The sequence below is a fragment of the Trichoplusia ni genome, chromosome 10 (assembly GCF_003590095.1).
Source record: "Trichoplusia ni isolate ovarian cell line Hi5 chromosome 10, tn1, whole genome shotgun sequence".
Taxonomy (NCBI): Eukaryota; Metazoa; Arthropoda; class Insecta; order Lepidoptera; family Noctuidae; genus Trichoplusia; species Trichoplusia ni.
In genome coordinates this window covers 9,139,285-9,209,739 of record NC_039487.1, presented here as the reverse complement: position 1 = coordinate 9,209,739, position 70,455 = coordinate 9,139,285, and the positions used below count along the sequence as shown (strand labels likewise).

General features: G+C 36.4%; 7 protein-coding genes, 1 non-coding gene and 1 pseudogene across 8 annotated transcripts; 7 read left to right on the top strand and 2 right to left on the bottom strand.

Annotated features, from left to right (window-relative positions):
• Positions 1–5,700: 5,700 nt before the first annotated feature.
• Positions 5,701–5,772, bottom strand: Trnaa-cgc. Its single transcript has one exon. It is a non-coding gene; the product is annotated as a tRNA-Ala (tRNA).
• Positions 5,773–28,704: 22,932 nt separating this feature from the next.
• On the top strand, positions 28,705–35,380 carry LOC113498211 (cuticle protein-like). Its single transcript, XM_026878148.1, has 3 exons — positions 28,705–28,716; positions 28,836–29,400; positions 34,652–35,380. The coding sequence occupies exons 1-3, from the start codon at positions 28,705–28,707 to the stop codon at positions 35,305–35,307; spliced, it is 1,233 nt and encodes a 410-aa protein (XP_026733949.1). The 3' UTR covers positions 35,308–35,380.
• Positions 35,381–44,404: 9,024 nt separating this feature from the next.
• On the top strand, positions 44,405–45,123 carry LOC113498084 (cuticle protein 64-like). The gene has a single exon (XM_026877999.1). It carries the CDS (start codon positions 44,611–44,613, stop codon positions 44,986–44,988), a length of 378 nt encoding a protein of 125 aa, XP_026733800.1. The 5' UTR covers positions 44,405–44,610; the 3' UTR covers positions 44,989–45,123.
• A 968-nt stretch (positions 45,124–46,091) lies between these two features.
• Positions 46,092–47,012, top strand: LOC113498210 (pupal cuticle protein Edg-91-like). Its single transcript, XM_026878147.1, has 2 exons — positions 46,092–46,103; positions 46,339–47,012. The coding sequence occupies exons 1-2, from the start codon at positions 46,092–46,094 to the stop codon at positions 46,936–46,938; spliced, it is 612 nt and encodes a 203-aa protein (XP_026733948.1). The 3' UTR covers positions 46,939–47,012.
• Positions 47,013–47,711: 699 nt separating this feature from the next.
• On the top strand, positions 47,712–49,486 carry LOC113498209 (cuticle protein 16.5-like). Its single transcript, XM_026878146.1, has 2 exons — positions 47,712–47,723; positions 47,969–49,486. Exons 1-2 carry the CDS (start codon positions 47,712–47,714, stop codon positions 48,755–48,757), a joined length of 801 nt encoding a protein of 266 aa, XP_026733947.1. The 3' UTR covers positions 48,758–49,486.
• A 2,329-nt stretch (positions 49,487–51,815) lies between these two features.
• Positions 51,816–52,664, top strand: LOC113498085 (cuticle protein 16.5-like; the record flags this gene model as incomplete). The annotated part of the gene is made up of 1 exon (XM_026878000.1): positions 51,816–52,664. A coding segment is annotated over one exon (741 nt), but the record flags the coding sequence as incomplete, so codon positions are not given.
• A 971-nt stretch (positions 52,665–53,635) lies between these two features.
• Positions 53,636–54,577, top strand: LOC113498208 (cuticle protein 16.5-like). The gene is made up of 2 exons (XM_026878145.1): positions 53,636–53,647; positions 53,972–54,577. The coding sequence occupies exons 1-2, from the start codon at positions 53,636–53,638 to the stop codon at positions 54,575–54,577; spliced, it is 618 nt and encodes a 205-aa protein (XP_026733946.1).
• A 757-nt stretch (positions 54,578–55,334) lies between these two features.
• On the top strand, positions 55,335–56,594 carry LOC113498068 (cuticle protein 16.5-like). The gene has a single exon (XM_026877968.1). The coding sequence runs from the start codon at positions 55,609–55,611 to the stop codon at positions 56,491–56,493; it is 885 nt and encodes a 294-aa protein (XP_026733769.1). The 5' UTR covers positions 55,335–55,608; the 3' UTR covers positions 56,494–56,594.
• A 4,040-nt stretch (positions 56,595–60,634) lies between these two features.
• On the bottom strand, positions 60,635–67,854 carry LOC113498206 (annotated as a pseudogene).
• Positions 67,855–70,455: the final 2,601 nt, after the last annotated feature.

Below are 70,455 nucleotides of genomic sequence, written 5' to 3'. Positions count from 1 at the left end.
TAGTTTTGAAAATGAGTTGAAATTTGTCATTGGTTGAATGAGCAGGTTGTCAATACAAAAAAAAGTATCTATATTATAAGAACCAATGTAGAAGAATGTTTTCACAAACTTATACATATGTACTTTCTTAATTGACGAGACATTAACGACAATCGGCAAATGGGAAACATTGTGAAGAAAACTGGATTCCAAATATTGGAATCGGAAATCACCAAAATGCGTTGAGCTAGTGTGGTAGTGACGGTTAAAAAGTATAAAATGCAACTAATTCAATGGACTTAAAGTTATAGAAGATACAAATCAATCAAAGATTTTGAAAGTCTTGAAAACCAATTTATTCAGAGAACTCCAAGAAATCGCGGAATGACAGAAATTTGAAACATGGGAATCGTAAATAGTAAGGATTTCATATCTAGGAGAAAAGTGGATGAAGCAACAAGCAATTCCAGGAGGAAAAATGATGGACATGTGTATCTGGCTAACTTATTGCCTATGCATATCAGAATTATCAGAAAATTACATATTAAAACAGTTGCTGGAATTTAGACCTGCAACTATGTGCAAAATAATTCAATCTTTGAAACGCTAGTTCACATAAATACTTAGACCTTTGTTTAGTCCTAGCTACCGCATTAGGTTAAGTAACTTGTAATGGTAGATTAGTGTGATAATTAAACAAATAAATAAACTTTGAGTGAAGCCTGTGCCCAGAAATTGCACTTGTATGGGTTAATTCCAGTTTCATTCAATAATGTTATTTTATATCTATCCCACTACTGGGCAAAAGGCTCCGACATATACCTACCTTTAAGATTGATATCAGAATTGTCAAATAAAGCCATGCTATACATAAGTAGATAAACTCTTACAACTGCTTTACAAAAAATTCTACTTGTTTCGGACATTACATTACTTTACCATTAAGATTTAAGTTACGTTGTTATTTATATTCGTGATTTAACGTATAATTAAAACGTGAATAGCAATAACTTCAAACATAATGCCAAAGGCACTGAAAATAATAATTAAAATACAACTAAATGACCCAGCCTTCAAACAAATTGCACTAATGAGTTTATAAGTGCTATCACATATTAAAAAATACCATAACTGTGAGAAATAATTCATGTATAACACATGCTCGCCTATCATTATGTAGTCCTAATATGGTAGGGTTACTTTTTGAGTGAGTCAGGCAATTTATGTTCACAATTCGTCGGTACCCAAAAGAGGAGGCAACGCAACGACTTAGGCCAAAAATGGACCGCATTTGTTAAGCATTTTGCACGTTTTGTTAGTGTTAAACTTTTTCTTTTGTAATCTTTTGAGGCATTGACCCAAAACGTTTTAGTTACCGTTCGTGAGTTTTACTTGTTGGCCGAAGTTTTCATAAAAGGTTCGGTTAGAAAATTTCACGCAGAATTTTTAAGCTCCATCAATATATTGTTGACATAAAAGTCTTAAATTTCTAGGATCAGCGGCGACTAAGATACAATTTATAGTTTTAAATGCAAAACATTTTCTTAGTACTTTAGAAAATTAGTCTGAGCATATAATTAAGTGCTCAACTTAAAATTTGCAGTACACAACAAAACAAATTAATGTCTTGCCAAATATAAGATATCAAGTCACACTTATAAGGCCCAACTCAATCAGCGATATACCATTTACCAAAACACACTTGGTCCGGAAATCAACCTCAACCTATCTAGTTAATACCGGCGTGATTAATTTCATTCTAAATCAGCTGTTTCTCACAGTTGCGTACTCAAAAGTAAAACGTCGAGTGAATCACTCGCCGAGTTAATTGCTATAATTTTTCTTACTAATTGCTTGGAGATTTTGCAATGAATAACGACGCTTACTAGGTATTCATACGTTTAAAGGACGAACTGTGCTACTTTTAATTTAACTAATTAATTGGTGTACCTTTGTAGCGTGTTAAATAAGTAGGTATTCAGTACACTTGTAACGATTTACTACGCTTAATATATGTACTCGTTAAATTATCAAGAATTAAATTTCGAAAGAGATGTAAATATAATTAAACATTTCTAATTGGTTCTTGATATGTCGTAGTTTATTTGCTTAAAAATCATTAGTTCACGTAATTAATTAGCAAAAACGACATGCATAACAAATCGAATCCGAACTCTCCATTATGATGACAAAATCAACCAACCAACTGAGATTTAATAAAATCTTTTTTTTAATCACAACGTTCATCTGTACAAACATCTTCACCAGCCAACCTTTAATATAAAATACTTGAAAGAAACCCAGGTGAGTACGTGTAGAACAAATTGTGTAACTGCAACAAAATAAAACTAAGTCCGCAATACATTTCGAGTTTATTCGACGTCTCTCTTCTTGCTCGTTAAACTTTACAGAACGAGGGTCAATACACACTGAAAACGCAGCGGCCGGTAGCATTTTTATATCACAAATCATTTTGAATCTTATGAACGGGAGAAAAACGTTCATAGTCGTTTGAAGATAAAAGAGGGACAGCGAGCCTGCACGTGCAAATCTAAGAATTCGCTGCGCCTTGCTCTCTTTCAATGGGGAATGATCCTTAACGTCTAACATACGTAAAAGATAAAGTCTCAAAGGATGTATTGTTTTATTTTAGTGATTTTCTAACAAGATTAAATAGTATCTTTAAAGTCCTTTTGCTCTTTCTTCATTACAAGTTAAGTTTTGTTTACAGTTTTTGAGTTATGTTCAACGGCATGTAGGTTTTCGGGAGAGGCTTCATTGGTAAAGAGAAATAAGTTAATTTCATATAAATTTCGTCTACAATAGGTACATATCCCAGAGTCTCCATTTAGCAAATTAAAATTGGAGTTTTTCAGATTAAATCTCGAAAAACATACAAAATGGGTCGAGTTTGTTGAGGCAATCGTTATTGTTTTTGTCTAATACATACAAGATTCACTAAATGTCATATCTATAACATTAATAAGTTACTAGACTATAAAATACTTTTTAAACAAAACTCTTTGGTCAAATAATTTACTTAAGAGAAAACTGTCGCTATCTTTAACAATGTCGTAGTTAAACGCAACATTGGTTGGTATCCCGTCTGCTATAACAACAAACCGTATTGCTTTAGTTAAGGATTCTCTTGTAGAATCCGATCTCGTTAATTGTTTGCAGATCGAAGTCAGTTCGTTTGATCTAAGTCGGCAAACTGCTGTGGACAAGTTAGCTACATTTGGGAACTATTTTGAACTCTAATTGACGTATAGTGGAGGAAAACTCTTCTTAATTTGCTTCAATAATGAAAAAGTTCTGGTATTATTATTGTTCATTGTGATGATATCAGTTATCGCTGTGAAACAAAATGGTGTTGTTTTGTGGGGGAATGTAAAGTATCCTTTGTTGTTACTTTTAATACCTCCAAAAATATGTGTGCAAAGTTTAATAATGTTACAGTAATGTATAGTTGTTCCGTATTTTTCACGGGTATGTGTTACAAACAGACTCACATTGACATAATATCATTACGATAGGGATGTAACTATCAAATATTCATGTGTAAAACCGTGACCTCTGATGGCCTTATAAAATGGCATGTAGAAAAAATATTCAGCGATGGCCTTTAGGGCAATAATCAACGAACAAATCGGCCCAATAAAAACGTAAAGATAATTTCAAAATAAGTTCATGTTCGCGTACTACAAGCCTACCGTCCCCTAATGTTAAGCGTCGTGGAAAAGAGAACGCTTTACGGCTTGTAAAGCGGCATCTCTCTTTCACATATTAAACAATCAAACGATGATGACGTCATAAAGGCCATGATTTTTAAAACACATCTGCTATAGCTTTCCTTATTTTTATTGAACCCAAAACCAATAACAGCTTGTTGAACAATGTTCAAAGGGATAAATTACGAATTTGTTCTTGCCCACACGAATGTTCAAAATAACCAATATAAGTAGGTACATTATTATACATGCATGTACAAAATAACCAATACAGGAAGATTATTATTATAGACGCAAATTATTTAGTTTACCTCATGAAGACCGTTTTATACGATCACTGTTTGAGAGGCGATGTAAAGACCGAATTTTGGAAATTTCTGGAAACTATATCAGATTTTATGCGCGCATAGAGGTAATAAAGATTACAGGCTGAGGAAATTTAGTAACGTTAAAGCTTCCGGAGCTAACCGCAATTTATGTTGTGATAGATAATATGAGGCCCAACATTCTGTGAAGTAAATTCTGGGACAATGTGAAGCTTAAACGCAAAAGGTGAACATTTTTTGAATTATACTTTTGCTGTATTAAAAATGAAACTCTATTGCGATTTTAATTTTGGGTGAGACTATTTGTTTTCAGTGTGCATCAGGCTTAAGGATAAACATGGATCTCGATCCGAAGACTCCGCTGCCTGTCCGTCTGTCACCATGCTTTGTCTCATGAACTGTTGTAACTTTGTCGATTGAACTTTTCACATCCCACTAATATCCCACTATCCCACTAATCACAATAATATTATAAAGGCGAAAGTTTGTGAATGTGTGTATATGTTTGTTACTTCTTCACGTCGATACGGCTGAACCTATTTCAGTGAAATTTGGTATGGAGTTAGCTGACACCCTGGATTAACACATAGGCTTTTTTTACGTTTTACTACGAGATAATATCTTATTCCCAAGGGAAAATCAATGTAAATGAATTGGCGGGTTATGTATGGTGAACTTTCTACCTCCATATTTTTTTGCAAGGAGGATATAAAATCTTTAATCACACCATTATTAATAAGAGCCGAGCAGTGATGAAAAATCTTACAAATATGGACAGAAGTTGCGTTCACTCTAAAAACTAATCCGATTTAAAAAAATCCTAAGTTATATCTTCTATCCACGCGGACGAAGTCGCGGGTAACTGCTAGTATATACTATCAATAGGTGGACTCATATTTTTTTTTATTATTGATTTATTTGAGTTGCGACTTCGCCGCCGCGTCAGCTCATGATTAAGGACTCCGGTTTCTATTGGAAGTATTAGAGCGCACGTTATTAAATAATCAAATGTATAATATCAATATGTAACTCAGTTTATTGAAATACATAATAGCATTTTATGCTACAAACTGGGAACATTTCAGTTTCCATTTATGAAAGGAAAATAGGATCAACATAGCTTATTGGGTAAAATGGTGCTATTACAGGACTTTGATATTATAGCTCAGACTTTAAACATGTATTACTGATACTATTCAATTCTTGTTTTATTTTTAATGAATCATCAAATTTTAGTTATGCCAAAAAATTAATTTGAACCAAAATATACACACTCAAGGATTAAAGTTTTCAAAGTATTTAAATTTCCTTGACTAACGTTCACGAGGTTTAATTTTAAAGATTGAGTTTAGAAAAAAATACTTGAATATACCATTTGCCAACTTGCCTCGAGTACAATGAGACAGGTACCTGCATAATATTAAAACTTTATAAATTAATTAATGTTTCACAACAGGACCATAAAACTTACGAATATCCATTGTTATAAGGACCTTCTCTTGTGTCACATGCAAATCACTGTTGAAAATAACTCAACTTTTGCCGCTTTTTAAATTGAACCTACAAAATAAGATAGGTAAGCAAAAATGAACATTAGCAAGTGAAATTTACTAAAAGAAAATGAAAATTCAATATAAAATCGCAAAAAGTTGCGTTAAAGTAGATGGAGATGCTGGGATTTGAACCCAGGACTTTCAGCATGCGAAGCAGACACTCTACCACTGAGTTACATCCCCTGTGCGTAGTAAATTGAAATTAGTGTCCATAACAGTCACTGTAATAGTTTTTTATATTTTTTTAATATTCAAGTGGTTTTATCCACATGGATACGTCAACCCATCTTATAGAAAACTAGCTGACCCAGCAAACGTTGTTTTGTCGAATATTTTTTTTTCTAGTTGTATATATTTTTTATTTATTTATTAAAAATCTCCCTTACTTCTATCATTACAGAAACTTAACATCCTAATGCGATAGTGAGGTCTCTTTATACATTACTTACTTATTATATATATGCACTAAATATGAGTTTTAAAAAACTAAATACTTATAATAACTAACAGTACTTAAAATGTAAAAACAACAACCTTATAGCCTATTCTAGTCTAAATTATAACATAAAAAGAACAATAGTACTTTTGCGAATTCACTCGAGTGTATCAATACATCAATCTTGACGTGAAGAGCGTTAATAACCCGTAGGTACTGCGCGGGTTAATGCTGACTTAGCGAGCAGGTTGGTCCTGGCAACCGGCACAGCCAGTAGCGGCGGGCGGTGCCGCCTCCACGCGTAGCGGTCCGGGACACACAGACTCAGGTTCTTCAGTACTCCTGGGTTATGCTCAATACCCCTAAGCAACCTAACCAGATAGGAAACAAGTGCGAATTCCCTTTGCACCCTCAGTTGTTTGTACCCGACCATACCGAGCACAAACAGCGTAGGGTACATCAACGGGTAAAGCGGATATACCCCGTATAATTTTTTATATAAGTGGCGCGTGAACTTGTTCTGTACGCGTTCCAGCATTAGCGAGTACTTGGCCTCATGCGGATCCCATAATAATATGACTGCCCTATGTTCCAGATGACTTCTGACAAGTGCGTCATACAGGACCCTGACTGTAGCTATGTTAGTGAAGTGCCTCGTCTGCCTCAGAACAAATCCCAAATTTCTGAAAGCCCTTTAACAGATCGACGTAATATGCTCGCGAAAAGACAAGTCATGAGTGACAGTAACTCCTAGATCCCTTACTTTAGAGACACGTTGCATGGGCGAGGCGCCCACTACGTACTCGTGTACTGAGGGGCACGCGCGCGCGTAAAACTCATTAACAAGCACTTCGACACATTGAAGAAAAGCTTGTTATCCTGACTCCATTCAACCACCCTATCTATATCCTCCTGCAATCTTTCGCAATCGAATTAACTTTTAACCTCCAGCAGCAACTTGAGGTCATCCGCAAATAATAAACAAGTGCCATGTTTGACGACTTCCGGCAAATCGTTTACCATTATGATGAATTCCAGAGGCCCTAAATTGCTGCCTTGACTCACTCCGGACCAGGTATAATATGGGTCTGATTCGCATCCATTATAATCTACGTACTGCTGTCTATCCCGCATGTAACTGGCAAAGAAGTGCAATAGATGTTGGTGTGCAGCCGGCTTCTGCGAGCTTCTTTAATAAGATATCATTATCAACAGAGTCGAAAGCTTTTTTAAAATCAAAGTAAACAGCGTCCACTTGCACACCAGCATCTACTGCAGGCACCACCTGCGTCATAAAGTTCAGTAGATTAGTGGCAGTACTGCGCGCCGGCCGAAAACCGTGCCGCGCGTCCACTAATTGGCCGCGTATCTGCTCTTGCATACTGCGCTGTATAGCAGACTCAAACACCTTGGCTGGCGTCGACAGTACTGCCACCGGTCTACAACTAGTTATATCCGACCCTGCCCTACCTTTGGGTACCGGAATTACTCGCGTGATCTTCCATTGAGAGGGGAACGTAGTAGAACACCTATTAAAAATGTACAGTAGCGGTTCCGCGAGAACAAGACCACAATCCCTAAAAAGAAATACCGTCTGGGCCCGCTGAACGCTTCGGTTTCAGGCGCTCGAGCGCACCTCTAACGTCCTCCAGACTCAGTGCGTTAAGTTGTACGCGCGCACTGTTCGCTCCTCCCGCCGCGGCAGCCGCCTGGGCGTCTAACTGCTGATCACTGTACACCGATTGAAAAAAAGTCGCGAACTGCTTAGCACACTCGTCATCTGAAAAATGCACATTATCTTTGATAATAGTTTTTAATGCCACATTATAAAGAAATAAAATAAAAACAAAAAATGTCGTCCAAAAAAATATTTTTTTTTTAGTGTGAGCAACCCTTATCACTTAGGGGTATAAAAAATAGATGTTGTTCTATTCTCAGACCTACCCAATATGTATACAAAATTTCATAAAAATCGCTCGAACCGTTTCGGAGCAGTACGGTAACTAACATCGTGATTCTTTTAATATTAGGTTAGGTTAGGTTAAAACTGCGACCTCCTACGCACGAGCTGAGCGAGCGAAGCGAGCGCAGCGGGGCCGTATCGAAACAACTCGCTTTTCGTTACTTTTCTGTCGATTTCTCGTCATTTACAGTCAGTCGTTCACTTACTATTTAAATAACCCTAATTTATAAATTTTGACACTTAAAATTGTAATTTACAGTCACTCGTTTTACTGCTACGCATAAAAAAATTGTAATTAAATATGTTTGTATTACTTTGCCCAAAAGGTGATTGGCAATATGTATAGTGTCCGGCCAATTTGATTATTTGAATAATTATTATCAAATTGCACTCTCATATTGGGCAGTTTTTTATAGTGACCATGCATTATGGATACTGCTCAATTTATCACTTGGTCCATAACATTTAAATGTAAAACATACCCTCCCGGGAAACTGTAAAGGTATTCCAGATTGCATGGCATTGAAATCGACACTTCAAGTCCAGATTGATATTTTGGTTTGTTGAAGTTCTGATGGATTCTATAATGCGAATGCATACGATACGATACGTTAATATTTTAGACAGTTTATTGGCTATGTCACGCTGCAATGCATAGAATTGCATGATTATATTAAGCATGGTCAGGCTTTTAACCCCATTAAATATTATACCATACTATGTATTAGAGTTGTTAATTATGCACTCGCCTATCGGTCGTGGTTTCGATTCCCATCCCAGACAAATGTTTGCATGATGACCAAAATCATTTGTCAGTGTGTAATTTATGTCTTCTTTTAATATATAAAAATTCCCTTGTCACGGTGATAGTTACCAAACTCCTCCGAAATGGCTTAACCGATTTTTACAAAATTTCATATGCGTATTCAGTAGGTCTGAGAATCGACTAACATCAGTCTATTTTTCATACCCCTAAGCGTTACAGTAAAAATAAAAAAATATTTTTCGGACGAAATTTTTTGCTTTTATTTTTTTATAATGTGGCATTAACAAATACATACAACTAAAAATAATTTATTAGGCAAAACAACGTTTGCTGGGTCAGCTAGTATGGTGTATTTCTGTCGCTGCTCAAACGACAAATGATGAATTTGAAAACCGAGGTTCAACGGTTGACACGGCCAATAGTTTTATGAGTGTCCAACTTTCTTGTAATTTGTAAGGAACTTTCAGTGTCAAGAGCCAGATTCACACTTGCCGGTGTTATTAAGAATATAATTTAAAAACATAACATAATACAAATAATTATGTAATTGTTATTCCAAAATATAATTTAATCTCATCTTGTAATCCTTGTATTCGAATAATCTCACGATCACCGGCCACGCTTGCGATTAAACCAATTAAGCCATTTAATTGAATAATTGGATTTCCAATTATGGTCATACAATTGGCCTGACTAAAATTCGTACCTTCAAGTAATGAAAAGAAAACGTTTGCTTAAAATCGAAATGCTCAACCTGAACTATAGTAAAACTTTTGATTTACGTTTATTCTATCCAGAAAGTTTTAAAAGTTTTAACGAAGGAGGCTTGTTATTGTTGAAACTTAGATTACTTAGCGAAAAAAAAAGTAAAAACTAAAATAATTTTAGCACTTTACGCCGACAGATATGATTATCGTAATCGGATTTTATCTATTGATCTTTATCGATAACGTTCATTCGACCTTCAATAGATACGGTATCGAGAGTAATGTTTAAAGCGGATTAGTCGTATCAAGTCTGAAATCTCAAAAGAAGGTCAAAAGGCCGTGGTCACATTGATCCTTTTCATCGTAACTCTTAGAACAAATGTACCTTTATAAAATCTATAGATGCCTATTTCTATGGCATTCGCTTACTGGATTCCTTAAACGGACAAAAGGAAAGTAATAATAGGGGTTAAACTACAAAATAGTTGTTTTTTTTTGTTTAACTTATACAATCAATTTTTAACCAATATTATCTTGGTCCGCCTTTGCTATACAATGTTGCAAATATTTTGATTTTGTACTGCTTCCTAGGAATTATACTTTTTGTGAAGAAGAAAATTATTTGAATCAAGGAAAATGGTACTCAATTGAAGCACGCTCAGCAAATACGGAGGTGACGAATATAAGTGTGAAAAAATGAACCGAAAACCACCTTGAACCACTTACCCGTAACATATTCTAAGAATCGCACACAACAAGTATTTAAAACAAACAATTACACACTAGTGATGTAGCAACATGCAAACTATCATGTTTTGACTTGTCTATCAAGGTAACATCACTATCGTAATATCAACACGACGCCATTAATATCACCATGAGAGCTCATTTTTAAAAAATATGAAACAAGGTGACGTAGTTGTCTTTTGAAGTTCATGTTATACCTATGATATGTTTTTGGCAGTATAATCTTGTTTCCTTTGCTCTTGATAAAGGTCAATAACTGTTCTTGTTTTTTTTTTCTGGCAATAGTTTTTAACATACAGATTTTATCAATTGGTATGGAATAAATTTTATATTCTGTTTCACTGTGTTAATATGAAGAATTTGGTTTGTAAGTGCTCAAGACTCGTACCGAATATTACCGCGCGTTTGGTTACATTATGTTTTTTTAATGAGAAGAGATTCGTATCTTAAGTGTGAGTTTATGCTGATTAAGAATACTACGTCTCTGACATGGCGGATAATTCTCGGAAAGCACATTATTTCAAATAAAAAAAAACAATATATTATTTTGACAAACGTAGTGTAGGACGATCTCGGATACGGTGGACTGATGATCTGCGCAAGATAGCTAGCAGGAGCTGAGTGCGAGCAACCGAAGATAGATTTACATGGTGTGCAATTAGGGAGGCCTTCATTGAGCAGTGAACGAATATGGGCTGATGATGGCGAATGTCTTTTTAAAAATGCTGTACTACGAGGTATTTTACTACGGCATTCTAAACGATTTTCTAAAGATTCAGTCCTGGTAATTTCTTAGACTACAGAAATTACTAGATCTTTGATACATTCTTCTCGACCTTAAGATAGATAGATATTCTTAGGCTAGTCTATTTTATCCTAACTTTTATGTTACCATGCCCCAATAAATAACGAAAAAGTTTGGTCAACATACACATACATTCATTCGTAAATCGTAATACATCGTAATGCTTAAGATGTACAAGACGTACAATTGCGTACAAACGCGTAACGTGCATAAATTAACACAAATAAGACTTACCGCTAAGTGTGAATAAATTACTCTGATTTTAGATTTCAAATGACTAATGTGTCGATGGAAAATGTTGAGTAAGCTCACTGCTTATTATCGTCTATGATTAAGTGAAATTATTGCAGATCAAAGTTTGTTAAAATGCTCTATTATCATGACTATATGATAGTTTCAACAACATCTTCAAAAACTTTTACAATGAAGGTTTAGAAGCAATAAATGTTCTTTAGGGCTCAATACTTAATGTGTCTATCAGATCTATAGCAAAAGTAATTCATACAAATATTTCTATCTCAGTTTCCAAACCCTTTCAGAGTTAAATATATAAACTACAAAAAAATAAACGAGCAGTTACTTTTTACGTACTATTTAGTCTCAACATACATCACTTCAATTAATATATCAATACAGCCAAAGAAATAACAACCATTTTGTATTCGCCAGTACATAATTGATAGCCCTAACGATGTGTGTAGACGTTGGTTTCGAAACATTTGTTTCATTGACTGTCCTGCCCAGGCCCGGTGATTATGACAAATTACACTATTGTCTCCGATTGTACTTGAACTTCACTATTATGTGATTTATGAAACTGTTTTGTTTATTTATTATCGCATATGTAAGTGTGATACGTTTGTGTGTGTATTGATTTAAAATACTGATTATTTGATCACATTTTTGCAGTAGCTTAACGCCAGTTTTTGAATGTTTTGTATGTCAGTCTGTAAATGGTTTCCGATTGAGCTGATATTTTGCTTCAGATTAACCTGACATAGAGCTGATCTGATGCTGGAGCTAGAAAAGAAATTATTTATTCTACAAGAAGGATATTCACTTTTACATCTCTTTTTTTTAGAACGCTGGAGTCGACCAAGGTGGAGAAAAAATTTTCTTTAGAATACCATCGAGTTAAAATTTGTCTTCGTGTAAGTATTTTGTCGTAGTTGGTGTTAAATTGCCTTCTCCAGTAACTACTGTAATTCCAAACCAAAAAATCACTACTTTTTTTAATAGTATTTTTTTACATAATGTAAATCTGACAGTTTATATTTTCCTTTTTGCATTAGGTGTATATCTAACCTTCTATCGATGGACTATGTAAAGCAACACTTTTTACACTTCCGTATCCTACAAAGTATTACTTCCTGGTCACAAGTAATTATGCTTTCCTAGTAATTTAAATAATAAACGTCAATGTACGAGGTTTTAAGCAACAGTAACCACAAAATCGTGGTTGTAAATATGTACCATAATTATGAAGGAGGAAAACTTTGTCTATAATAATTTGGCAATACTAGAAGAATTCATTATGTACAACAATAATATATTACGTCAACAACTTCAGCTCTTCTTGGTCTGTTGATTGTAGTACTCCACAAGCCTTGCCCATATACCCGTAACTAATTACATAACCTCAATGTTTACAATTATCGGTCAAGTACAAGTATATAAATGCCGACCTACGATACTCATACCTTGAATAAACCTTTGTTCCATTAATAACATAACTAAAATGGTTTTTGAAGGAATGAACTGGTTTTTTTAATAATTGCAATATTTATTAAAATTACATCAAGTAAGACTGTGTAGTAAAACACAAATATAATAAAAAGTATTTCACTTGTTCTTCTAGTTCGAGGTCTAGTAAGCGAATTGAAGTAAACATTTTGTGTAAAACACCGCACCCATCTTTAATTAAAACACATTGTTAAGAAAACATTAATCAGAAAGAAAGACTGCTGAACGAAGGCCGTAACACAGCATAAATCCTCTTTATTACCGTGATGAGACAATGAAGTAATTAAAACAATAATAAGTACCCTTATCGCATCCAGTAATCTTATTAAGGAAACCATTCAATGAGCAAATGATTTAAACTTACATACAATCATCGATGAAGAACAATAAATTTAATGTCATTCATTAATTCACTCTCAATTTTATTGTCTTTTTGAACATAAAACTGGCTGAGTTAACGTTGACGTAACGATATTTTTTCGATAAGTAGTCGTTGAGATTAATACGATAAAAACAAACTGCTGTTGGACACATTAAAAGCAATCAAAGTTACTTGAGCAGTACATTATGAGAGGATAAATACTCTTTTTAATGTAAATTATGGATATGAGATTTCTTTTTATAATAAGCTCGCACATGAAACTATAAAATTACATTGAATCTGTTTATTTTTGAAAAGTCAAGTATTATTTATAGCGGATCGGTCGATTGCCTTGTAAGTCTCGTGATCGTAAACGTGACTACTGATTGTCTGATACCATGTCTTAAAGTAATATCATAATGTTTGTGGAAGCGAGAGAACGATATACGCGGTGTAGAGCGGCATCTCTCTTCCACAACCGCAACAATATTAGTTTGAGACGTGGTAGTAGGCCCTCTGAACTTGATGTAATTATTGATTAATTAAAAACTGTTCAGACAATATGTCGGCTGATTCATACAAAAGTCTATTATTCAAACAGGGGCCTATTACCAAAACTTTCGACTACACGGGTAGCCGAGTGGTTGAATACACCACGCGAAGCCCACTATTGCGCGTCATGTCGCGTGTTCGATCCCCGCGTAGGACAAGCATTGGTGTGATCCACGAATGCTTGTTCTGAGTTTGGGTCTCTTTGTGCATGTGTATATTTATTTTGTGAAATCCCCGCGACACAAGGATTAAATTCCTTACTGCAGGAGACGTATGAAATCTCAACGAACTGGGCCACGAAGGATAGTGTCATTGATCAATGGGACACTAGAGAAATCAGATACAGGACTTTCTCGTAATTTACAAAATGATGAAGCTGATTTCTAAAGGGCACGCATCATTCGCAAAGGTGTTGCTTGTTTTGGAATCGATCTCGATACCATTGACTTGGCAGTCTTACCATTAGGCTGTCACGGCTTCAAACGTTTACTCAGTCCCAAAAGTAAGACTGTTGCAGGAATCACGGCCACAATGCTTTAATTTACTAGGTGTTAGAAGGCCCTAAGGAAATACTACATTGCTTTGGTTTTAAGAAAATACCTAAATTTATTCTCTTTGCTTCGTTTTGAAACCATTCCCATTTCAACATTCTTGTGATTCGTAAAAAACTTACCGACAAACGCAATAATCATGATTACAGAAATATAAATACCTCGGTAAAAGGTTAAAAGCGCAAGTTCTTAACCGTTTAATATGAACCCTAATGATAGCAAACCTTTTACAAAATTTCGAAATAAGAGCACTTTTTACAACGCCAACAAGAATATAGTCAAAAAACCGCTCGAATTTAAACTTTATAAGAAAAAAAATTAAATTACGCGTTCGAGTCACATTGACCCACATATACGAAGGCTGCACAAATGTCAACAGGACCTTTGCGATGAGAATCAGAGCACCTGCACATAGCGACAAAGGTTACAAATTCGATTTTACACATGACATTACGAAATCGAGTGATTTGATTCCAATACACTTTTCTAATGATTGATCAAGTCACTATAGCTTTCATGTGATTTTTCAATTCTACTATTATCTACACACCACGGTGGCTACGGTGTTACTCGTGTGTGTGTGTTGATCAATGGTTTCAGTAATTCCACGTACGTATATACGTTTTATAATGACAATGGAGAGGCAGAAAATTCTCAATAGCAAGCTTTCGCCTTAGTTGGATTATCGATATTATAGGGGTTTTGGTTTTAAATTGGTAGTTAATAACCAAAATTATTATTAATAACCAAAATAACAGTTTTAGAATTCGGTTGTAGCTAACTGTTCATACAAGGAAACATAAATTAATTGAAAAATTATCAGTCTTAAAAGACGTAATATTATAAAGAGGCAACCTTAGATCCATCCCACAATCGCACTTGAGGTCTTAATTTATCAATAACTAGTAACATTAATTTATCAATAATGTAAATTTAACTTCACAAGTTACATCTATTACAAAACATTGATTTCATTCAACTGCCTCATTTTATGCTTGTAGCAATTAAGCATTAAAACGCCTTAAGGCAGTATCAAAAATAATTAACATAGATTAAATTAAACGGTCAATTTGACAGAAGTTTTATTGCATTTTTAATAACAGAAGACCAAGGTCCGCGATTAAATTAAACCACACTTGACATTGAGGCATTTAATAACCGCGAAAACATTTTTCATATATTTTAGTTCATGATTACGCAATTTTTGTTTACAGTTACAGTATATTAAATTACCCTAAAATTGGGACCTGGGTCATAGTAGGTGCGGTGGTGGACGAGGTGACCTAAATTATAAAGCTGTCGTCATTAGTTCATGTAGCATGCACGCTTGCGTGGGACAGAATGCGTCCTTCAGTGCCAAAACCTTTATCTTTTCTGGTCCTTCAGAGATTATAACGTCTAATATTGAATACATACAATTTTATGGCCGACTATAAACATAAGTATTTCTTTAAATAGTCTTGGTAACGTCATTGTAACTTACTACTGTTAAATTTTGACATCGTCGATTTAAATTCTAAATGCAGCTTCACAACAGGTTCACTTTGGCTCAATCTGACTAACCTATTTTTTCTTATTTTCAGCAACTGTGCTTAGATAAGGTACAATTAACTTCCAAATTACTTCTCATTATTTCACTGAGATTCCAAAGAAAAAAAAGGTCAAGTCTCTACCCATACCCAGTACACTGTTTCTTCGCTCACAGAACCGAAAATCCATAATAAACTCGACCAACTCATAGGAACATTAGCACCCAAAGTCAATATATAACATAATAACAACTATCTCTATCACATTCGTATAAGGCTGTGTTCACACAAGTGTGTCGTCAAGTTTCCCCATCGTTGTAACTTATGGCTGACACCGGTCATTACGCCCTCTTTGATATAACTTCCCTTTATATTCTGCGGCCCTATATAAGTTTTAGTACCCTCATATAATATTGGCTATGGTTGGTATTGCAAGAGTTTTCTTACATTATTTCTGAAAAAAAATAGGAAATTTAAGGAAGTGTTTGGCATTTACAGCAAGAAGATGTGTGTGAGCTATAATAATATTCTGGTAACATGTCCTATTATTGCCTCTCTTTTCTTTCACTCAATAACTTCCTGTGGGAAGAGGCCTGGTCAACTTCAATAGACAGAGCAAGAACCACGGGATTGTTCGCGTATGATTTGCGCTACTCTGGCTAAAATAAACAGGTATCATCTACAGCAATTTTGTTAATACAACATAGTTGGCAGCCAAGAAAATAAAAAGATGTTAAAAAGAATAAGATCTCGCGTATCAGTTTTTTTTAATCCTCTAACCTATGTGTTATGCAATGAAGACTTTTTTATATTTTCTGCATTATTTTTTCCGTAAACGTTTTCATAGATTTCCTAAGCTTTAGAAGTTAATAGGTAAATTGCATAAAACTTTTGCAAGATCACCCACGAGCAACTCATCAATGATTAATGAGTTCCCTTTCAATGCTTCGCAACAAAATAGATAAAGTTTTTGTTTCATTTCCTTTCATTCAAATTACTTCTTCAGTATTAAGTAGGCACAAGCACAAGATTGGAAATGAATTTCTTGTAAAAAGTTTAATAGAAATTATATGAGCAAATCTCTCATATGGAACATCGTTGTTAACCAATCTGGACTCATTGACAATCTGTAGGATCCTACCTTCTTTCAAACAAACAAAATAAACTCGAAACTCGAAAAGAACTCGAAACAGGTTAGTTTTTTTAAGGTAAACTTATTTCAATTCAACCAGATATCATTTATTATTTTTGTTGAATTATCAAATAGCTGCAAGTTGGACATTGAAACAAATGAAACTCTTTAAGTACTCAACCTTTAAACTTAAAATTATCATCATCCAACGACTGGACGCTACTGGATAAAGGCCTGTCGCAGGGTGTGAAACTGAGCTCTATCTTCGGTTTCCTCCTCCAAACCCTGCCAAAGGCAAGGTAGGGATGTATCAATAGAGATAGCTAAATAAAATATGACAGTAGCAGGTACTTGACTCATTTACTTATACTTGTCAGCCGCAAAAATAAACATACTAGTTTCTTAGACCTTTCCTTTTATAGATCTCTTTACCATACACCGTAACTCGTTAAGTGGACAACGAAAAATTCGAAGAAATCTTTATCCTCAATGACTCTCTCGGTTACTATGATCTCTTAAAGCAGGACAATTAAAACAAGCGAGAGGGACGGTGCGATACACTGTACCTAGCTGCGGTACAGTGTATCGCACCGTCCCTCTTCCACAATGGCTCCGTCTTACTGTAAATTGACAATTACAGGCATTGACGTTAATGCATGAATGAATGTCCTTTGGGTAATTATACATCTATGATCAAGTACCAGTTTTGCAATACAAATTATTGCAATAAACGTATTGTTTTAGAACAATGAGGTAAGTCTGACGTCACAAGGCTGCATATTTGTTTCCTTGTTTTAAAGCTACGTTTAAATACATAGTGCATAGTCTTACTGTAATAACCAAGTGCTAAAATATTTCTTTTATTGTCTCCGCTCCATAGAAAAATAACTCAACCAACTTAAATAAAGACTTTGAAATGTAATGAAAAATGTTTCTACTGCGTTATTTGCTAGCCAGCTATAAAAAGTCAACAAAATAAAATAAAATGTCCATTACGCAAATACTCACTTAAATTGGCACTGACTTTAAAGCCCAGAAGGGACATTCGTCTTCCAAAACACGTATTCAACTAGTCTTTATAGCCCATTCTCAAAGGAAACGGGGGTCAATTAGAACTAAAGGTATCAACCACAAAAATTACCCTTTGGCTACCATCCAGCAACATCTGAGCTTGAGAGGCCAATTATTGTGGTTAAATGTCACCTACTCCGCGATATTGGCATAGGAACTACGCAGGTTGGGCGCCAAGCCAAACCTGCGATAATAAGCTTAATGATAATTACACTACGAACAGTGCTACTAAAGTGAAAACTGAAAGGATCTGGGTTCGCTGGCTGATGGAGATTAAGAAGATTTTGCTTTAAGAATAAGGAGAGACTTTTTTAGAGCTGTGAAGTTAGTACAATGGTTATTTATCAATAACGGATAGCCGAGTGGTTGAGGTCACGACGGCGAACTATTGAGCAGAACGTCTCCCGGGCCCAATGCCCGCGTTTGCATTTGTGTGATCGACGAATGCTTGTTCTGAGTCTGGGTATATATGTGCATGTGATTTGAATGTTTGCCAAACCCCCCGCGACACAAGGATTGAGGTCCTTAATTCGGGAGTCGTTTCAAAAAAACTGTCTGATGAATTTAACATATCTTCTTCTTCTAATATATAAAATTCCCGTATCACGATGTTAGTTACCGTACTCTTCCGAAGCGGCTTAAACGATTTTTACCAAATTTTATATGCGTATTCAGTAGGTCTGAGAATCGACTAACATCTATTTATCATACCCCTAAGTACTAAGGGTTGTCCACCCTTAATATTTTGTGTCCACTGTGATCATCGACTGCCAGGCGGTACGTATTTTCCGGAACAGCAAGTTTATTTTATATATTTCGATATTGTTAAACACGCTATTAAAAAACGCAAAGAAAACAAAACATAAACTCTTTTTAACGATCAACTTGTTATAATATAGTTATTAACGATAGATAGATAGATAGAATACTCTACGCGATACCACACCTTTACGAAACAGGGCCTTCAATTTTAATCTAATGTGCTTAATATACAGTTGCAAATATTCTAATATCCGTTTGTTTTTTATTTGCCTTGTCTGCATCCGTTGTAAATAAGAGGCTGCGGTAGAAATTACTTACATACTTCAGTCACTTGAAACAATGGAATGTAAATGTAACATCATACACTATATTTATCCTATCACTCTACGAGGCGTTGGGATTTGTTAAAAATTAAAGCTGAAATATTTTAAAACACATGAAAGGCTCGAATAAAAACGATAAATCAATATAAACTTTCTATTTTTTAGTTAAAATTGTAAAACGATTCATATTTTTCTAGGAAACGGTGCAAGTTGTTAATTTTTTGATAAAGCAAAAATTGAACACCGCTTCAAATAAGAATAATTGGCAGTTTTTAAATGCAAGCCAACCATTAAAGTACGAGATACTTTCTACTAAAAAAATATTCGTAATAGAAGTTTCGTTAGCCTCGCTAATGACATGAACAGTCACCTTTTCTCCCTATTACACTAATTATCTTTCTTTCTCCTGTTTCCAGCATACACGGAAAAGTAAGTTCATTCATCTAAATGATTCAATGAAACGCAATGGCGCGGAATAACAAAAGTGCCTACAAAGAAATCTTCGAAAAAAGTTTTGATGATAATTTGCCTCAAATTGTCTTTTGACGACAATACTTAATTTACGTCCTTTATCGAGACCTTCAAGATTTTTGTTATACATAGGCGCACTGTCAGCAAGAAAAGTCGTTTAACACGATTATGTTTTTTAAAATAACTGTACACAATCAAATTCAAGGAGTTTCTGTCGCGCTGATAGGTAACAGAATTTTTTTTTAAATAACAGTAGTTGAAACATAAATCACAATAATATGTTTTTTGCTTGTTTTTCCTCAGTTTGAGAAAAATAAATGAAATTGACGCATGACGTCACTTCTGTGTAAAAAATTGATCACATGTGCCGAATATTTTTAAGTATCAATCTGAAACATTGCAAATATACCTTATATGTATTTGTTAAACCCAGTCATCTCATCCCTATTCCCCTTTGTAAATCAGATTGTTTTAGTCGCTGTTGCTGACTGTACATACTTTGTATGTTTCCGTATCTTTAATAGCTATGATACGTATAATTATGGTGGTTTAAAACTGGTATAATAACACACTCTATCAACAAAATCGTGAATACTAATTTAATTACAAGCAGCGCTATGCCTAAAAAACTCTTGACGATGGTGATACTTGATTTGTATAGGTATATTATTTTTGTTAATGTTCATTTAAAAATATACCAAAAAGTAAATATCTTAGACCACCACATTTTCTCACTGCGAGAGTTGATGATTTCAGATTCCAATATAAGGAAACCCTCTTTGCTATATTTTCATTCAACGTTTGTCAGTGAAGACTAAAATAATTAAATTAACAATTATTTTTATTTAATCCAAGAAATCATCTTGATTTAAATTCTTTTCATGTATAATACAAAATTAATCAAATCATTTTATTACTCTATCATACTCGCGCAATGTACATATATCTATGCTGCAGATTAATTCGTACTCAAATACTTCTCCCATGCCCTTTACAAGTGACATACTAATGCAGCCTTGTATAAATAAACAAACTTGTATAATATCACACATTCATAATTCACATACATTACATTTTATTATGGGAACACAATTTTTATATGATTCGTAAACATTTTCAGTCTTAAGTGAGTTTTTCTTTAGAATTGTTTAAACTCCAAGCTAAGTTTAATAGTGTAATAATTTAGCTATAAAATTCTGAGAGGTATTTAATATTTTGAATTTTGAATTGTTTACAAGAATTATTTTTGAAATTTAATGATATTGTTTCGATCAATAGTATTTTTGTGATAATCATAACGTGGACATAAGAGACATACATACTAATAGTTTTGTTGGATATAATACCAAATGAAATATTTTAAAATATATACCGTTTTTGTCAATAAATAAATCGTGCCGCTCATACTTAGTCATCTCCAAATAAAATCAAACAGGTTTTTGATGTAAACTAGCTAATAAATTATTATAAACAAAATCACTTCCGAACGCCTATCCACACGACGTCTTTCCGTAAAAATTCGAATGTAGGCCGCCGTTACAAGGTTAAAACCATATTAATTTTAAGTCTAGCCGAGTATTGAATTACTTAAGAAAATTGCGACCAAACCCACTTGGCACTATTACACACATGTTGAATAAACTAGTCGGCTGGGAAAACGGAACTCGGTGTACTGAACGCAACAAAATCGTGTTAAAATTTTATATTTACATAATTTTGATGTCCAAATGAATTTGCAAATGAGGTTGCAAATACATATATTATTGCATGCTTGATATTTGCTTACATTAATGCTATTCGTGATTAGATTGGAGGTGTTAAATCTTTTTTTAATGTGTTATTTGATCTAGATTGGTAGACAAGTATTCTTAATCGGAGTATTGCCAGTGTGCAAGTGAGAGTCCGCTATGCAGTTTATTGCACCATCTTTCTTGGCTGTAGCACCTTTTTGTATGGCGGAGGGACTCCTCATGGTTTCCCGCTACTTCGGCGGAGCAAACGGGTAATGTCAGAATCATACTGATTAAACCTACCCACTTGGTGACGTCAGCCGCGTTTAAAGACGGCATTTGGAAACATAGGATTGCACCACGTAAAGGGTGGCAATAGAAATGCTACATCCTGTTTAAGCAAGAGCTCAGATAGTAAATCACTGCCAAAATCAGTAATGAAACATAATATGTCCATCTGTTTTTCTTTTAGTGTTTGCTACAGTCAGTGCAACAATATCTCTTTTGTGAATTCAATTACCTACTGTCATATAGATTCTGTAAAAGGAAGTAGCATTATATCTTCACGGCAAAATTTTAAAATTATTTTGCGGTCAGTACCTAATTTAATATCAGACACATGCAAGCAAGGCCGTCGCGGGACTCATAGTAATTACGTATTATAAAACAAATACTGAAGCATACACGTTAGGCATAATATGATTTAAAAAAACAACAATTTCTTGCAACGATCTAGAACATTGGACGTTCTAAAAGGAAAGGATCTTGTTCGCATTTTCAAGAACATTAGTACCTGAATATCTATACTAATATATAAAGCTGAAGAGTTTGTTTGTTTGAACGCGCTAATCTCAGGAACTATTGGTTCAAATTGAAAAAATATTTTTGTGTTGAATAGATCATTCGTCGAGGCTATATACCATCACGCTGCTACTAATAGGAGCGAAGATAAAATGAAAAAAACGGGGCAGGTATAAATCATAACTTATATTTTCTAACCACGCGCCGCGGACGAAGTCGCGGGCAACAGCTAGTGTTTTGATAAATTATGTACATATTGTACATAAATTACATTACCAACATATTATCGTTTACCGACTAAAACTGTAGTGTAATGTGCAATTTGTTGCCATGTGCTGCCCAGTTTATAAAATGATATGGTTACTGCTCTACTTAAAGCAATCAAAATAAAGCATGTTAATTACTTAAGAGTATAACTTTCATAATCTTATGTGTTGTTAAAATCTTACCCATCAGGCAATTTTCTATCCAGAAAAAAGAACTAGTTCTTCGGCGGAAAGTCGAGCGGTCTAGTTCAACACGCCAAGCTGACTGTGCGCGACGGGTAGCGGAATCGATTCCCACGTAGGCAAAGTTTTTGAACTTTAAATATAACATGCTAAAAATTAATGGGTTTTAATCATTTATTGTCAAATAGAAGTAGAAAATCATCTGTCCAAATTCCTATTTGACCGTAATCACTAAACAGTGGCTTTACCAAAAAAAAACCTTATCATAACTTAAAGTTAATAATTATTGAATCAATAATTATTAATAACTATTTCTTTCTCGATATAAATCATAATGACGAAATTTAATGGATTGGTACTCGTTTTAAGTGGAGCTTTAGATTTAAATCAAAATCAAATCTAGATCTAGAAATGTCTAACCAGTAGACTAAAGTGAATGAGATTTTTATAGTACCTAATTTTTATCACATCAACAGTAAAAAAATGCTTCTATCTACGACTAGTTCTAATAACAATTGAAATTGATTTTTATCGGTATTGGCCAGATTAAAAGTAAAAACTGTATTTTTATATCATTGAGAATGAATTATTGGATACTGACTTTTGAAAATGTAATTGAAGAAAACCAAAAAATTGTTAACGTCATAATAGATCGAGTAGTTATAACTCCTTTACCGACGAAATCTCCTAAATAGCTGACCCAATTTTGATGAAACATGATGAATAACCACCATAAGAAAGTTTAAGACACAACAAAAGAATACCAAACCATACCAATAAATCTATGCGTATGTTTCATATATGACAATAAATTGCCAATACTAACAGAGAGACATTTAGTATTACAGAACAACATTATAAATGCCTGTAAGACAATTAGAATGGTCGCTCTACTTTACCTGATCCTTTAATGGGTGTTGTTAGAAGCTGTTGTGGCCTGTCCGTATCTAATCACAATCCCTACTGTACCACTGACTGGGTATAGTAGATTGCAGCGATTAAGACGACAGACTGCCGAACCCTGAAACGACCATCCATCTACACGTCCGTTTAGAGAGTGTTAAATATATGTTATGTATTTTTGTCTCCACTTAACACTTTAAAAGTGATAGAGACGGTAAATTTAAAAACTATTAAAGAAAGTCTCCCTCTTTCAGAGCATTCATGGATCACCCGAATTTAATACTTGTCCTACGCGAGGATCGAACTAGTGATACGTCGCGTACAGCTTATTTGAAGTGCGGTGCGGTGCAGTTACCAGTGCAGTTAAAATGGGAGTTTGACTTACCGGTGAATTTTTACCGATTTTACCTTTTTACTGAGTCAACTAGATAATGTGTTATGAATGGACACACCCACACATCTTATGGGAAATTTTAAGGCGGGCTTTGTTAGAAAAATGTCTAAAACGATGATTCAGCTAACAGAAAAAAATAAGTGTTTAAATAAATACCCAATCCCGATGACGGTTATCATGACACCCGACGCCACATAAATAAAAAAAAACAAATGAAATATTTAAAATAACACAGAATTACCATATCAATGCACCCATGTATACAAATAACAAATACAACTAAAACCAGGAAGAAATCTCCACAACCACCGCTGTTATTACCGACCATAGCTTAAAGCTCTAAATTGTAAAATTACGGCTAACTATAGGCAATACACTCTAATTACTTTCGCAATATTAGCTTGGCCGGCTTATTATTAGTACCTACACATATTGGCCACATACATTGGCCTGACCACCAACATTATGTGTCTGATATTACAATGGTTCATTAGTTATAATTTGCGATTATATTCTGAACGTAAATGGAGCAATGTATGTGATTAAATGTTGGCGTGTTGGCTGGTTGGTGACCAAAGAAGGCGCGTTTAGTACAAGCCCTTAATAAAGTGTTGCGTTATACATTCGAATGTGGTACTGTATCCTGTTCTCGATGTTTCATATATCTTATTTTTGATTAGGACATAGTCGATCATTTATCACTGATACGTTAATAGATAGGTAGTCGAGTCTAGATCTATTTATATAATTTTCTACGACACTTTAGTCACTTTTTTAACTAACCTTGGAAAATCGATTTGAAAATAATTAAGATTATATTAATATAACTTTATTATATTATAAACGCAAAAATTGAATGTAAGGATCTTTGTTCCTCTTTCACGTAAAGACCACTGAACGGATTCAGAAGAAACTTGGTCCACAAATAGTTTAGCACATAATAAACAAGCTAGTCAATCATAACCTTTAGCATTGAATTTGATAATGGCAATACTAATGAAACATTATACTTAGTACCGAAAATGTCAAGCTAAGTCTGAATGCTTCATATCTAATTGTCTTATCGTTACATTTTGTCTGAGATCAAAAGCAATATAACATTTCGTAACAAATTAAATACCAATGATAGTATCATTGTTACACAAAATAAACCCTTATAAAAAGACCATAAATTTGCTTTTCAAAAACTCGTTGAACTCATTTTCCTAACTTCGCTTTACACTGTCAACATCACAACTTGTTTAAAAGCGATAGTGTGAATGATAAAGCAAAAGCTCTGCCATCAATTACACCATGTGAATTAAGGATATTAATGAATTTCAACCAAAATCCACTGAAAATAAGGATTAAATTACCAACAGCATAGTTTATTAAAGCAAGGGTACAGACAGCGATCTTAATCATTTTGACACTAGACCTGTCATGAGTTTGAAATTTAGTAAAATAACAATCAAGTCAGTTAACATGCCATTAACTTTTAATTAACTAACTGAACGTAGTTACATGTCAAACTTACCGTAAGAACTAATCTTTTACAGTGTTGTACTCGACAGTACTTAATTACGACCTTGATTTCGACTGCACGGATAGCCGAAGTGTTATAGGCTACCACACCGAAGCTTCTGAGCGTAAAGTGTCACCAGTTCGATCCCCGCGTAGGACAATCAATTGTGATGATCCACGAATAAAATTCTTTTGGACATGTGACTTTCAAACAGGGACCGGACAACCCCACTTTAGAGTTAAGCCGTTTGACAGGGTAACCCGTACACGGGGTAACTCATATCGCAGTGTTACCTTTTGTTCGAGTTACATCCTCGAAACCCAGCGAAATGGTTAACACCTTCATTATGGTAACCACGTGAAGGGGTTAACCCCTTCAATAACTTAACCCTTTGAAGTGGTTACCTTCACGAAAGGCTTTTATTCGTGTTACCCTGAATTACCCACTAAACTTGAGCTGCATACTTGCACCCTAGCGGCCCCTCATTGCTTTACTAAGACTACAGCTGATTTTCTTCTATCGCCGACGCGTCGCGCCGCGACTCGCGCCTCTCGGACAAACTACCTACGCGCGAAACGTCATATAGGTAACTAGCTGTTGCCCGCGACTTCGTCCGCGTGGTTAGAAGATATAAGTTAGGAATTTTTGAACGAAAGCCCTCGAAGATTAATATTTTTCCCCGTATTTGCCACATTTTCCATTAAATCTTCGCTCCTATTAGTTGCAGCGTAATTTTATATGCCTAGCCTAAAACCTTCCTCGATTATTGGTCTATTGAACACAAAATGAGATCAAAATTTTTAGATGAAATTATTTATAATAATTTAAAAAAAAATCGAATACAAGTTTTTTTTAATTTTTTGCATTTTCTGAGAAGATTTGACGGGTGAATTTTCGATTGAAAATTAGAGTGTTTTTTTATATTAATTCAAAATAAATAAGGTGAAAAAATAAATATTTTTAATAAAATAAATTACAGCGTATTTGGGACACAAAAAAGTAAGTTTTCACCAAATATCGTTACAAAAATAAATTTTTGTAAAAGATAAAAATAAAAAACCACAATCTTGGTTTTTTAGATTTTTCACATAAATTTTGAGGTTATGTGAAAAAAATGTAAACACAAAAGTTTTAGATCTTTTTCTTTTAGAACTTTGCCATTTGACTTTTTTCGATACGAATTTTAGTTTTGCCGGAAATCGATAAAAACCGTTTTTTACTCTTCAAACGTCACTCCCACCCCCTTCCCGACCTCAGATCACCCGTAAATTATTTTTCCTTTCATTTTTATAATATTCCCCTCCTTTTCTAATGGGTTTCATCCTACTATTTTTTTTTTGGTTTTAAAAATTATCGACCCTGGTCTACAAGTATAGACACGAAAAATATATATCACAACGTTTGAAAAGTGCGACAAGCAAAATTAAACTGTAAGATCATATCCACAATGATTTTTATTCCATGTTTACAAGTCGCTCGGTAAATGCAACAATGGCGCCGCTGGGCGGTAAGATGTCACGTGCGCTCGTGGTTATACTATTTTCAAACTAATGTCTATGATAAAGAGTGCATATTGCATTGTCTTAGGTTGGAGTGGGTTACCCTGTTACAGTGTTACAGGGTAGTAAAGGGTAACCTGTTCGGAACAGGGTTACAGTAATCCGTTCGAAGGTGTAACATATGTCATAGGGTTTTTTCTTGAAGCGCTTAAAAAAACCCCTTCAAAAACCCTTTCAATGAGTATCCGGCCGGTCCCTGCTTTCAAATGTGTGTGAAACCCCCGCGACACAAGAATTAAATTCTTTAATGTAGCAGTCGTAAACTACTTAAGATGAGAATATCTAATTATGTATAATAATTTCATAATTATTGGCAAAGGAGTTTGAAAATGTCCTGAAACGAAACATTTATAAAAAATGACCATCACCAAAAAGTTTTCGTCACGAAACTCATTCGTACTTAATATCACAGCCTCCAAAAACTTCAAACCATAATTTCCAAAGTTAGGAGCATTAGAAAGGACGCAAAAAAGTGAAGGGCGTGTCGCCCATACATAGTAGTTCGACAGGGGTTCCCACTTACCATCCTATGTTTTATTGATGTGCCACAAGGCCTGTCATTAAATTTTCATTGCTTTATCACCCAATATCTGTATGTATGAGATCAATAATTGCCTCTTATTCAAGGCACTTTAAAATAAATAAAACATGTAAAACATCTGTCAAGGTTGAGACTTATTTTGTTATGAATTACAAATATTATTACACAAAATATTTTGCGAAGAATGCGAAATCTGTTTTTTGTCTTTTGGATAGCTATTCAACTATTTTTTTATGCAATAAAAAATCTTTTACCGAATCTAATCCAAACTTTTATTCCTAGATCTATTACCTTGAGTAACACTCGTATAGGCAATCCAATTTAGTAACAAAGAAGCAGTTTCATACGAATCTCAAAAAACAATATCCGAAATAAAACCAATAAACAATTTGTTTCGAGCACCACATATTGGGGTCACACCCACGCACTAGATTCAAAAGTACACAACATATCAGCTCGCTAACCAACGCTAATAATTTAAAACAGTTCATTGACAGACCAGATTGCAATCGCAACGAACATACGTACCATATAAATTCTGAGAACGATTATGCAACAAATCGAGTGTGTATTGATATATCGGCTTTTAGACTCGCAGGCGACAGTAACGGCCCAAGTCCGTCCGCCCAGTGGGACTCGATTATTCTTATTTATCGATAACACGCTAACGAGCATTCATCGATGTTTTTCGAGTGCGATATGAATAAAACATAGTTGTTCACTTCGTCGACTCATCTAATTACAGGATTATATGATTAACGAAAACAATGGACTGATATGATCAATCTCGCTAATTGTATGAAACAAACAGATACAGAATAAACCTGAAATTTAATTTTGCCCGACATTGAAGCTTTAATTAAGTCTTGTCTAATTAATTTCCTTTTCTTTGTTATGTGTACTGTATTAAGCAAACTACAAAACTAAGGAATAAAACATAGTAATTAAGAAGAAAGGTCATGCAGCTCGATTTCACTTTTGCAGAATGATTTAATTTAATATAGGTAACTATTATTCGAACTTTTGCAGAAAAACAATGTTCCAATATTTCAGTAACAAGGTTATGCATCAAGTACAATGGGATTATGGAGCAGCCATGAATAATAACTCATTCCATAATTATAATACCTTATTAAAGTCAAAGGTGAACCTGGGTTTAAGGTCTTAAACTGGTTTAACAGCTGTTATGCAGTGATGCATTATCCTCATTATGTTGTTCATTGAGGGTGAAATTGTTTAAGCGTTCGACGTATAAAAGCTTGGACCTTTTGCCGAAAATGTCACTCGTTGATAAAGTTTTGAGGAAAATATCGAGATGTTGCAAAAGGTAAGTTTTAAAAGTGATATTTTATTGTTTCAACTACTTCGACTGTTTAACCATCTATTGTTTGTTCAAATATATTTTTTCGTGGCTGTCTTATAAAAACTGTGTTTTTTTCCTTGTAGGTGTTATTAATACTGTGTTCCTCTGCACTGGCCAGTGCTGGAGTCTACGGAACTGGTTACTCTCCTTCGACATCAGTTTCCTACACCCCACACATTGTCAAGACTGTGTCTACTGCACCCATTGGATACACAAAAATCGTTCAATCACCGCCTGTTTACCAAACCGTTTTGACTACTAAAGAAAGCAACTTCCAAACTCCTGATGGCGCCCATCATGAGATATACTCCAAAGACTATAATACAGTTTACTCCAGTGTCAAAAATTTTGATACAAAGTCAATCAAAGATGGTGACGTCGTGACTAATACAATTCCTAACTTTTATTCAACAGCTGTGCACTCGCCGGTTGTTTATCATACGGGTACAGCTTATACCGTATCCTCGCCTTTAGTTCAAACAGTTCATGCCCCGACTTTAACAAAATCTGTATCAGTCCCTGTGTCGTTCACAACTCATAACGTGCCTTTGACTAAAACGATTGTGTCTCCTGCTTTAGCATCATACTCAACACCTGTTTATGACAAAACTAAGATTTACACTTCAGGATTGTCATCTTATTCTACTGGTTCGTCAATCCATGATGGGCACCCAGTTAAAACAACTATAACCTACTCTGAGGCTCCTTTAGTTTCCCATATGTCGTTTACCGGCTTAGGAGCCAACTACGCATGGTAAATAAATTGTTTCTCCTTCACATGGTATGCGCGACTGACTGCTTTATTAAGTTTAATTTATGTTGTAATGTTAAGTTAATGTATTTTTAAATTATCTCGTAATAAATGTATGTCTGCATCAAACGTGTGACTTATTTTCTCGTTACTTTAAATAGCTTTTTAAAATTTTGTTTTACTTGGAATTATGAACAATTTTACTTGGAATTATGAATTGGCATTGCTCACGTCAGTTTCTACATTTGGACTCAATAATTATGAAGCAATGTGTTAAGTTTAAATCATGTCTGATAAATTCTCTAGCACATTAAGGCTACCAACATCGAGACAGAATCAACATTCTAACGACCAATTTAGCTTTGAACTAAAATAAGCCCAACTTTTCATTAGTTCCAATTTATTTCTTTTTAAGCAAATATTTTTCATGTCCTAAATATTAATCGACCGTGACAAATGGGACATTAACAGCGATGTCGCTTTTCTTCTCACCAAAGTTTCCTTTTCAAGTTTTGGATTGTGCTAAAACTATAATAATACGAATATAAACATAAATATAGTCAGAAACTTGAACAAAGAAAGTTGATTCTGACGGTAGAACTTGGATACTAAATCAAATGATAATAAGGGCGAATTTTGCTTGCTTACATTTTTTACGACTAGAAATTTTGAAAACATTAGTATAGAATATTTTGACACTTAGTAACGGTATAAAAACAATTGAAGCTTTATTTATCGAATTCAATGGTAGAATTGTTATTGTACACATCGTAAAATTGTTTCAAATATTTCAGGTGAAATAAAAATAGAACTCGTTTAGAACTTAATCCGTTTACGCAGATTCCCGCACCTATGCCGAATGGGAAAAATAAATTGAGTTTCACTGTTTTTTATAAGTATTTCAACGATTTTGGACTATACTATTATTCGTGGAAGTAATAAAAAAAAATATGCTATAACCAATTAACTAGATATAGAAGAAACTATAATGCAATAAAAATAAAGTTTTTCAAATTTCCATAATAACAATATCAATTGTATTCCTCAAAAAAAATCGGTAGAGTCAGCTATTATTTTTATAAATAAAACCTACTTACGTAACTATTGACGGCCATTTTGAAACAATCTCAATTCAAAAACTGTCCTAACACTATCTCTAGTAACCAAATCCATTGTAGATCAGATAAAATATTAAAAGAGCCTGTAGCAAGCTACAAAAAAGTATTTAATTAGACACTCGCTTTTAATAACAACTGGAGCATACAAAACGTAGCCGAAAACAAGTCCTAGAACGTACAGACTTACTTTACAAACGCCTATTTGCGCACAGAATCCTGTTGGCCAACACGTGCGTTACAATCTATGATCAGGTTACCACACTAGGTGGGTCCAATCGCCGACTGGTCACAATACCGGACTTGATAAAGATGTATTGTGGTCGGCATTTACGATACACACTCGACTTTCTGCCCGCACGATTGACCTGTCCAAGTGCGTTGCAAAATACAGCTTTAGGCACGGCGTACATGTGTTTTAAAGTTGATTGTTCTAAGAAAGTGTACAAGATTGAATAAAAATAAAAATGCGTATGTACTATTACACAAATACAGCAAAATTGTTTTTTTTCTGTTTTTCTGCGACAAACTGAGCAAAATTCATACTTCAAAGTTTTATGTTTAATGGTCGATGGGTCGATGGGTTGTACAACCCATTAGGCCCAAAAAACCTTCAACTGTTATTAAAATGAAATCTTTAATTGATTACGTAGATCCTATAAATAAGTGTGTTGGCATTTTTATTTACTCTTTACCTCCTAAAAGACCAGAAGTGTAATCTTAAATGTTAAAACCTTTTTAGGACGAATCAAGTACAACAACTAAGAGACAGACCTTTGTAAAATTTACAAGCGACAGTTATCAGTACAAATCTGCTTTTGTTTTGGTCTTTGCTTATAAAAACTTGATATCCTGGTTTCAAGTGGTTTGAATTCAACCGCTGTTTCATTTTCGTAACTTAATATTAAGGTTATGTTTCAAGTTTGTGTGTATGTTTGTAACCTCTTCATGCTCAAACTCGACCAATATTGATAAAATTTGAAATACAGGTAGTTAAAATCCTCGATTTAACCAATAACGAAGCCTATTTGCCCTAGTTTAGAGCAAAGTTACTAACATAAATTTGTTTCGACGATTTTTCTGTTAAGAGGCGGGAGATATGTATTCTAAATAGCTGTCATATTACGTGCTGCTAAAATATCTCGGTCATATCTTGACCTCCGACAATCATCACGATGTTAGATACATGTTGTCATGGTAACGTGAGTTTGTAGTAACATCACGTTCTTAAGATTTATTTACTAAGTTAGTAAAGAGTTATACACCTGTAGTCTCACTGTGTCGACACTGAGGGTTTCGTAAAAATGGGCTAAAGAGATACACATCATGAATCCTAAAAGTGTGAATGTCTCTGGAAGTAAGCTAATGATTTATTTGCTAAACAATTAAACGTATCAATTAAAATAAGGGAATAATCCTGAATTCCAATGTGGGAAGTGACGTCATCAACTCACTTCTGAACATAATGATGAGTATCATAAGTGCACACTCATACGTTAAGGGATACACGCATTATTATCAGGGGACATATTTGGGGCATTTACTTTTTTATAATTTAAAATTGATACTAGAAAATTAACATCTAATTTTCGTATGTTAGCTACAAGTAGTTTTTTTTTTAATAAGTTCTTTATGAAAACGTAATGATTTATTGCCTCAAAAACACCAGTTTTTTTCCATCCGTAGGCATTAACTATTTGTTCGGGAACATAACGATCAAATTAATTTAAATACATGAATATTAATTAACCGTACATAATAGGCGATAACATATTTGTAATACGTGTCAGTTTTGAACGAAGTACCTACCTTTTTAACTTTGAATCAGTTAATAACTATTTTTTTTTTCAATTCAACAACAGTTTAAGTTAAACGAAATGACTATACGCACAAAAGTTGTCCTTACTTTAAATTTTGACCTGATTTTCAATGAATCACATTCACCTGCCCTTAATCCATTTATTTTTTACTTTTCTATCTGACGCCATCCCGCAAGAAAAATTATCCTAGCAAAGCTTAGGTGATCTAGATACATGTAAGCTAACCCTATAAAGTACCAGTATATCGCCCTTAGACAAAAGCACTAGACTGAACTTGCATAACCTCCACTCAAGTTTCACATGTAATACTGCAAATATTACAGCCTAAGTTTACAAATTATACATTATTCTTGTTATATAACATGTATTACGGAGGACCCTATTAGTAATAGATAAGAATTCTTTGCTTTTCTAAAATAACTTATTTTACTTGGGCTTAGTAGGAATTGACCATTGAAAAAACAAACAGTCAATCTTCAGTATTTTTGCGAGCTTAATTTACCTAAGTGTGATGTTCTTGTAGACGGGACTTCGAAATTGCTATCTTGACATTTCATAATAAACTCTTTCTTTTTGTATTCTTATCAAAAAGTAATACGCCACTTTATTCGGAACTTACTTTATAAGGAAGAACCTTATAATAAATTAATTGTAGAGAACAATTAAGCATCGCCCATGGTTTAAAATGTCTTTGTTACACATATATTTTGAACGCTTAATAATTGTTCGTTTTAAATTTTCTTGTCATCTTTAACGTATAGCTAACTAAATCCTGTATAATCAATTCGCCTTCAGGAAATGAATCAGACAATTTTACGTCACAACCTAGATAATAAGATTTCATAACAAATATCAAAAGATCACCACACCCACCACCATATCTTAAAGTAATATTGTTGTATTTGTGGAAGAGAGACGCCATTTTAAGTCGTATAGCGCTTTCTCACTCGCACAACAGCAGACTTAGTTTAAAAGTTGGTGGAAGTCCGTCTGGTTTATTAAACATGACATAATTAATTTCTAAAGATATAAATTATTTGACTAATGAGCGCCTTAAAGCCTTTGTAACATTATCAGAAAATCTTTTGGATAAAGATAGTGTAGTATGAAGTCTTTGATAGAGACAGATTAATTAGCCGTAACATAATTGAGACGGTTCTTGTTTCAAGTCCAGTATTATTAGTTCTGCGGGATTTGTTTCAAATGATGGGAAATATTAAGCTGGTTATATTAAATATTGGTAATTAGAACTCATTGTTGGTTATTCCTGGAAACGATTCCAATTGCGAAATGGTTATAATTTGCAGAGATATTTTGGAGTTTCAAGACAAGCGATTCATAAATAAGCATAATAATTGAAAATGCTGTTTGAAAAGAACATTGACTAACAAATTATATTTAATTTTGTGGTTTTCAAGAACAAAGAGTCTGTTTAATTACATTTCGATCAACGTATCCTTGAAGACAAAAAAATCACGTATCAACTTCATAACTGTTAAAATTTAAATATTTAATTGAATGTAATTTACGAAACAAAACAAAATTGTAGTATTAATGAAAAACCAGCCCCGGATTCCAACTCCCAATAATCCAAAATTATTAATAGAAAATTACGAGCCATTAAAATAACTGTCTATTTCTAACTAAACATATTTTCCTACACGACTTTCATATTACCTTGTATCATAATGTACCAAAAAGCGCAAATTATGAATATTCCTTTTAATATGTAGGCCAACCAACCATGTTGACGCATAAGTAACGTAATCGATGTACTAGCATATATGTTTTAGGCGGTCATTTTCTACAGGGTCCTATGTTGCGATACTTAGCTACATTTAGTACTTACGGGCCAATAGGGGGGTAACGAGTCTAGTATAAAACTGCTTGTGTGTACACAGTCAGTATCACTCGCCGTAGTAGATTTTATATAACATAATGGCAGCCAAGGTACAACATTTTCTAGTGTTCAGTGAATTTGATTTTGAATTAAATGTTCGATTTAAATTATGAAAAAGAAATTGGTTTAGAAATTCAGTTTCTTTTTCGGGATTTCTTTTTTTTTTTAGTTTTCCAAATTTCGATTTTTTTTAATTATTAATTTGATTTTTCATGAAGTCTAGTGTTTAAAAAATTAGACCTAGTATTATGTAATATTTTTTATCTAATATCGTAAATAACCAAGAGATTTTAAGTATAAGCAAAAGTTTTAGTTTTTTTTTATAATCAAATTGGTATACTTTTTCAGTTACTAGTCCTTCTGTGCGCGTTGGCGACAGCCCGTGCGGGTGGCCTCTACGCCTCCGCTCCCGTGGCCACATACGCCGCCGCTCCCGTCTACAAGAGCTACGCGGCTCCCGCCGTAGCGTACTCCGCTCCCGCCGTAGCGTACTCTGCTCCTGCCGTAGCCTACTCCGCCCCCATCGTCAAGGCGGTCGCTCCCGCGGTCTCCTCCGTCTCATCTTACTCTACCCACACCTCTCACGGAGCACCAGTGGTAGCTAAGGCTATCGCTCCCGTCGCGACCTACGCGGCTGCTCCCGTAGCGTACGCTGCACCTGCGTACGCTGCTCATGCAACTTACGCTGCTCCCGCATACGCCGCACACGCGACTTATGCTGCTCCCGCTGCGTACGCCGCGCCCGCTGCCTACGCCTCATACGCGCACGCTGCCCCCATCAGCTACGCTAAGACCTACGCCCCCGCTGTGACCTACGCTCAAGCTCCCATCGCCACGTACGCTGCGCACGCTCCTTCCTACGCCGCGTACTCCGCCGCCCCGGTCCTGAAGTCCGCTGTGACCTACTCCGCCGCTCCCGTCGTGTCTCACGTGGCTTACAGCGGTCACGCCGCCAACTACGGCTGGTGATCATCTTACCCTCTGTACAAATCTAGTTGTTTATGTTTTGTATATATACTTTTATACATCAAGAATAAAATTTTAAAAATGAAAGGCTATGTTATGTTTATATCCCTCAGTTTATTTAAAGAAGTAGTTTTGTAAGATTGGAACGCAGTATTTTTGTACAATAAAACCCTTTGTTTGTATCTTAGTTTTTCAATGAATGGACGAAAAGATTGATTTACGGGATCATCCTTATCTAAGCTCATTTTATTTATTTCCTTGTTCCTCAATAAAAAGGGATTTATTGGGCATAAACACTTCAACCAATACATTGATTTACATTCAAAGACTTTATCTGAAAAGGCTTTCAAGTAGAATGAGCAAAGAATTCACTCTTTAGTACATACCAAGAGGAGTGTTAACAAGTTCGACAGAATCCATTTATGGGAAGTTACAACAGGTACAGAAAAATCTAATGTGACTAAAGAATATTAAGTGGCAGCACTAATTACTCATTAAAGGAAGTGATATAATTTCTAACACCAAATTTATCTTTACTGATAAAATCTACAACCTAATCTTAAAGAAACCTGCATTTATAAAATAAAAACTAAACGACGAACAATTATAACTCCACACATTTCAACAATTTACACGATGTGTTAATAACAGTAGGTATTATTAAAGTCATTGTCTTTAACAAGGCCAAGAAGTGATGTTGAAAGTATGGGAAATAAGTTGATACAACGTCACGCGAGATCCGAGCGTAGTGACCAATGACGTCACTTCATAATTGCGGACGCAAGGACCAAAGTTTTGAACCGTTTCGCAATTCATTCCTCTCTTGACATAGATTACATTTTAATGGTACCTCTAAGAAATTTAGTCTCGGCACTAAATTACTTAGTGATTACATTAAATGTTCATTTCCTATGTCGATCTTGCGTGAAGCTGGGTCTTAGTAATTAAGCAATGTTAGTGATAAAAGACACTTGATTCTAGTTGGCATTGGGCTACTTGTGGACTTCTTATTTTAAGACGATATCTGGCTTATCATGTTTTACATTAGACATGATTTTGGAATAGCTCGAGCATGTTAATCAACCGTCAAATTGATAATATTTAGTTCCTAATATTAGGGTATATTAAAAGTTGCTCTTAAAAAACCTCGTAGCAGGAGTCATTTAAAAAAGATTTGATGTTTTAATTTTAAACCCGCGGTAAACAGTGTAGTATGAATAATGCAATGGATGATGAAGTGTCATTGTGTGACATTTATGAACAATTATTTTGTTTCAAGAGTCTTGTACATGATTACTCTGTTGAGATGCCTTCACGAGTGAAAGCCGCGATACTCTTTTGTCGTAAAATAAATTACATTTTCACATATTAATAAATCACAAATATTGGCCGCTTCCGCAATGAATACAGAATTATTCTACGGCGATAAAATACTTCTTAAAAAATCTTTGGTTCTTTGCCAAGACATATTTTCCCGTTATTACATACGTACGTAAAAGGATTTATTTATTTACTTTTGCTATAGGTAAATGTTTTGGGGAAATTATTGTAAAAATGTAGCGATAATAATATATTTCTGAATATTATAAGTTCAGGGAATTTGTCATAATTACTTTTTCTACGACAAGCGTCTGGAGTCGATAATATTTATGATTAAATAAAAAAAATACTATGAACGCGATAAACGGTAACTTGATTAGTAAAGTGTCTGGTGCATAGCCAGGAATCACATATTCGAGTAATAGGGATGATGACATTTTTTTCTGCAGTGTCCGTCTTGTAGTTTTTTGTATAATAATGGATACGTATTTTTTAATTTGTCCCGCAAACATAAATTGACCAAATTACAGTGAATGAAACTTACGCGTGACGTCACGATTGAGTATAAATTTTACTCTATCATTACGTCACAAGCCCCCTCTCCTAAACTTTAAAGCAGTTATTTTTTGTCAATTCTAGTTTTTCTGAAAAAGGAAAAAATACTTGTCTCATACTTTTCAATTATCTAACTGAGGGACTAATGAGATTTTTTCTTTTTATACCCAGTCATCATCCCTATTCACTTGTTTCACTGTATTATTTGTTTTTAATTCCAAACTGACTGTTACTTTAATGATTTTCTGATTATCATTTGGGGTTTTGTATATTTATTTGGGAGAACAACAATGTTCCATATATGCAGTATAAGATAGCTATGTATAGAGCACTATTTATTTGTAAAATTTTCCATCCGTGATGTAAAATGTATAGACTATAAGTTTACTAATCTACACTTAAGTAATAAATGTTTTTTTTGGGACTGTTCTAATTCTACTTAACCAAAAATGAGCTATGACTATAACAAGAATCAACAATGTAATAGAATCGAAAGCAATAGAAAATAGAAGTAATAGACACATGTCATAATATGTAAGAATTTCAACTGTTTATCACGGTTTTGAGATACAGAGTCAGGCAGACAGCAGGAGGCAAAGGTGGAATGATAATAAGGTACATAATAAGCGCCCGAGTCAATTTTCAATATTGTTTTTTTTTTTAATTTAACTTGAATGAAAATAAAATAATTCATATTTTTGTTTTTTTTTGTCAGTATCCACTGTTGCACTAGTAGTAAAAGTATCGGGTGTCATTAGCCTCAACAGATGCATCAATATTAAAAATTGACCCACCCATCACCATAGCTCGCAATACATATAGGCAGCAAGCCTGTAGCACTTTTTTTCTGGTTACATTGTGCCTACGAAATAATAAATAGGCTTTTATTGTAACAACACATGTTGCACGTCAGCGCACAAACTTGTTATCCTTATTGACTTATATTGAAGATTGCTCCGTTTGTCTGTATGTCCATCGCCGTCTTATATTTTACTGCAAAACGATTCATCTGTCCGATCGCTTGGCAAAACCTTTCTTCTGTTTTAAAGTAGATAAAATGGGGACTTTAGTACTTTCGTGTAGAGAATAATGTCCTAAATCATTCCATCACCTCTATTTGGTTTCATCCCGAAGCTAACCTTTTTTTAAAATTTGTGATATTCAGTGAAAACCTTTAAAATTGTCTTGCACACGGAGAAATCTCAGAATAACAGATGTGCAAGTCTTTAAGACATGCAAAAAGCTTTTATCATGTTAGTACAATAATTTATAAAAATAAATATTAAAAAATAACATTATAAAAAAGAAACATTCAATTCATAACACTAATCAAATGCACAGCACTGCAATTAAAACCTAGATACGTCTAATTATCACTCACAACCATTAATCACCACAAATACTATACCACGAGCATCGCCGCGGGGCAGCATGTATCTGTCAAACTCATTACGAAATACTTCGTACATGTATATTGAGGTGTACTGAGTTTTTGTCGTGACCCGTTATCAAGCAAACAAGCTTCGGGTCAACGAACTTATAGTACTAGTGACCTCAGGTATATAAATGTTAGATACGCTAGAATAATATTTAGAATAACATGCTCTTGTGGGAAGTTTTTAGGTTTTCGTTCCTAAAGGGTTGAACGGAACTATGTTTGTTTATCTCGGCTGATGGATAAACAGTCTGTCCATCTGTGTATGCGTCCGTCCGTCACCATTCTGTATCTGATAAAGCTTAATAGTTAGACAGGAGAAATTCTCACAGGTGATGTATTTCTTTTGCCGCTGTAGCAACAAATACTTGGATTATGTTTAAAGTGGGTTGACCCACAACTTCATTTGCCACCCACTCAATTTCTTTTGGCTTAGCCAGATCACTCAGAACTCAGTGGACAGAATATTCAGTATTCCCAGACAGACTCTCACTTGGCCGGTTTTTTGTGTTTGTAGTTGAGTGTAGATAGTTATTGGTTTACGATCTGTATTTTTAGAACTTACACAAAGTTGTCAGAAGTTATTTATGTTGTCCCTGTCTTTCTCCACTACGTTTTGGGAGAGTCCGCAATGGTGGATAAGAGCATGATAAAAAGTACAATCAATTCAATTTTACTGACTCAAACTAAATTTGAAAAATCAAATGTCATATTTGTCAATTACGACACGAAACATTTGGTGTGGGAAAAGTGCAAATAGCACCAAATCAATTCAGTACCTACCTTAGTGGTATTTAAAAACTAGCTTTATACAAGAGCATAAAAAAGTTTGCTCACATGTCATTAATAAATTGTAAATAACATATTTTTGGAACATCATTAGTTTAAATTTAGAGTGATATCTGAATATCAATGTTTTCTATAAAACTAAATATCAGCAAGTTTTGGGCCGCGTTCACAGTAAGCGTTTCTCGGCGGATTATATCTTCATAGTATATCACTCGTTTTGGGATCCAAATAATAAAAGCGGAACCCTCTTTCTAAGGGTCCGTATTCTGTCCTGTATTCCTGAAGAATTGCCTTAATGTCCAATACTGACAAGACAAAGACACGTCATTTGTTTAAATATCACTTTCATACATTTGAAGTTATCTACTCACATACAACACACTCACACAACATTTATAGAGCCTGGCCTGTTGGAGCAACATTGCTTAAGAGCTATAGTTGAATCGCTCAAATGTATTGAACTGACTTATCAAAGACATGTCACTTATCAAAAAGGAATAGCATTCCAATAAACACCTTTGCAGTTTGTAGTCGTTTTTAATGAAGCAGCCTCTAGGACATCTTGACCTATCTAAGTCACGTCAGTTGTTGAATTATAATATCAGCCCCATACATTTGAATTCTATTCGTTGAATATTTTAATACGACGTAATAAAGAATGAGAAATATGTCGGTTTACCGCAAAATACTGAATTTACTGACTAATTTAACCATTGACATTAGGCACATTTATAGGAACTTATTTTGTTATCTTTATTTTAGCATGTAATATTATTATCTGTGTTCTCTCTTCACAGTTTAAACGCGCCCTAATATGGAAATGGCCCGACCGGCCTCGACATGCTAATTACCATGTTATTGACCTATCAGCTATGGATGAAACTGCATCTCAGCCTTTTTCGTGGTCTAGTTTACATCTTTTATTTATTTATGGTGCATACTAATGTAGACTCATATATTATTGACATAATTAATTTGATTAATATACGGATTAAGGACGTTAGACATTAGGTGATAATTTAAATATAGATCAAAACTAATGTTTATTAATTAGATGACTAAATGTCTTTACTAATTTAGTTAGTAAGTAATATGTTTTTGAGATTTTGGAGCTGAAAATAGAATTAGATTTTTCTCTTTATTCTAAGAAATGACTTACTCAGGACTATTGGTATATTATCACCATGATTACGGTCTGAAAACGAGAATCCAAGAAAAAGTAGTCTTAAAAAATGAATCACTTACATAAATAATAAAAAATGTTTGCTTCTTGTTATAGGATAATATAATTGGCTAGTCTACTAACCTAAAATTAATTTTATAAATTAATTTATGATCTAAATAACAAAGCATTTTATTTGCAATGATACAAAAACAAAAACCACAAAGTAAATACATTGTTTCAGTATGAAACGAATCAAAGTTAACAATATTACAACACGATAAAAAAAATGCATCCACATCCACTTCCCGTATAATTAAACATTAAAGTATTCCAAGAATTAGTTCACCTTCAGCATACTTTTATTATTATAATAATATAAAAAATAAAATAATTTAAAAAGAGACCTTATGTTCAACATTAGTAGTACGATTATGCGTTATTTACAAAAATCGCCTAGAAACTTGACAATGGCGAGGCCGGCGATGTTTCCTGAGATTTGGTAACTATATAAGCTGACAGTTTTCGTTTCGCTAACATTCCTCGAGTTATATTCTAAGGAACTACATCAAAATGATCGCTAAGGTGAGTCTTGGACTTTACTAACAAGGATTCTTCCAAATTAAAAATGTGACATTGTATTTGGCAAACAAGTGTGTGACATCGAGAACAGTGCAGTGATTATTGTTTTTGTAACATCAGTGATCTTGTTTACGTTAAAGATCGCTTATTTAGCTTTTTCCTTTAACAATACAACTATGAAAAACATCCCCCTGGTACACTATGAAAAACATTTAAGTGGCAATTTCAAAACATGTTGATCTATTAAAGTAACCCGAATTAAGGCCCAGCTCGCAGTCCTACACAGGGACCTTTTTCATCTTATCTGTCACTCTCTTTGCCTGAGCATACATCAAGAGTCTTACCGCTGACTTAATAATGACAACATACATGTTTTTAATGACATACTGTCATATTATCACAACATCGTGTCATATTTGAGCATTATGTCATGTCATGGCCACGATATTTGTCTCGTGAGAGTTTCATTAAATATAGTGTTCATTTAAATTAGACTATTCGAGTTTTGCTCACATCTTACATTGGGCGCTAAAGCAGCCATATCTTGCACTTAGGTCGGTTAAAAAAGCCTATTTTTTCGGATGGGTAATCATCAAATGACTCCTGCACTTCGGGTTGAGCGGAAGGGAGTGTCAAACTGCTATTGACTAAAACCCACCCAAACCCCTTTGCCCTTCGTGTACCGGGGCCACAGTAAACCTTTCGGACAATCCCGCTGGTAAATAAAAAAAGCTCTGATCATGGATTTGTAGAAAATCTATGTTAGACTATTTAAGATCCTCTTCTATCATCGACCATTTTTCCATCTAAGTATCTTATACTTAAACGTTATGCATTAAAACCTATTTATACAATTGCACCTCAATTCCTTCACAGCATAGGTTTCATCATATTATATACTTGTACTCAAGTAGCGTTCGTCTGGATTACGGCAACGGTGCCGGTTGCACAGCTTTGGGCTTGAGCCAGAATTTAATTTTTCTCATAAGTGTGACAATACCTTACGTTAACTGATATTCAGAACCATCCGGTCTTTAGCTTCAAATGCTACCTATAAAACTTTTAAAATGAGACCGTTCTAGTTTTTGAATCTCCATTTCAAGAGGTCATTATGCAATTCTGTCTTAATGCTGTTTGTAGTAGCACAAATGACGGAAATAGTTACGTAATGAAGCTTGGTAGAATTGACATTATTCATTCCATTTATTCTTTGTCATCCCACAGCTGGGATTAAGCCTCTTATTTAACGTGCTTTACCAGATTAATAAATAACAAGTGGTATGAAAGTTATCAGGTCGGTTTCCCATTAGCATTAATACTGAACAAGCATTTTATCACCGAGTTTTCTCGAACGATGGCTATTAATAAAATCCTTTTTATGAGCCAGTGCAAAATGCACCACACCACGATCGAAATTTACGAAATTTTGTCAAACAAGCTTTAAGCTTCACAGCTTTGAGGTGAGTTCAAAAGGTTTTAAACCAAAAACTTCGTGTTGGATTGAACTGCCTACTTATTTGTCTCAAGCATTTCTCTATGTAGCAGGTACATGTACGTTTCAGAATCTTCATTAACTAAACTTAATTTTGTTCTTAGCTTCGGATCAAACTGTAGTGCCTACTTAGCACTTAAGTAAGTAGGATTAATCTCGCCCCTAATTGCATGGAGATTACGATTATTAGTTGTAAGTATCGCAACTAGGTTTAATGTTTTACTCCATCTAACTTTTTGTTAATCTAAACCTAAGTAGTATATTTACTGGCAATACATGGATTCACACACAGCCAAAACATTTCACTGTGTGCGAATACTTACTGAGGTACTTACCATTGTCTATCCGTATTTCCGTCTGTCCTTGAGTCTGTTAACAGGCTTAATCTCAGAAACTCTTATATACAGTTTAATTTTCACAGATTTATATCTGTTATTGGTACAGCCATTTTGGAAAAAATGTTTACTTAAAGCCTGCCTCAGTGATTCACACTTGACCAGTTTAATTCCTAAAAATCAAAAACACTGCAACAAGCGTTTTGAGCTAAGTTTAATTTGCCCTATGAATAGTATTTAAAAATCTTTCCGATTTCAACATCTCTATGGTCAATAATGAGAGTGGTTTAAAAGCTACATTCAAAATAAGCCTCTAGAAGTTTAAGCCCACTCATATACTTGCCTAATCCAGCTCTCATTAAGAAACTTTGGCCTTTAAGCGAATCAATCAGTACTGGTTTCAAATCTCTACCATCGGATACTTTCATAACATCTGTCACTTGCAAGCAATCAACTTAATCGTTAATCATAGGATCTACTTTAAGTAACGCATGCGTATTATAAGTTAAATCTCTTTATAAAGTTCTGCAACCGTATTTTAAATTATCATCATCATTATTGACAATTTTTATCAACCCACTGCTGCTGCTTCTTACCTTTTTATAACACTTTTTACAAGCATTAAACGTGACGTTAAATATGTAATATTTTTAAAATGTCTCCCACCCAAACGTTCCAGCTACATGCAAAAAGTCTCATAGACTTGATATATTCATTAATAGAACACACGCTTGTCCTACGCGTAGATCGAATCCGCGACACGTCGCATAATCTTGACGTGGCAACCATCAAGTTCGCTTCAACACATTAAAAAATTTGAGTGTTTACATAAGCGCTAATAATCGGAGAACGAGAGATGTAACGAAAAATGTTTAAACATGCTAACTTAATTAATTCCTAAAAGTGTCAATCTTCGTTTGGAAATTTTCGCAAGGTCAAAATTAACGCGATTTTTATTTATTGGATTTCAGATCATGTAACCCTGTCACACAGATAGTACGATGATAATTTAGTAATTAAAGAAAATAAATATTTATACCTACCAAATATAAATAATATTGATGTATTTCACTTATATCTAATCTGACATTATTTCATAGACCTCCGAGATTATAGTAGTCGAGTTTAATTAGATGTCGATCGGTAGTCGATATTTGACTTAAACCACAATTTTGTTTCCGTATTTCTATATATATAAACGTATTTGGTAACCATCCCTAAGTAAACAAAAGAGAAACGTTTATTTCGAACCATAAACTTGTAGATGGAATGAGATGACGTAGGTGGAAGACAAATGTGGATTGTCTTATGACAGTTGCTTGCACTTATGTCGTAATTGCCAAGGTAGTCAGTTGGCCTCGAAAGTACCCTAACGGCTACCAGTGCATGCAGTGAGGCAAATATTATGAGCCTACCTAATGAAGTCGAATAGATTGCATGACATGACGATACATACTCGTAAACACATTCATGTTTTGTTAATACCACTTTAGTGTGAACTTTAAGTCGGACATTACTAACTATAAGTCTTACTGGATTGACGACCAAAGCTGTCGTTAACACATATTTTACCTTATGTAACTGATTTTATTGTCCTTTTTCTAATGCAATCTCTCTGTTACAGTTTGTTGCTGTCATGTGCTTGTTCGGCGCAGTTCGCGCCAGTGGCTGGCATGGAGCCGGTCTCGGCTACTCCTCTGGCCTCGGCTATGCGTCTGGTCTCGGATACTCTGGCTACGTGGCCCCCGCCTACGCCTCACCTATTGTCGCTAAGACCGTAGTCGCAGCCCCCATTGTCACTAAAGCTGTGATTCCTGCCGTCGCCTACGCACCTGCTTTGTCATCCGTCTCCCGCTACCAAGTCCACTCATCTCCTATTGTGAAGTCCTACGTAGCCCCTGTGTCCTACGCGGCTTACTCTTCCCCCTACCCCGTAGCCTACGGCCATGGCTACAGCGGTTTTGGCAGCTACGGCTATGGCGGTTACGGCCATGGTGCTAAATACCTCTGGTAAAAAGATAAAGGTGAACACCAAATAATAATTTTGATATAAAATTGTAAATATTGTATTTCTTTCGATGTAAAGTATGGATGTTCTAATTTATCAAAAGGCTCCTATGTATATAATAAACGTGTACCTGTTAAAGTATTTCCATGGTCTGATTTTTAACCCTATCCCATTACAGCTGAAAAAATAATTTAAAAAGAAATAATAATGCTTGATGGAAATTTATAGGCAAGGCAGAACTCTTTTCATATAAGAGAGCACAGCTAATTTATCAAATATAAACAATAAAATATACGTACATATCGAAAATACCTCAACGGAATATTACGGAAGAGAACCGCTCCTTTGTTTCACACACTTTTAATACAATCTCGTCAGGGATAACTTCAACATTTCGAAGGCATCCTCTCACATCGTTGACAAAACTGAAGTCACGGTCACTCAATGCAACTGTCATTTAGAACAAGCACAAACGCTAAGGGAACCAAAAAGCTTGTGAATGCGAATAAGATAAAATAAGATACGTATTTATTTAAGTTGCGGAAAAAATGAGGTATCGAGAAGAGGTAAGCGGGTTTTACACAGTAAATTATTGATATTCAAGACTCATTGTCTTTGTCCAAGTATTGTCAAACTCCGAGCTTATTATCAGCTGTCAAAAAAGATGCTTCGTATTTTTGGAAGTGATACGCCATTTTTATTTGCGAAATCAATTACTCACACAAGTTACATGAATGGCAACAAATCGTTAATGGTCTGAGAAATGCACAATTTTCTTACTACACATTTTTGTAGTTATCTCTAACAATCTCGTATAACAATACTCAAGATAAAACCGAAAATAACAGATTATCATCTAATAAACTATTCTTATTAAAATGTTCTCTATTTACCGGTAACAAGGTTCTAAATTACCTACAGTTTTTTCTACACATTAGTTAATGTTGCATTTGAGTATATGCCTAATTAAAAACCGTTACGCTCCGTTTTTCTTAAAATCTAATGGGACCTTGAAAAATAGTACTTATTTCCTACGTTTTTAATATAAAAGCATGAAACAATAGCTCCTTAAACATTCAACTCATCACACTTGAAGAAATACCAGCAACATGTTTACCAAGGTAATTAAAACTGTTTAAATGTTAATTTAATACATTGTTTGATGTGAAAAAAAATGTTTAATTGTCAGTTTTTATGGCAATAATACTCAAACAGCTGATAGTTTACATAAAACCTAGTCGAATCCTCTAAGCACTTACAGTAGAACTTGATGCAAAGTTGTGTCTAGATTAACCAAGATTTTTATTGAACTATGTATTCGCAGTTGTAAAATTCCAATTGTTTACACTATTATAGATCTTCGCCATCGCTGTCTGCCTATTCGGCCTAGCCCGAGCTGGAGCACTCTATGGAGGATCCAATGGATACTCCGGCTATGGTGCATACGGAGGCAACACCGGCTATGCCAGCGGCTATGGCGGATACGGAGGCTATGGCGGATACGGCAGTAACAGCGGATACGGCGGCTATGGCGGATACAGCGGCAACAGCCTTGGGTACGGCCTCAGCGGTCACGGTTACAGTGGCTACAGTCCAGCAACCTCATACACTTCAGTAACTAAAGTTGTCCCCGCAACCGGTTCTGGTTACGTTGGGTCCCATGGGGGATATTCTGGTGCTCAGGGTGGTTATGGAGGTCTTGGCTACGGCTCTCACGGTTACAGCGATCTTGGCTACTCTGGCAATGGCTACAGCAACGCTGGCTATGGCGCCCATGGCTACAACAACCTCGGCTACGGCTCTGGTCTCGGCCACGCTACCTCCAGCGTGTCTGTATACTCTCCCCGCTACGCTAGCAACGGCTACGGCGGTTACGGCAGTGGCGGATACAGCAATGGCGGATACGGCTATAGCGGATACGGCCAAAACATATACGGAAACAAGCAAGCCTGGTGATTAATCTACCGTGTTGATTCCTATTAATAACGATGATGTTGTGATAACTCGAAAATAAATGTTTGAAAATGTAACATGTATTTTCATTATCAAACTATTATAGGCTTCATTATCATCATCATGACCATATTATCATTTGCAACACTAAATAAACAAACAGTGATATTAATAAAACAATTATAATATATAATGGATCATTATGAGCAATGCCTATGCATATGGAAATTATAAGTACCTTAAATGAGATAATTAACAATATAATGACTGAAAATTATTTCAATATATGTTCTATTTTTATGAATTAAAATATGTATGTATAAAGTACATGTATTATTAATTTATCACAAAAACACTACTACGATTTATTATATATAAGCCGGCAGGAAGAAAAACCTACAATGCAGTCACTGTAGTCAGTGGCTGAACCAGAATACAACAAGTACTACAGTTTACAAAGCTACTAAAACCAATTTCGTAGAATCCACAAACATACAAAATTACCCCATAATTAAAGATGTTAAAGACAAATTGACACTTCCGAAAACAACTTCCTTATAAATAAGTTCAGTACATACGATGGTATTTAGTGCCGACGCCTGCGGCGTATTACACAATACACTTCGCCGGGCGACTCACCTTGACATTGAAACCGAAAGTGCCCGCGGCTGATCCACAACAGGATTCAATACCAATACCAGTTTACAGACGCGATATAAAAGCGAAAGCATGTGCTCCAAAAAATATTACACACACCAACCTCATCCAATACAAACATGTACACCAAGGTAGTGCAGTGATTTCAATATTCATTATCTATTTATTAATCGAAGATTTAAAATTTTGTTGTGCTATTGAGCTGTTGAACTATTTGATAAAATATGTTTAGAAAAAAGAATATCTAATCCAGACTTATTGTGATTTGTTTTTAATTTGTACCAGAGTGCACAGTATCGAAAGAAGAAAGTGTAAAATCACCTATGATTCTAATCATAAGTTAAGTAACAATCCTAATTCATATTTTTTCTATTAGGTCGTAGTATTCCTGTGCGCAGCGAGCCTGGCGTCCGCCGGCCACCTGCTGCAAGCCGCCGCGCCCGTGGCGTACAGCGCGCCCGTAGCGTACAGCTCAGCGCCCGCCGTCTCCTCCGTGTCATTCTCCTCGCACACCGCGCACGCTCCCGTCGCCACCTACTCCGCGGCGCCTGCTGTCGCCACCTACCACGCGGCCCCCGCTGTCGCTGCCTACTCCGCCCCAGTGTACGCCAAGTCCATCGCTCCCGCCGTGTCATACTCCTCCGTGTCCACCCACTCTGCTCCCGTCGCGTACGCTAAATCATACGCTGCGCCCGCCGTCACCACCTACCACGCAGCTCCTGCTGTAGCTGCTTACTCTGCCCCAGTGTACGCCAAGTCCATTGCCCCCGCAGTGTCTTACTCCTCCGTATCCACTCACTCCGCTCCCGTAGCTTACGCCAAGACCTACGCTGCCCCCGCAGTCGCCACCTACGCCGCCGCCCCTGTGGTCACCAAGACCATCGCCGCTCCCGCTGTTGCCACCTACTCCGCCCCCGTGTACGCTAAGTCCATCGCCCCCGCCGTGTCGTACTCCTCAATCTCCCACTCCGCCCCCGTGACTTACGCCGCCGCTGCTCCCGTTGTTAAGACCATCGCCGCTCCCGCATACGCGTCGTACGCCGCTGCTCCGGCTTACGCCTCATACGCCGCTGCCCCCATCGTCAAGTCTGCCGTGACTTACTCGGCCGCCCCTGCCGTCTCTCACGTCTCTTACTCTAGCCACGGCGCCAACTACGGCTGGTGAAAATTTGTTAAATAATATTTATTACTAGAAAATATTTGATTGTTATGTGAAATAACCACGAAATAAAAATTCAAAAATATTTACAGTATTTTACTTTACACTCTTTTTACTAACCTCAGTCTACTGAACCCTACAAAGTCTTAACCCTTTGATACACCACGGGAAATTAAACCTCGGACTGACAAAAACTGGGAATATCACTAATGCATATTTTTTGCTAAAAAAATGGGTTCGAGAATTCCAATCCTTCATGACTTCAAGACGAAAAGTATTTTAGACTGAGAACGAATTTCTAATCTACATCATAAATATGAATTTGCCGCACAGATATTTTACGATCGTATTCATGATTAAAAAAACTATTAAGGTATCAAAACAACTATTATAGGATATAGGGTCATTGGTCAAAACCTGTTCTGAGAATCCTAAAATCGAATTGGCCAAGTACATCGGAAGTTGTAATGAAATATATATCCTTGCTTGCTAAACCGAAAGGTCTACGCATACTAGCTCACCGTTAAACCTTATTTAATACAACTACAGTTCTTTAAAAAAAGCTATGGCAAAGTTGTCAAAACCAGCACTGGCTGGCTTTTTCTACTTCACCAGACAATTTGGCGAGACACAAAGTGCGTTTAGTCTGAGCAAACAAATGAGACCAATCACCGGATTCGCGACACATATCCGTACAAATAGGTGAAAGATTAAAATGGTTGAATAACAAATAATTTTGTGTCATAGAGGCAATAGTAATTCGACTGTTATTCCTACATCTTTGACAGTCGTTACAGGTAGTCAGAAGCTTGAAAAAGTCTGACAGCCAGTCTAACCAAGGGGTATCGTGTTGCCCAGGTAACTGGGTTGAGGAGGTCAGATAGGCAGTCGCTCCTTGTAAAACACTGGTACTTAGCTGAAACCGGTTGGACTGGTAGCCGACCCCAACATAGTTGGGAAAAGGCTAGGCCAATGATGATAGAGGCAATAGTAATTCATAGTGTAAACCAATTTTTTTTACTGTCCAGCTATCATGGTTCATGGTTCATCGTCGCGGGTGACGGACAGATGGATATTCAGAGGGAACGACCCACGGACCGCGGAGCTACAATAACATGGGTTCCGTTTTTACCTCTTGAGTAGGAAGTCTTAAAACAAAGAATTTTAGAAACGTTCGATTATATTAATGCATGGCCAACAATGTTATTATATGCTTGCAAAAAGCAAGAGAAAGTGGGTTCTATTTTTCTCCCGTGGTCATGTATTCTTATCAACAATGAAATTCCCACACATCCGCTGTTTTTTTTTTGGAAATTATGATATTTGTACAGAACCCTCGGAGTTCGACTCGACAATCCGCCCCACAATTTTTCAGTATTATCGTTTAAATTAAAGTATTGAAGTCTTTTCCTCTAGTATGAATTGACCTTAAGACATAATAAAAATGCTATGAAGTCATGTGTTTATGTTAATAAGGACAAGTTGTGTTAAAGCTCAGCTTATATTGGCTTCTACGGCCTTCGATTTGATGTAATGATTAAGTGATTAGAGGTTTAGTATGAGCACGATGCAGCCTAACTTGAACAGAAATGACAAACATGCAATACTAATGGTAATTGTGAATCGTTGAGTAGAAGTCCGTGATTTAAAATCACCCATTAATTTCGCTTTTTTTTTAATTCTTTTCGCACCAATCGTGCAATTGTTGTCTTTATGAGGTTTCATAAACATGGACAAGACAGCTAATCTAAGAACGGCCGTTCGTGGATCATAGAAAATGCTTCTCCTACGCAAGGAAACCTTGGGTTTATCGTGGTGCCCTATACCACTCGGCTATAAATACAGCATTAACTTTTTCTTTTACTAACTCAGGTACAGACAATAGATATTGAGCTACGCTGTGACAAGGATGGGTAGAAACTTTTTAGCGAAACAATTAAACAAAATAGTATTTTTTTCTCGGTTCACAAGTTCATATTTAAATAGTTCCTAAATTTCGATCCCATGACTAAACTTACCATAAACATTGTCTCCCTTTGTGTAAACCAAAACTAGGATAAAATGAACAATAATATTAAAGTATTTTTAAAAGCCGAAAAGACGCAAATTACAAAGGCAATCGTCTTGGAATTATCCATTTAAGTTATTACGAGTTAATTGAGTCTTTAAAACAATAGTTAAAAAACTAGACATCGCACGATAAAGCGAAAAATTATATTTTAAGTGTAGTTATTAGGATGCATTAACATTCAGGAAGAATGGACTGAGAAATCATAGTTTGATTTGTCAGTCAATAAATTATTAACATTTTTTTTTATTTATTCAAATTGTTTTTCTTAACTACTTAGTATAAAAACGGTGTTATGGATTCTACACATTACATTCCTCCGAAAATGCAGATTGAAATACCCGACAAAAGTCAGATATTGCAATCTGATATGCAAAACGAGTGCTATTAGGCAACGAAAGGTCTGATATATAAAATAGTAGAAATATTCTATATGTCACTGAAAAATATAGCTGTTGGTAAATCGACCCTTAGTAGTTAGTATATCTATTATCTGACTTCTATTTCAAATATAAATACTCGTATATTTACACCAAAAAAGAATAAAATTAGTTTATTTGTCCTAGATATACATTCCATCTTTCTAACTCACAGATCGTTCACTTACTAAGTATTCGGCATTGCGATATGTGCTAATTATACGTAGCATACGCAGCCCTCGGCGCGTGAGTCACACTGGTTTTGTTTTGACAGCGCAAACGAAGCTGTAGGCAATATCTCATGGAGATTCAATGCTAATACCAGTTTGCGAAGCCGATATAAAAGCGAAAGCAAGTGCTCCAAAAATTATTACAATCAACAACCTCATCCAATACAAACATGTACTCCAAGGTATTACAGTGATTTTATTAACGTATTTTATATTGTGCTTAATATTTTATTTTAACTCTATTCTACATTATAAGAGTGAATGATTTTCGTGATAATTATGTGCCCCATTAAATTCTGAAGCTGAAAGTGTTATATTGTGTAGTGTTATAGGTATAATATTGTTCATTAATTAAATATTTTTTATGTCAGGTCGTAGTATTCCTGTGCGCGGCGAGCCTGGCGTCCGCCGGTCACCTGCTGCAAGCCGCCGCGCCCGTGGCGTACAGCGCGCCCGTAGCGTACAGCTCAGCGCCCGCCGTCTCCTCCGTGTCGTTCTCCTCGCACACCGCGCACGCTCCCGTCGCCACCTACTCCGCGGCGCCTGCTGTCGCCACCTACCACGCGGCCCCCGCTGTCGCTGCCTACTCCGCCCCGGTGTACGCCAAGTCCATCGCTCCCGCCGTGTCATACTCCTCCGTGTCCACCCACTCTGCTCCCGTCGCGTACGCTAAGTCATACGCTGCGCCCGCCGTCACCACCTACCACGCAGCTCCTGCTGTAGCTGCCTACTCTGCCCCAGTGTACGCCAAGTCCATTGCCCCCGCAGTGTCTTACTCCTCCGTGTCCACTCACTCCGCTCCCGTAGCTTACGCCAACACCTACGCCGCCGCTGCCCCCGTGATTGCCAAGACCTACTCCGCTCCCGCCTACACCTCATACTCTACTGGCCCCGTGGTCACTAAGACTTACTCCGCTCCTTCTTACTCCACCTACGCCGCTGCTCCCGCGTACACCTCATACGCCGCCGCTCCCTCCTACAGCACATACGCCGCCGCTCCCGTCGTCAAGTCCGCCGTGACATACTCGGCTGCCCCTGCTGTATCCCACGTGTCATACGCTGGTCTGGGAGCCAACTACGGCTGGTAAAAAGTTGGTTGTCGATATTGTAATCACTAGAATGAATTTGACTGTATATATTATTTAATACGTAATTTTAAGTCAAAAATGAAGTGAAAATAAAAGAATTTATTTATATTTTATTGTTTTATTATTTTGTACGGGAAATGAACTAATGGACACATTGAAAACTAGCTCTTCAATACCAGTATAAATTACAAAAGTATGGAGTTTACGGTGACTTGCATTTGCTCACCAACTTACTCATACCATAGACCATCGTTTAGTATCATATTATAAAGCAAACTAAAATAAAAGGAACCCCTTAAAACGTTTAGAAGCTTTTTCTTAATCCCATTAATATGGCTCTGGGGATCAAGTATGATTACTATCTAGTGTAGTCTTAAAAGTTCCTATAATATAATATTATAATTTAATGCTGAGAAGTTTAAATATTGCCGAACTCCGCTAATTCAGTCTCAAAAATCTAAAACCCAATTCTATAAAGGAACGTTATGCTAATATTATTTATTTTATTCAAAATAAATTTGTCTAGCAGGATTATACAAAAATGTTATTAAAATCTGTAATTTGCTCTGGTAAAATCTGCAACAAAGTCGTATTACTATTTATCAAAGGTGCAGATCGTACTTATCATTAAAGTCTCACAACTCACAACCTCACTTAATATAACAATTTTGCCTGAAGATGGTATTAAAATACGGCTTAAAAAATACTAACAGTACCCCACATAATGATGTAACCTTGCTCCATTACTCCCTATTGGAATACGTACGAAATATCTCAGATTCAGTAAATTCACAAAATTACACTTCCAAATACCAAAGGTAATTAGGTGAGACCAGTAAACTTAAACTTAACGAACTGCGAAATATGTATCTTATATGCCTTGTAATCGATCCACTTATAAATGTGAACAACATAATCTGGGTCTAGATAAACACGTGTTAAGGCATTTTACTGGTTTTCTGGACCAATTCTGATCTCAATGATGCCTAAGAGATTCAATGCTAATTCCAGTTTCCTAACCGATATATAAACGGTGGCAAGTGCTTCAAAATCATAGTACGAGCAAGTTTAATCCCAACATGTTCACCAAGGTACAGCTTAATTTTGATTAAATTTGTTTAAGAAAATAGTCTAAAGAGAGATTGATATAAGTTAGTTTTTACTTTTACAACTCTCTCTACTATCTATGCGATTGATCAGTAGTGACGAATTCAAACAGTAAAACAATTGTGAGACATTTCAATTTAGACTTAATGTTGCATTATAAGGTGATATGTTTGGCAAAAGATAAACCCTTAGGCCCTTTATCGAGGATGACTTCGAGATCCACAAACTATATTCGATACATTAAAGAAAATCATAATACATTGAAAGGTATTGCAATCAAATTTCTGAAGCTTTAAAATTTCTTTCAGGTTTTCATCTTCATGTGCGCGGCGGGCATTGCCTCCGCTGGTCTGCTTGGCGCCCATGAAACGGTGGCGTACAACGCTGCCCCAGTGGCCACATACGCTGCCGCTCCGGCCTACGCAACATACACCACCCCCACTGCTGCATACACAGCACCCGTGTTCGCTAGAACTGTATCTCCCGCTGTCTCGTACTCATCAGTTACCAGATCTGCGCCTGTGACCTACGCTGCTGCCGCTCCCGTCGTAGCCAACACTTACACCGCTCCGGCCTTCAGCGCTGCCTACACCGCCCCTGCCACCTACGCTGCTCCTGCTTTCGCTACATACACTGCTCCCGCTGCCAGGACCTACGCTGCTCCTACTTTCACTGCAGCCTACACTGCTCCCGTCGCCAGGACTTACGCTGCGGCATACACTGCTCCTAGGACTTTTGCTGCCCCGGCTTTCGCCACCTACGCCTCAGCCCCTGTCGTAGCCAAGACCTTTACTCCAGCGGTGGCTGCCTACACCGCTGCTGCACCAATTGTCAAATCCGCCGTTACGTACTCAGCTGCACCCGCCGTCTCTCACGTTGCATACACTGATGTAGGAGCCACCTACGGGTGGTGAACGTGAACAATTTTCAATTATTGGTTGTCGATGAATGAAAATAATTTACCTGAAAATGCTGAAAATAAGATAAATATACTTAACAAAAATTTTACTCGTTGTTTCATTTTTACCTTTCCTTTTAGATGTCACGAATGAAAGTAGAGACCAATAATCCTGCGGAATGAATTCGTTTTGTATTGTAAATGAACAGTGTACGAAGGGATTTAGTACCAGCTTAGGCGGACTTTTAACAAAGATTCAGACATATAATTATTTGTTTTGTCTTACTGCTACTAATCCGTCGAGCGTGAACACTCTACTTGACGTTAATCTTACTTCTGGAGCCGAGTTATTATTTGCTACCTTTTAATAGTTACTGCAATAAACCGTGAACGAAACATCTGAGAAAGGTTATTGTCACAGGCAAAAATATTTAAATGTATGAGATAATTTTAAAGGATAACATGTTTCAATCAAAAAGTGCTACTTTTAATTCTATACAGTAATTCAAACAAAACACTTTTTACACCTTTCATTTCTTCAGAAGAGACGTAAGTACCTGGCACTCAATGTTCAATTCGTCTAAATGCCCTTTAGTAGTGCTCCAAGTGAAATAGTAAATGCAGATTACAGCAAATTTCCGTCGTCTCCTGCGATTTGTATAAAAAATATTTTCTTCTAACATTCGACAGTCACCACATCAATTGAACAAAAGAAAAACCAAGCCAGACTATAAAAATCGTCAAGTGTACCTACTCTACTAAACGGAAGGTGAACACATTCGTGACATTTGATTAACTATAACTCGTTACGAAGTGCTAATTATAGACGACCGAAAACTTGCCGAAATAAACAGCTTCAGGCGGTGCCGGACAGATTCAATGCAGATTCAAGTTCGCAGTCGCCGATATAAAAGCGAAAGCAAGTGCTCCAAAAATTATTCCACTCAACAACTTCCTTCAATACAAACATGTACTCCAAGGTAATGAATAAAAATACTGTTTTTAAATCTTATCTTACGGGTTAACGACCTAAATATTGGATTGTTTATGTGTTACTTCAATAAGTATCTTGAAGTTAACTTATTTCTGTGTTTCTATCAGGTCGTAGTATTCCTGTGCGCGGCGAGCCTGGCGTCCGCCGGCCACCTGCTGCAAGCCGCCGCGCCCGTGGCGTACAGCGCGCCCGTAGCGTACAGCTCAGCGCCCGCCGTCTCCTCCGTGTCGTTCTCCTCGCACACCGCGCACGCTCCCGTCGCCACCTACTCCGCGGCGCCTGCAGTCGCCACCTACCACGCGGGCCCCGCCGTCGCTGCCTACTCCGCCCCAGTATACGCCAAGTCCATCGCTCCCGCCGTGTCCTACTCCTCCGTGTCCACTCACTCCGCCCCAGTGTCTTACGCTAGGACCTACGCTGCCCCCGCAGTCAGCACCTACGCCGCCGCCCCTGTGATCACCAAGACCATCGCTGCTCCCGCTGTTGCCACCTACTCTGCCCCAGTGTACGCCAAGTCCATTGCCCCCGCAGTGTCTTACTCCTCCGTGTCCACTCACTCCTCTCCCGTATCTTACGCTAGGACCTACGCTGCCCCCGCTGTCGCTACCTATGCCGCTGCTGCCCCAGTAGTCACCAAGACCATCGCCGCGCCCGCTGTCTCTTACTCCTCCGTGTCCACTCACTCCGCCCCCGTGTCCTACGCTAGGACCTACGCTGCCCCCGCTGTCGCCACCTACGCCGCTGCTGCCCCCGTGGTCGCCAGGACCTACTCCGCTCCCGCCTACACCTCGTATTCTGCTGCCCCCGTGGTCACTAAGACCTACTCCGCTCCCTCTTACGCTACATACGCCGCCGCTCCGGCCTACTCCTCATACTCGGCCGCACCCGCTGTCTCTCACGTCTCATACTCCGGTCTGGGAGCCAACTACGGCTGGTGAACACATGATTGTTGATATTTATTACTAGAAATAGTACTAGTCAAATCAAGTGGAATAAGAAAAATGTTGGAAAAGAACAAATAAATAAAAATTGAAAAATATTTATGTATTTAATTATTTCCTGTCTGTATTTACTTCCTGAATGTTTCAGTTAAAAATGAAAAAAAAAGCGCATCGCCTTTTCATAATTTAAAAATGACACATGGAACAAAGAAACTTTAGTTGCGCGGACAGTTTTTATGTTTGTTTTTTTTTTAAGTGGCATAAATAAAATTTAATAAATAATCTATACTAATACTAATGCTAATTTACTAATCTATATATATAAAAATGAAATGCTGTTCGTTAGTCTCACTAAAACTCGAAAACGGCTGAACAGATTTGGCTTTTTTTAGTCTTGAAGTATTCGTAGAAGTCCAGGGGAGGTTTAAACGGTGAGAAAATTCGAAAAAAAATGCGGAAAAGGCGTAAAAATAACAATTTTAATTTACTTAGGTAAAGGCACCATATTTCGATATTGTAAAAAAAACCGGTATTATCAAAGCAAGGTCTTATTTAATTAATAATTTAGCTGTTTTTTTTATAATTTATGTACACACACAAATAGTCTTACAATTAATGATGGCTTTAGTATGTGTAGGTTTTCTAATAATCGCTCAGTTTAAGGCTAGCAGCTACTTGAATGCATGTTTCATACTAAATTTGCTAAATAGTGTTTAAGATGATAGTTTTATATTGTGTGAGTTTTTGTTTAGTTCAAAATATTATGAGGTTTATATTTTTTATCGAAAACACTCTTGAGTATTCTTCACGAATTGAGGAGAAAATTAAGTTTTTAAATACCGAGCCTTTTTAAATACTAAGATTGATTTAAAATCCAAAGACAATAAAGAGATTTGCCTTTCTCCTTTCCTAAATATTTTTTACACTCAGAATAAGGAACAAAATGCATTGGAATTAGAATTTTCAAATCGGAATAAGGTGCCTCAGACTTCTTTACATTTTACACTATTTAACATTTTTTATCTTTTATACAGTCAATCTGTGAGTATATTTCAAAATTAAGATAAATTACGATTCTTAAAAAAATTGCCAATTCTACAGAAAGGTATATTAAACACTCAATTTATGTTCTTTTAAGTTATAATGAAAACACCGCGGAATTAGGTGCCTTTACCTTACTTTCCTGACAAACATTTGACATATTTTGATGTCGGTCATAGTTTGAAAAGTAAATTAAAAGAAGTCTTTATTGTTTTATTCATTGTCATAAAACCTACGTAGTAGCCAGCGGACCAGTCACTTACATTTTACTTGATCAGGTAACTTCGCAATAAAACTATAACCATGACTAAAAAAAGATAAATCTTGCCCAACGTTTCAAAGGAACTAAAATATGGAGGATCATAAGGTGCCAAGAATCTATCGAAGAGCGTCAGGAGAGAGTTGATGCTGTTCGGGAACATCAGGCTGCAACTCGCTCCGTAGCGTTAATTGCGTTTGATATCTCAGCGAATTTGCATATCTACTAATAAGTCTTTTGAAACAAGTGATGAACGTGATGGTCAACAGTTTGACCGAGATAAACATAAATTGTACCGAAAACTCACACACTAAAACATTCATAATCAATTAGAAAATCAGAAAGAAAGAAAAACTGGAGAACGGCATTAAAAGACAGAAAAAGAGCGCAACGAACATTTGAATTCTGATCGCCTTCGACATTCTTTGAACAATGTCGAAATCATCTGGCATAACGTATCGGATGTGTCTCAAAATGTTGCCGCTAGGCATGGGGGCCTTTCTTAGGTTGATAAAGAACGGAGTGCGTTTTCCTATACTCCTATGATTGACTGCGCTACAGATTCCGACATCAGATATGGTTCGGTATATATTATGAAGGTGTTAAATGGCAAAAAGAAACAAACGGTATGTTCTTCTCAGTTGGGAAAGTACGTAATGAAATATTAAAAAATCCTTCAGAAATATTAAGACTGCTAAGCGGTGACCATTCACATTCCATCTTTTGGTGCAACAGATTTAAGAAGGCCGATTTATGCTGACATTGAATGTGCAAGCCCAAGTTTACCACCTTATTGGTCATGATTGCCTAAAAATTAACCAAAGGTTTTACAAATATATTTCTTATCGAATTATCATGACCAGAAAAATCACGAGAAAATGACCCACCGGCTCATATTTCTGAACGGCAGAAGCACGCGATCGGTGAGTAAAGGATTGAAACACTCTACCATCATCTTGAGGACTTGCTGTCACGTCCCCACGCTATTAGACGACTTTGTTTGGATATATACAATGTGTATGAAAAACCCTGTCCAATTTTTGAAGGAAAAGTGACTTGCCAGAGGTGCAAAAAAAAATAACATGACTTTCTATTAGTAAAATAATTTTCGAAATCGGTTCAGCGTATGTTGAGATTATCCCCCCAATGTCACAGACTCACAAATTTTACCTCTTTATGATATTATTTAAAAAACATTCCTTAAGTTTATTTTTTCCTATATGCACGCACATAACCTACACATACCTACTTATATTATAAAGCTGAAGAGTTTGTCACGCTTGAACGCCCTAATCTCAGAAACTACTGAGCGGTATGAAAAAATATTTCAGTGTTAGTCCATTAACTCAGGAAGGCAATAGGATATATATCTACTATCAATCTATGATTAATAGGAGCAGATCAGTAATGAAATATGTTACAACTAAGGGCAGAAACGCAAAAAACTAATCCGATTAAAAAAAAATCCTAAGTTATATTTTCTAACCACGCGGACGAAGTCGCGGGTAACAGCTAGTTAATATATAAAGCTGAAGAGTTTGTTTGTTTGTTTGAACGCGCTATTCTCTGGAACTACTAGTCCAAATTGAAAAATTATTTTGTGTTGGATAGACCATTCATCGAGGAAGGTTTTAGGGCTAAGATATAAGTTTTAGGAGCTAAGATACAATGGAAAATGTGAAAAAACCGGGCAGGTATACCTAAATCATAACTTATATCTTCTACCCACGGGGACGAAGTCGCGGGCAATAGCTATTCAATATAAAAAAACAAGGACATAGACACCTCTTTGTTTTTTTATTGACTTCTTGGGCGCTATTCGAAGTTACGAGCAATATTTTATGCTTTAAATAAATCAAGCACAAAATTAAATAAAAAAACCCAGCGTTTTATGACTGGTCTGATATTTTAATCTTTTGTGCTGATGACCACAGTTTACATTAGAACAACCGTAATAAAATATTTTTTTAAAGATACTATAATGCACTAATTTTTTCGTAGACTCTCGTGAGGTCGTTCGTGAAACAAGCATTTAAAAACCTCCGGCCCAAAAAGATAAAAATATAATATTAATCGGTTTATCCCTTTCATTCCGGCATTCCAGGATTTCATCCGCCCCATCCCATTTCCAGCAACAGGTCCTCGTCAATTAGAAACATAAAGTGAACTAGTTGTTGTAGCGGCAGCAGAAATACTTTATCTTTGAAAGTTGTAAGGATTCGAACTTCTAAATATCACGGTTCAATTTAGTGATAGGTTCCATTTTTCCCTTTGGCTACGAAAACCTAAAATTGTAAGCGCCATGTGGAAAAAAAGACACGAACTCGGAGGCAAAGATCAATTGTACAAAACTTCATATAATATGAGTCCTGAACCGGTAATCATGGCAAATTCTTACTTCGAAACAAAATAAACAGACATAAACTTCTCTTCTATAATTCGGAAAATTATAATGTAAGCTGTGGTCATCAGCATAAAAGATTAAAATATCTGACTTTAATTGTGTGCTCGATTTATTTAAAGCATAAAATATTGCTCGTAACTTCGAATAGCGCCCAAAAAGTCAATAAAAAAAACAAAGAGGATTCTACGTCCTTCCTTTTTTATTGAATTATCTATTAAATTTTATTAATGCTGACAAAAAACATAAAAACTGTCCGCGCAGCTAAAGTTTCTTTGTTCCATGTGTCATTCTTGAAGGAAGAAGGGGGCATTGAGCCTCTAATACCTGGCTTAATGCCCCTTTTAAATTATGAAAAGGCGATGCGCTTTTTTTTTTCATTTTTAACTGAAACATTCAGGAAGTAAATACAGACAGGAAATAATTAAATACATAAATATTTTTCAATTTTTATTTATTTGTTCTTTTCCAACATTTTTCTTATTCCACTTGATTTGACTAGTACTATTTCTAGTAATAAATATCAACAATCATGTGTTCACCAGCCGTAGTTGGCTCCCAGACCGGAGTATGAGACGTGAGAGACAGCGGGTGCGGCTGAGTATGAGGAGTAGGCCGGAGCGGCGGCGTATGTAGCGTAAGAGGGAGCGGAGTAGGTCTTAGTGACCACGGGGGCAGCAGAGTACGAGGTGTAGGCGGGAGCGGAGTAGGTCCTGGCGACCACGGGGGCAGCAGCGGCGTAGGTGTCGACAGCGGGGGCAGCGTAGGTCCTAGCGTAGGACACGGGGGCGGAGTGAGTGGACACGGAGGAGTAAGAGACAGCGGGCGCGGCGATGGTCTTGGTGACTACTGGGGCAGCAGCGGCATAGGTAGCGACAGCGGGGGCAGCGTAGGTCCTAGCGTAAGATACGGGAGAGGAGTGAGTGGACACGGAGGAGTAAGACACTGCGGGGGCAATGGACTTGGCGTACACTGGGGCAGAGTAGGTGGCAACAGCGGGAGCAGCGATGGTCTTGGTGATCACAGGGGCGGCGGCGTAGGTGCTGACTGCGGGGGCAGCGTAGGTCCTAGCGTAAGACACTGGGGCGGAGTGAGTGGACACGGAGGAGTAGGACACGGCGGGAGCGATGGACTTGGCGTATACTGGGGCGGAGTAGGCAGCGACGGCGGGGGCGCGTGGTAGGTGGCGACAGCAGGCGCCGCGGAGTAGGTGGCGACGGGAGCGTGCGCGGTGTGCGAGGAGAACGACACGGAGGAGACGGCGGGCGCTGAGCTGTACGCTACGGGCGCGCTGTACGCCACGGGCGCGGCGGCTTGCAGCAGGTGGCCGGCGGACGCCAGGCTCGCCGCGCACAGGAATACTACGACCTGATAGAAACACAGAAATAAGTTAACTTCAAGATACTTATTGAAGTAACACATAAACAATCCAATATTTAGGTCGTTAACCCGTAAGATAAGATTTAAAAACAGTATTTTTATTCATTACCTTGGAGTACATGTTTGTATTGAAGGAAGTTGTTGAGTGGAATAATTTTTGGAGCACTTGCTTTCGCTTTTATATCGGCGACTGCGAACTTGAATCTGCATTGAATCTGTCCGGCACCGCCTGAAGCTATTTATTTCGGCAAGTTTTTGGTCAAGTAATATTTACGTTTTGAAACGAGTTATTAGTTACAGATCAAAGTGTCTTACAAAAAAGTAAGTAAGTCATATTATTATTGAACCTGCAGTCTCCGTAGTCGCTTGTCCTCCACCACATCTGAGCTACAATCATAAACTTCTTCAAATTTTACTTAATCAAGTTTCCTAATAGTTGTACATGTTGCCAATATAATATCTAGTAGTAAACAAGAGCTGACCAATCCGATATTGATTAGAATATTATGTTAATTTCCGGCCGCCTTATTGCTTTCGGGTCACAATCGGTAATATATCGGGTAACGTACTGCCATTCGTCTTATGAATCCTTAATTAGGTCGCATTGATTGTATTGAGATACAATATGGTCAGTTTACCTATTTGCGTTGCATAATGTGTGCGCACGTTAGCAGCGATTGTTTATAATGAAAGCTTTTGTTTTTGACAGTGACAAACAAATGAAATCTACCTTAGTGTTAGTCCATTACGTGACTGTTATGGTAAGGGTTACAAATAACCTAACTTAATAGTCATAGAGGCAACAAGAATGCATTATCTGTGAAAAATCCTACTGTCCAATCCATGAGATACAACCTGATGGCAGACAGCAATGTCTTAGTAACAATAAAAACCTGTTTTCGAAGTCGTCGAACTAGACTCATATTTCAGTTATTTGACAAACATTAGTTGATATTATGTTATGTGATTCATTTTTTACAAATTAAATAAATTAAGTAAATATATTTTGTATGGCATGTGGATATTTAATGATTTTTCCAACTCAATTTAGGCATTTCCCGATAAGATAGCAGGCTTTTGAGTTTAGCATCAAACAAAAAGACAATGCAATTTACATCTGTAAATACGTCTGGACGGTTTTTTTTTATTGAATGGGACGACATTTAAAACGTGGGAGTTTAGGTATTTTTAAATCTATTAATTTTCGTAATTGTTCGTTTGTGTCTAGTCCTGCTGGCCAATGACCACGTCTTCGTTGAAACAGCTATAATGATGTTACTATAAGCCGTGGTGGTAGACCCTTTGAATGGCTGGACTCTATCTTGTTAGACCCGCAGAAAGCTAAGATAGTAATCAATTTCACAAAAAGTCTCGTAACATTGACAAATCAGTGGTATATAATTAATAATTTCTGGTAGCACACCAATGTAAAGCAATCATGAATATTACCGTCTTAACATTGTCATTTGGTATGGAAATGATATTCAAATTTTAAATAATTTTAAGTAAATCTGTTAATGATGAAACACAAATGATCTTGAAATTATTTATTTTTAGCTACGCTTCACAAAATCTCGAATACTAAACTATAGTAAAAAAAGCATTTATTCAAAAGTGCTACAAGTAATATTAGGCTAATTATCACATTTTACATGAATCATTTGGTTTATGTGTTTTTTAATAATTTCATATTAAAAATTCAATGTACTAATCTTGTACGGAAGACAATAAAAACAAGCAAAACAAATATTCAAAATTTATTTCGAAATATCACTTTTTAAATAATCAATACAAAATCTAACTTATATTTACATGCATCTCGACCGAGACAATGTTGAGATAATATTAAAATACTTAACAATAATAATTAACATTTTATATTTATCAAAAATTTACCACCCATAGTTAGCACCTAAACCATTAAATTGGACGCTAGATACTGAGGAAGCTGGAGAATATGATACAGCTCTAGAATAGCTCTCGTATCTGTGGCCCGAATGGTCTATATGAGCTGAATGGTCTACATGGTGATGTTGTGAGCCTTCAGGAGAGTATAAGTCCTCCACAAAAGACTTAGCATGTACCACATGATCGGGAACTGAATGATATCCTACAGATGAGTCAGATATTACTGGAACCGGAATAGGTTCAGATTGTACGGCAAAATGTGGGGCCGAATGGTGGAAAGTTTCTACATCAGGGCCATCGTATAATACTGGAACAGGGATTGGCGTTACCACTGGAACGGGTGTGGGACCATATTTGAAATATGACGGAGCTGGGGAATACTTAAAAACAGATGAAGGATGAGCCGAGAAAGAATTAAAATGTTCCAATTGCAAAGACTTTGGAGAGACAGGAACGTAAGTTATTTTAGGAGAATGAATATACTGAATTGTCGGCGGATGTATCACAGTATGATAGCTTTTAATAGGCTGCGCAATTTCGGTAGATGTTTCTTCCTTAACTTCTTCCTTAGGATGAATTACCTCCGCTTTAGCTGTGGTCGACGTAATGGTTTCCAACTTCAAAGGGAGAGGTTTATTTGTATTTGCAGCACTCATTTCATTTTCTTTGGGGCCAGAGATAATTGAAGCAGAATATGATGTAGATTCTCCGGAACGTAGACCAGAAGTTATCGAAGTCGAGGAACTTGCATCGTCTTCGTCAACAGGCTCGACGAGTGTGGGTCCAGCTAAACTGTTTACGTTTGCAGCTGTAGACTCTTACGACACTAGAGGGGGCAGGTATACAGGTAAATGATTGCGTCCTTCTTGAGACAATTTTTCAGAAGATGAAAACGCTTTATCCTTTATGTCCATACCTGAAAAATCACTCCTGGAGAGTGGCACGAAGCCTTCAGGTTTAGGTTGTGTCGTGTCATTTTTCTTTGTTTCTGTAATAGGCTCATCTGAGGTATTTGTTGCCAAATCATTAACATCAGACGCCGTAAGCGTAGTATTTTGGCCAAAAATAAAAGTTGCGCAAAGTACAAGTATCAACTGCAATAAAGAAAAACATGATAATTGCTAAGTGTGATAAAAAAAACCAAATAATTGTTAAAAGAATTAATTATACCTGTCTTAACATCTTCAATCCGGTAGTTTTGATGACAAAGTAACATATATAAAATGCGCATTCACTTTTATACCATCCTCCTAAAACTGGTAACGAATTCTAGAAGATGTTTTATGCAATTTAAATGATATCAGTTAGTCATTCAGAAAATGACCTTTCGAGCATTGCAATATGGTGTTGAAGTGTCGCATATTTATGATTGTAACATTGACATTGTACCTTACCCGATCTATGGGTTCTTCTAGGGAACATTCTATACCTTCTTTTACCTTTAAAGAAAAACGACTCAAGCATTAAGGAAATAAAATTAATCCTTATGTCGCGGGGATTTCACAAATACACCCAGACTTAGGTCAACCATTCGTGGATCACACAAAAAATCTTGTCCAGCGAGGGAATTGAACCCGCGACACGTCGCGCTCTGTGGGTTTGGCGTGGTATCCTCAACCACTCGGCTATCTGTGCAGTCCGTGCAATTACTTATCATCATCAGTAACTGCACGGACTGCAACAATACAAGAAACTGGTTGTCGGATCCTCTTAGGTTGGTAAAGGTCTCTATTGAGAGGTTTCTGCCAAAATCTTCATTTCGGCAACCACGCTAACATTGATACTAACAGAATTTCAAAATATTATGGATATTTCTCTTATGAAATAAGCCTTCTCCGAAGGTAACTGAATTTGTCATATTTAACTTAATTTAATGCGCATTCTTCTTTAATAATTAGTTTTATAATCTTTATCATCAAAAGTATAAGATTAGTTTCAAACACCTCTTTCTAACATAGAACAGAATGATAGAATAATTTAAGGTTTATTGTGTTTAATTTCTGTAAGTTACGATTTGACTATCTTTTCGTAAAATATGCTGGTGGCGAAAAATGCTTAAAAAGCATTTAATTAAAACAGTAAACTCTTGTAACTAAGGAACAATGGAAAAAACACATAATTTTGATAGAAGTTGTTTATTGGTGTGTTGTATTTTCGTAGTAGGAAAGAGGACTTAAGTTAATTATGAAACCTTTTTTTATAGAAATGTGAATAAAAAACATATAAACAGAGATCTCACTGGCCTGCAAAGGGCTGTATGCTCAAAAGAATAATATCCGGAACTAGACATAAACAAATACCAGAAATGATTTGTTTTTGAAAACCGGTAATGCACCATTTATGACGTTTTACACCAGAATTTGATATTTACGCAAGCTTCAAACTATTTGGATATGCATTTATGCATGCATACGTTTAAAAGAAAAATATTTTTATTTGTAAACAGAATTGTATAATTCTTTATTCAAAAAATGATACATCGATTTGATATTTTTTTCCTTTACGATATCTACTTTTATTTTAAAATGTAATTCAATATTTACTACCATTTTACTACGATTTTTTATTCATTTGTGAACATTGAATTATTTACACATATTTAATGTATGATTGGAATACAAATTAAAAAAATTATTGTATTGCCAGTATCATGAAATTAAGCCGCAATGATAATTCTTTTTAACTTTTATCAGACAATATCCGGAGGCGGAAATTGATTATGAGTGTTCGTTAAGTGAAACATTTATTATGAAGTATATAAAATAAAATAATTAGGTACGTGCAAAGTAATTTATCTGTTGTCATATTAACTGATCATAATATTAGTCCCTATGTTCCGTGTTTCGGAAGGGACGTTAAATCGTGAGTCCCGGGTGTTATCCTACATCTTTAACAGTCGTTACAGGTAGTCAGAAGCTTGAAAAGTCTGACAACCAGTCTTACCAAGGGGTATCGTGTTGCCCAGGTAACTGGGTTGAGAAGGTCAGATAGTCAGTCGCTCCTTGTAAAACACTGGTACTTAGCTGAAACCGGTTTGACTGGTAGCCGACCCCAACATAGTTGGGTAAAGGCTAGGCCGATGATGAATATTAGTCCCTATGATCACGGAAATATTTTCTTCTATGACAGATTAATTTCAATCAGCTCAATTAAGGTTCAAAAAAATGAAAGAATATGTTATTAGGTAGTTGTCGTTTATTTATACATTGGTCTATTTACAGAACTAATGTTTGATTCAGTTTACCAACCGTAGTTAGCGCCGTGGCCGCTGTAGGAGATGTGAGAGACAGCGGGGGCAGCGGAGTAAGAGATGGACTTGACGATGGGAGCAGCAGCGGCGTAAGTGGCCACGGGAGCAGCGGCGTAAGTCTTGGCGACCAGGGGAGCAGAGTAGGTGGCGACGGCGGGGGCAGCGTACGCAGCGACGGCGGGAGCGGCGTAAGACGCACCGTGAGAAGTGTGGCTGGAGTAAGAAGACACGGAGGACACAGCGGGGCTGATGGTCTTAGTTACCACAGCGGGGGCAGAGTACGCGGCGTAGGCAGCAGGGGCAGCGTACGCGGCAGGAGCGGCGTAAGACGCGGGAGCGGCGTGAGAGGCGTAGGCCACGGGAGCGGCGTGAGCGGCGTAGGCAACGGGGGCGGAGTACGCCACGGCGGGAGAGCCGTGAGCGGTGTGGGTGGAGTAGGAGGAGATGGAGCTCACGGCGGGAGCGATGGTCTTGGTCACGGCGACGGCGGGCGCAGCGGCGTAAGTGGCCACGGGAGCGGCGTATGCGGCGACGGGGGGGGCAGCGTACGCCTTAGCGACGACGGGGGCGGCGGCGTAGGCGACGGGGCTACCGTGGGAGGTGTGGCTGGAGTAGGAGGACACGGAGGAGACGGCAGGGGTGATGGTCTTGGTCACCACAGCGGGGGCAGCGATGGCGTGAGCGCTGTAGCCCAGGTGTCCAGCTTCCAAGTAGCCGCTGGCGCGGACCACTCCCAAAGCGCAAAGAGCGACGATCAACTGAAATGATACAATTTTATTAATATTGACAAAATGGTACAAGCCAGAAATCCTGATTCAACCGAAAAAGAAATAGTTAATCCAAATAGTTCGGTTAAATATTGCTATAATTGTAACTTGTATTTCCTGAACTGATAATCAATTCAAATTAATATTTGAGTTATTACAAAACTAATAATTTGTTGCTTTTAGTACCTTGGCGTACATGTTTATGCTGCAAATGTTGGCAACTGAATAATTTTGACATGAAGTGCTCCGGTTTTTATACGAATAGATCGCGTCCACATTGTCCAATTCACTTTCATTGTCAAGGTGATCTAGAGTACTGAGTACAGAGCAAGTAACCTACGCCTGTGAGTCAGAGACAGCCTTTCGATTTCGTTTGTTCCGTACACTCACAGAAGTACAGGGCGGGCTCAGCCTTGAGCGGCTAATGTTCGTCCTCGTCCAAAATAATATACTAACAACAATATTGGCTGGACTTCACATTACGTTACATAAAAGGCTAGCGCATCAATGCAACTAATTTAGTTTATTTCGAAATACTTTTTGCATTTAATTGGCATTACATTTATTTTTTACTTAGTTTATTCATTAGTATACTTGTTAGTATATGTATTAAATCACTAGGTAAACATCACTTGGTTTTTTGGAATCCCCATGAGACTTTGCGGGAAATTACAACTTTAAAGAAAGATAAAAGCCATGGTTTGTGAATTTTGTAATTATATTTGAATCAACGGTTTTTATCACGTGATTTTAGTTGGGACGCCTTTAACGTAAGGTTAGCCAAGTGGTATACTTAGGACACTACATCAAACCCACCGTGCGTGAGGTGTGCCGCTTGTCTCAGCCTCATCGAACCCGAAAAGCGCTTGTGTAATTCATGAATGCCTGTCCCTGCTTTGTGTTTCTGCTTGTGACTTGAACGCTTGTGGAACCCAACAACATAAATTTACCAGAGAAGCACGTTTAAAGTAAAAGACTTATACCTAAAACATGGAATTGAAAAAATAGGCATTTCATTAGATACTAGGAAATCTTAGTCTGTGCCAAGAACTGCAGAGAAAATCGTATGAGAATTTAATTTAACGCAGAGAAATGAGCAATGATTAAGGGTTGTTAAAACGCCTTTGTAAGAGTCTGCAAATGTACGAGTTGAATACTTAGCTTTTGATCTTAACGCTAGCAGTTTCAAGACTGAAATAATTCATATTTCTTTCATTAAACATAAAAGTCGATGAAGTTGACTCTACAATTTTAACACTAGCTAAAGGTAATGCAAGAAATATCATCAATCCTCACAAACTAGGTAAGCGTTATGGTACATAGTCCGGAAGTCTGGAAATTTCACGTTGCCTTTAATATACATAGGTACCACTATTATTATAGATAACGCACGAATTCTTCATGTTTAGGCAGTTTACCTCGTTTGCAAACGTTGAAATTTTGTTATAATTGCCATTATGATGATGTCCGTTATTTTCCCGTCTAGAGCATTTTTTGTGCCTATTATTACAATTCACAAAGGTGTCTGTGACTCCAGAAAATAATTACATTTTGACAAAACAGAAGTTTTTTGCAGGCATTGTCGTTTATTATGGTTCAAATTTTAAACCTAAACGACTAACACAAAACACTTGGAGATTCGTATTTATGTATAGAAATAGGTACTAACTTCGTCCCGGGGTTTGTTAGATGCGTAATCACTTGTTGCCAACATCCTAGTTGGATCCTGTAACTCGTGCATACAATAAAAAGGTAAAACCGCAGGGCAAAAGGAAATCATTTACTACCTTTTAAACATTAATGTTATTATTTGTGCCCATAATATGTTAATTTAAAAATTAGCTATGCAAATCTGTGTACGTTGTTACCGGAACTCGATACAATTCGTTCGAGTAAATCGAAATTGGCAGAACACAATCATGTAGACATATCAAGGACAGTTCTGTATCACATTTCCTTAAGCCCAGTAATAAATGTAAAAGATCAAACAGATACGTGCAGATTGAATAACAAATAATTGTCTGTTATTAAAAATAACAATATTCTGTTACTAAAGTCTTTACACCTCCAAGTTCATTGTTTATGTTAGAGTTTTATACTAGCTGGTTTACACACGACTTCGTCTGCGTGGAATTTAACAACAGTTGGTTTATTATTCAAAAATAAAAATAGCGTTAGTTACTCCTTTTTACATCGGCTACTTGCCATGAAAGTCCAGTCGAAAATGGTCCAGCTATTTCAGAAATTAGCCTGAACACACATACAGACTAAGATAAAAATAAAAAAATGTTATAGCGTATATACGATGTATGTGCGGTACCCACAAACCTTTTAGAAAACATAACAATTGCCCATTTAAATGTACGTTTTCGTGTGAGAGACTACTTTAACAGTATTACCCTGAGATTTCTGGCTATTAAATATGTCAACTGGTCGACTCCTAAACTCCGGGATCAGCTACACAATTTATTTATTTATTTTTTCCCTCATTTGTCCTGTTGCCACGCAGCCTCTTCCTCTGAGTACGATTACCAACAGACACAAGTTACACCAAGCATTCATATTCTCAAGCTCTACATATCCAGTAGGTACTAGTATTTCACACGCTTTGTCACCTACCAGCCGGTCCACATAATTATGACCCCAACAGGTAGCAATCCATCATAGCACGCAAATATCGAGGACATTCATGAACAACATTTGACAAAGCTGATATTTGTCGCAGTGAAAGATGTTTTCAACGAGGCAAACGAGATCGGAGTTCCCTTGGCGTTGGTACCCTTCTGGAGTTCATTTAAATGAATCACGAAGGTCGTACCGGACATGTGACGTAAATGTTTGATGTAGTGGTATTTGCGCTGCCTACCGGAATAAAAACACCATTACCTGTTATTATGTAGATGTAATATTGAAGAACGTTCAATACATAACTTAGGCGATAACGTTATCCTGC

Bases quoted from the DNA above. Each gene is read 5' to 3' on its own strand.
- LOC113498084 (XM_026877999.1), top strand. From the start codon at position 44,611: ATGTGCTTGTTCGGCGCAGTTCGCGCCAGTGGCTGGCATGGAGCCGGT.
- LOC113498211 (XM_026878148.1), top strand. The intron at 29,401-34,651 runs GTTCGTCAATCC...CAAAAGTTTTAG, and splicing joins ATTGTCATCTTATTCTACTG to TTTTTTTTTATAATCAAATT.
- LOC113498068 (XM_026877968.1), top strand. From the start codon at position 55,609: ATGTGTTACTTCAATAAGTATCTTGAAGTTAACTTATTTCTGTGTTTC.